The 72,089-nt window shown below is 32.1% G+C and overlaps 2 protein-coding genes and 1 pseudogene across 2 annotated transcripts; 2 read left to right on the top strand and 1 right to left on the bottom strand.

Moving 5' to 3' along the window:
• Positions 1–9,708: 9,708 nt before the first annotated feature.
• On the top strand, positions 9,709–11,066 carry LOC137620966 (DNA polymerase delta catalytic subunit-like; annotated as a pseudogene).
• A 3,964-nt stretch (positions 11,067–15,030) lies between these two features.
• On the bottom strand, positions 15,031–29,775 carry LOC137620965 (luc7-like protein 3). The gene is made up of 2 exons (XM_068351407.1): positions 29,636–29,775; positions 15,031–15,571 (listed from the first exon to the last, which is right to left on the bottom strand). Exons 1-2 carry the CDS (start codon positions 29,773–29,775, stop codon positions 15,031–15,033), a joined length of 681 nt encoding a protein of 226 aa, XP_068207508.1.
• A 4,216-nt stretch (positions 29,776–33,991) lies between these two features.
• LOC137620964 (uncharacterized) lies at positions 33,992–35,464 on the top strand. The gene has a single exon (XM_068351406.1). The coding sequence runs from the start codon at positions 33,992–33,994 to the stop codon at positions 35,462–35,464; it is 1,473 nt and encodes a 490-aa protein (XP_068207507.1).
• Positions 35,465–72,089: the final 36,625 nt, after the last annotated feature.

Here is a 72,089-nt window from a genome sequence, read left to right as displayed (position 1 = left end):
GAAGTCTGCCAGTATGCGAATCCTTTTAAAATTTAGTACAGCAGTAATAACGCCCCGTGTTATCATGTTACTACGGGTATTTTATCGATTGATGCGGACAGAATTATTTATGGTGATGGGAGGGCTTAGGACTGATAGATGCAAGAGAGCAGGATAGAGCTCTAAGCGGGAGGGTGGACAAATTAGGGAAATACCTAGGCTTATTTTCTCCTGATCATATGAGAGGTATAACCTTTGGGTCATACAGGGAGGAGGCTATCACCATCGCAAATACGTTGGAAACCTCTTCAAACATTAGGAACATGGGAGACTGGGTGTGCTTTTATGTAGCTAAGTCACCTGAAAATTATATCATATTATTTATAGATGTGGTGTTTCCCCGGAGATATACAGTAAACACTTCCTGGCTTTCTTCAAGAGGAATAAATCCCTTGAATTATTCAAATTCATGACACCGATACAACTAGATTCATCGTAAAAGTGCGAGTTATATGTTTATTCTTCATACATTCGGTTAGTCATTATGGGGTATGGCATACGTTACAGAAAGTAAAGACCATGTTTTTCACCAGTTATAATATTATAAGGCTGAATGATGGACCAGGAAATGCTACTCTGATTGGAAAGGGGGAGAAAAAAGAGAGATTACATATAAAGAATGCATCAGAATGAGGGATGCTTATTGACATTTCTAAGTTTAATTATTACAAATAGTCTTAATAGGGTATGTCCCTGGTTGGCACAAGTTCATTTATATCCATGACAGGCGAGTTAATCTTTATTTTCTTTTTTTTATTCATTTATTAATTAGGGGCGTGAATTATTCATAGGATTAATTCATTCCTTAGTTGAGCTGTCGTCATGAGTTTCACGTGTTAATTGTTTCATTCTTTAGCATCGTAGGAGAATTCTGAACCCACACATCGGTTATTTTCTATTTGACTACGATTGATTACATGTATATTTATATAAATATGTATCAAGTATAAGTAGGAGAAATAAGAAATACATGCATATATAAAAAAAAAATTAGTCTGGTTGTATATCACATAAAATAAAACACTACGAAAAGATTCCATTTCTGATTTTATTAACCATAGAGTTCATCTATTTTGAGATAAATTACTGGGGCGAGGCTTCTTATCATAATCAAGAGAAAGATGACACATAGACGTTCAGTCATGTGGGTGTTATCGTATCAAATATCGTGGCTTATCATCATCACGAGAAATATGACAAATCGTCACGAGGAGAGACATTCCTAAATCTGTTTATTCAGGTGTTATCGTATCAAAGAAGGATAATAGGATAAGCAATTAAATTTACCAACACTGCTAACAACAACAACAACAACAACAACAATAATAATAATAATAATAATAATAATAATAATAATAATAATAATAATAATAATAATAATAATATTAATGAATATTGTAGTAACTTTACTAACAATAATTTCAAAACATAACGATAATTTTAATAATTTCCATAATAATTATTTAGGTTGGATGATGGATTCGTATTATTATTATTATTATTATTATTATTATTATTATTATTATTATTATTATTATTGTACTGGGTTGTTCAAGGATAGACATTATACGTAACAGTTGTTTATTGTTAACAAGAAGTTTCAACCTGAAATATATATTCCAGGTAATACAAAATAATATAATGCCACCAGCTATAAAAATCTTGAATTCCCTCGATTTAATCAATAATAATAATAATGGGTATTGTAATAAACAATAATTTCAAAATATAACGATAACTTTAATAATTCGCATAATAACTATTTAAGATTGAATGATAGACTCGTAGTTAGGTATTATTTCACTCACTTGATGGGTTAGCTTAGGTTAGGTTAGGTTTAAGATTGAATGGTTAGGTTAGGTTAGGTTAGGCTAGGTTTGGGTTGGGTTAGGTTAGGTTAAGTTAGGTTACGGTTAGTTAGGTATTATTTCACTCACTTGATGGGTTAGGTTAGGTTAGGTTTAAGATTGAATGGTTAGGTTAGATTAGGGTTAGGTTAGGTTAGGTTAGTTTTAAGATTGAATGGTTAGGTTAGGTTTGGGTTGGGTTAGGTTAGGTGTAGGTTAGGTTAGAGAGGTTAGGTTAGGTTAGGTTAGAGAGAGAGAGAGAGAGAGAGAGAGAGAGAGAGAGAGAGATACGTTAAGGGTAGTCAATGAGGTTAAGAGTAGGGGGGTGGAGTTAGGTTAGAGATAGCCAGTGGGGTTAAGGGAGGGGCTGGAGTTAAGTTAGGGGGGCACCCTTGTGGATCGATTTCCTTATCGCCTTATGGATCAGAATGCGGCTGTTTTCCCTACTAATATATCAATTTGTATGAATGTAGCAATGTTAATGGTAAGATCGCCATGGCTTAAGAGCTTTAGACTTTGCCTCTGAATCAAGCTGTGAGCAAATCATAAATGAACCGTGGTTCAATGATGATTGTAGACGTGCTTTTTTGGAGAAGCAGGAGGCCTATCAACTTTGGAAGGGTAACAGATCAGATTTGACCTGGAACAACTATACTCAGCTTCGAGCTTTTGCTCAGAGAGTTTATGCCTCAACTGAAAAGGAGTACAATTTAACCATAAAAGAAACACTTTCTGGTACAACTCAGGAACATAAATGGTGGTCTACCCTTAAATCTGCACTCTTTGGTGTAGATGCAACAGTTCCTCCTTTACTTAAACCAGATGGCTCAGTCACTCACTGTCCAAAGGAAAAGGCAACCTTTTAGCTGATGTTTTTGACAGTAAACAGAGTAATGAAAAACTTGAACTTCCTCATTCCTGTTTTCCTGAGGCTAAACTAACTAGTTTAGCTTTTCGATCTCGTGAGATTAAAGCTCTGTTGATGGACCTTGATGCTTATGGAGGTGTAGACCCAAATGGTATTTTTCCTTTGTTTTTTATAAAGACAGCAGATTTCTTAGCTCCAAAGTTATCTGTTATTTTGCGCAAGTTAGCAAGAAGAGGAGCTTTTAGCACTAGTTGGAGAATTGGTAATGTTACTCCTCTATGTAAATGTGTTTGTGGTAGCTCAAGTCCCACTGATTACCGCCCAATTTCCATAACTCCCATATTATCTAAAGTTTTTGAACGTCTTCTGGCAAAACGTCTTAATAGGTTTGCTGAAGGTAATCATCTACTCCCTAGTTTGCAATTTGGTTTTCGTAAAGGCCTTGGAGCATGTGATGCCCTTCTTACAATCTCCAATGCTGTACAGAAATCCCTTGATTGTGGTCGGGAAGTTCGTATGATTGGCCTTGATTTTAGTGCTGCCTTTGACCGTGTTAATCATGAGGCCCTTGTTTTCAAACTGAAACAGTTGGGTGTGGGTGGGTCGTTTCTTAGCATTATTATTGATTTTTTAAGTAATAGATCTCAAAGAGTTGTTGTTGATGGGCACCATAGTGATAATAGGAATGTGATATCCGGTGTTCCACAGGGTAGTGTTCTTGGCCCATTACTTTTTATACTATATACACTTGACATGTGGTTTGGCCTAGAAAACAAGCTTGTTGCATATGCAGATGATGCTACTCTCTTTGCATCAATTCCATCCCCTGAATGTAGAACTAGGGTTGGTGAATCCCTTAATAGAGATTTAGCTAGAATTAGTGCATGGTGCAAATTATGGGGTATGAAGTTGAATCCTAACAAAACTCAAAGTATGATTGTAAGTAGGTCAAGGACGGTGGTTCCTCAACATCCGGATCTCAGTATTGATAATGTTTCTTTAAATATGTATGACTCTTTCAAAATTTTAGGTGTGATTCTCGACAGTAAATTTACTTTTGAGAAACATATAAGGTCTGTGTCTTCTTCAATTTCACAAAAAATAGGCTTATTGAGAAAGTCTTTCAAGATTTTCGGTGATCAATCTATTCTGAAGAAGAGTTTTAATTCTTTCATTCTACCTTGTTTTGAGTATTGTTCTCCTGTCTGGTCTTCAGCTGCTGATTCTCATCTTAATTTGTTGGACAGAAACTTACGGTCTATTAAATTTCTTATTCCTGATCTAGATATTAATCTCTGGCACCGTCGTTCAATTAGTTCATTATGCATGTTGCATAAGATTTTTCACAACTCTGACCATCCTTTACATTCAGATCTCCCTGGACAATTCTATCCTGTTCGTAATACTAGGCAGGCAGTTAATTCTAATAGCCAGGCCTTCTCCATCACGAGGCTCAATACTACGCAGTACTCTAGAAGTTTTATTCCAGCTGTGACCAAGTTGTGGAATGATCTTCCTAATCGGGTGGTTGAATCAGTAGAACTTCAAAAGTTCAAAGTTGGAGCAAATGCTTTTTTGTTGACCAGGCGGACATAGTCTTTTTATAGTTTATTTATGACATATTTGTTTTTGATGTTGTTGATAGTTTATTATATGACATGTCTGTTTTGACGTTGTTTCTTATTTTAGAATGATTTATTGTTAATTTGTTCTCTTCATTTATTTATTTCCTTATTTCCTTTCCTCACTGGGCTATTTTTCCCTGTTGGAGCCCCTGGGCTTATAGCATCTTGCTTTTCCAACTAGGGTTGTAGCTTGGATAGTAATAATAATAATAATAATAATAATAATAATAGAGGTTTTGATTAAAATGGCAACGAGAATATTAATTTCTTTCGCTAACATTGCAAATATTATATTATCATTAGGTTTAATTACTCTTATTCTTGAAATATTACTGACTACTTATAATATAGGAGGATACAATCGCGAAATTATACGAGAAGATTTAATAAAACAGAGAGAGGTTTATATTGAAAACATCATCAAAGAAATGTCTCATAATAGAAGAAACTATTAACGATTGTATTACTTGCATTTTGGTCATCAATATTTAAACCTAGGATAAGATAAATGAATAAATAAATATTTTATTTTTTGTTATCCTGTAAAAGCAGCTATAATCAGTATACAACATTCTATCTTATCATAAATTATATATATGAAGGGTTTATTTAATTCAAGGGGTAGGTTATCAGTATTAATATTTCTACTTATATCAAGTTGTAAGGACTTTGTATAGTCATCGTCATTATTTCTATTATCCTTATCATTGTCACAATGGAATGTGGTTTCGACATTACAGATGTTAAATTTCAGGGGATATTTATAATTTGAACATTCCATTTCAAAATTATAACAATCTTTATCATAAACCAAATCATCATCGTATTCACTATTATAATAGGATTTTTTTCAAAATAGAAATCTCATTATTTATGGAATGTACGCAGATTGCCTTTGGTTTAATTTTTTTAGGGTCAACATTATAAGGGTTTATATAGGGTGAGACCACAGGCATTTGTTTCAAAACGTCATTTAAAGATTTTTTTTTTTTTTGTGGGAAAATTTAGGCATTATTACATTTGTGTATGTTTTAAAAAATCCTGTGTTTGTATTTTTTGGATTTTCTAATAGTAGATCAATACAAATATTGCTCGAAATTTAGTTTTGGAATAGTTCTTCTTTAGAACATTTATTATTTGGCATAATTATAAACATTTTTCGATAACCACAACGGTAATTAAATTCATAAATTTCCGAAGAAAGTTTACCGAGTAAAAAGTTTTCTCTGGTATTTATGTGCTTTAAACCCGATTTATGAATCATTGGTAGCTTTTGTTTGAGATTTTTTTAGTCCATAGAAAAAATATTCGTCATGAACCGGAGAAGATTTATCAAATTCAAAAAGACGTCCATTAGAAAATGTATATTCGTCATATATGCAAGTGTTAAAAAAATAATAATCTATGCTTCCTTTATCCATTCATCAATATCAAAATCGATGTCACGAGTAATTTCTGCTATTATTTCCAAAAGAGGTAGTTTAGTTAGATTTTCTTTGGCAGCAGCATTCGTTAAGTTAACATCTTTCTGATAGGTTCACTTCCTAATACAGGGTTTTCATAATTTCCATCTTCTTTGATTGAAGTTATAAAGAATTTTGACACTATTTTATTTCGAATATGGATACATTTTATATAATCCGTATTTTCCATTTCATATTTTTTTTTCTTAATCTTGTTCTCTCTTGTGATATATATATATAATTTATATATATATATATATATATATATATATATATATATATATATATATATATATATATATATATATATATATATACATATATATATACATATATATATATATATATATATATATATATATATATATATATATATATATATATGTGTGTATGTCATGAGATTCAGGTAATAAAAGTTTGTGGCAGGCATAACAACTTTTATTTGTGTTCGATCTACCGAAATCCAGACATAGATGATTCTATCTTCGATTGTCTTCTTACCATTATGGCTAAGATACAAGAAGATGATAGAAAGGCTTCTTTTGTCTTTGTTGGTGATTTTAATGCTCACCATTGGGAGTGGTTAAGTTCTGTCTCTCCTACCGATCGCCATGGCTTAAGAGCTTTAGACTTTGCCTCTGAATCAGGCTGTGAGCAAATCATGAATGAAGCTACTCACAGGTCTGGTAATTGCTTAGACCTCGTATACACTGACTCCCCTGGCGTTATAACTAGTAAGGTTGGTTCTCCAGTCGGGACATCTGATCATGCCTTGATTTCATTATTAGTGAAGACTGAGCAGCCTGTCCCTGATATATCATATTCTTGTAAAATTTATATGAAATCCCAAGCAGACTGGAATGGGATTTTACATGATCTTTTGTGCTTGAATTGGTCACAATTATATAATAGTGTAGATCCTGTTGTCCCTTTGAATGAGAATCTAGTCAACATAATTGATAGGCGTATCCCTTCTCGTGTGCTAAGGTACCGAGTGAAGGACAAACCGTGGTTCAATGATGATTGTAGACGTGCTTATTTGGAGAAACAGGAGGCCTATCATCTTTGGAAGGGTAACAGATCAGATTTGACCTGGAACAACTATACTCAGCTTCGAGCTTTTGCTCAGAGAGTTTATGCCTCAACTGAAAAGGAGTACAATTTAACCATAAAAGAAACACTTTCTGGTACAACTCAGGAACATAAATGGTGGTCTACCCTTAAATCTGCACTCTTTGGTGTAGATGCAACAGTTCCTCCTTTACTTAAACCAGATGGCTCAGTCACTCACTGTCCAAAGGAAAAGGCAACCCTTTTGGCTGATGTTTTTGACAGTAAACAGAGTAATGAAAAACTTGAACTTCCTCATTCCTGTTTTCCTGAGGCTAAACTAACTAGTTTAGCTTTTCGATCTCGTGAGATTAAAGCTCTGTTGATGGACATTGATGCTTATGGAGGTGTAGACCCAAATGGTATTTTTCCTTTGTTTTTTATAAAGACAGCAGATTTCTTAGCTCCAAAGTTATCTGTTATTTTGCGCAAATTAGCAAGAAGAGGAGCTTTTAGCACTAGTTGGAGAATTGGTAATGTTACTCCTCTATGTAAATGTGTTTGTGGTAGCTCAAGTCCCACTGATTACCGCCCAATTTCCATAACTCCCATATTATCTAAAGTTTTTGAACGTCTTCTGGCAAAACGTCTTAATAGGTTTGCTGAAGGTAATCATCTAATCCCTAGTTTGCAATTTGGTTTTCGTAAAGGCCTTGGAGCATGTGATGCCCTTCTTACAATCTCCAATGCTGTACAGAAATCCCTTGATTGTGGTCGGGAAGTTCGTATGATTGGCCTTGATTTTAGTGCTGCCTTTGACCGTGTTAATCATGAGGCCCTTGTTTTCAAACTGAAACAGTTGGGAGTGGGTGGGTCGTTTCTTAGCATTATTATTGATTTTTTAAGTAATAGATCTCAAAGAGTTGTTGTTGATGGGCACCATAGTGATTATAGGAATGTGATATCCGGTGTTCCACAGGGTAGTGTTCTTGGCCCATTACTTTTCATACTATATACACATGACATGTGGTTTGGCCTAGAAAACAAGCTTGTTGCATATGCAGATGATGCTACTCTCTTTGCATCAATTCCATCGCCTGAATGTAGATCTAGGGTTGGTGAATCCCTTAATAGAGATTTAGCTAGAATTAGTGCATGGTGCAAATTATGGGGTATGAAGTTGAATCCTAACAAAACTCAAAGTATGATTGTAAGTAGGTCAAGGACGGTGGCTCCTCAACATCCGGATCTCAGTATTGATAATGTTTCTTTAAATATGTATGACTCTTTCAAAATTTTAGGTGTGATTCTCGACAGTAAATTTACTTTTGAGAAACATATAAGGTCTGTGTCTTCTTCAATTGCACAAAAAATAGGCTTATTGAGAAAGTCTTTCAAGATTTTCGGTGATCAATCTATTCTGAAGAAGTGTTTTAATTCTTTCATTCTACCTTGTTTTGAGTATTGTTCTCCTGTCTGGTTTTCAGCTGCTGATTCTCATCTTAATTTGTTGGACAGAAACTTACGGTCTATTAAATTTCTTATTCCTGATCTAGATATTAATCTCTGGCACCGTCGTTCAATTAGTTCATTATGCATGTTGCATAAGATTTTTCATAACTCTGACCATCCTTTACATTCAGATCTCCCTGGACAATTCTATCCTGTTCGTAATACTAGGCAGGCAGTTAATTCTAATAGCCAGGCCTTCTCCATCGCGAGGCTCAATACTACGCAGTACTCCAGAAGTTTTATTCCAGCTGTTACCAAGTTGTGGAATGATCTTCCTAATCGGGTGGTTGAATCAGTAGAACTTCAAAAGTTCAAAGTTGGAGCAAATGCTTTTTTGTTGACCAGGCGGACATGAGTCTTTTATAGTTTATTTATGACATATTTGTTTTTGATGTTGTTAATAGTTTATATATGACGTCTGTTTTGACGTTGTTACTGTTTTTAGAATGATTTATTGTTAATTTGTTCTCTTCATTTATTTATTTCCTTATTTCCTTTCCTCACTGGGCTATTTTTCCCTGTTGGAGCCCCTGGGCTTATAGCATCTTGCTTTTCCAACTAGGGTTGTAGCTTGGATAGTAATAATAATAATAATAATATATATATATATGCGAAAAAAAATTAGTTGGATGATATATGAATACATTTTTCTATTATTAATTAAGATAAACGACTACTACAAAATTAGGTCGAATTAGCATACTTTAATCTAAATTGGATTCTTTTATATTCAAATTTTTAGACATTGATCATTGCATAGAAGAATGTTCACCTATATTGAGAATGTTTGAAATACGAAAAATAAACATTCTGTTTGCTGTTTAATACATTGATTTCTCCCGTACTTTTATGTTGGGTGTTCACCATCTGTAAAAGCGAAAAAATATACAGAAGAGTTAAGAAAAATACTAAACAAAACCATTATGAAATATTTAAATTATTCCATATGTGAAGCAATATCTTTAACAGAAATAGTGCTTAAACTCGATATAATGGGTTATAAATTTAACGATAGAAAATAACCTTTCTTGAAAATAACTTTAACATTTCCTTCATTAATACCTATTACCAAAAAAAGTACTCGAAAAAGGTAATATACTCATGAAAAAGAAAAAAATGAAGAAACATTTCTGAAAAAAATTCTTGAAACTAATGTAGATTTTGAAATTTGTTTTTTGGTGGACACAAATATTTTTGGTTGTTCCTGAATTGAATTACCTCCAAATAATCGGAAAATAAGAAAAAATGGTAGTACTACATGCCAATTGGAAATTGATATTTCTTGGAACAAACTTATAGCTTATATGCCAAATATAAACGTGGAAAAATTGTCCTCTACTCCTCCATTCAGAGTGTTATCATTTGGTACAGAATGTGCGAGTCTAAAAGGAATTATCCCAACACCTGATTTAGATCCATTTATACAAATTGGCAATATAGTTATTCATCAAGGAGAAACAGAACCTTTCATAAAAGATATTTTTTATATTAGGTAATTATACAGAAACACCATCTGGTGATTATTTCATTAAACCTCACATACACAAGGGTCTGTTGCTCGAAATATTAGAAAATCAAGTGGCCGCTAGTAAAAAAGCTAAAGCTGATTTAAAAGTGGAAGCTGACATGTTAAAATAGAAAGTTTTGGAAGGTAGACAGTTTGCTTTAAAAATTACAGCCAATTCAGTATATGGATTTACTGGGGCTCAAATTGGCAAGTTTCTGTGCGTTGCATTATCTCAAAGTGTTACAGCTTTTGGCTGTACCATGTTTCAAATGACTGAAGAAAAGATAGAAGAAAAATATAACATTATCAATGGATTTCTGTTGAATTCCAAAGTTATATATGGAGAAGCTGATTCAGTTATGATTAAATTTGGTGTTGAGGAAATTAAATGTGCCATTGATTTGGGGAAAGAATCAGCCGCGTATGTCACAGAATTTTTTGTCAAACCGATAAAATTAGAATTTGAAAAAGTCTATTGGCCTTATCTTTTAATCAACAAAAGACGCTATGCAGGACTATATTATACTAATCCCGAAAGTTATGTTAAGATTAATTTTAAAGGTATTGAAACTGTAAAATGAGATAATTGTAGTTTATTGTCTGATGTAATAAACGATTGTCTTAATAAACTTTTAATAGAGAGGAATCTAATAAGAGCGGTAGTATGGGTAAAAAAAGTTATATCTGATCTATTGCAAAATCGTATTGATTTGTCTCGTTTAGCCATTACTAAGGAATTAGCAAAACTAAACCAAGAATATGCCAGTAAACAGGGGCATGTTAAACTGGCGAATAGAATACCAAAGAGAGATCAAGGGACAGTTCCTAAATTAGGTGACAGAATACCATACGTAGTTATAGCAGCAATAAAAGTTACACCGTTATATGAAAAAGTTGAAAATCCAATTTATGTATTAGAAAATAATATACTCATTGATTACGATAATTATTTGAAAAATCAACTTATAAAACCTCTTGTAGGTATATTTGCTACCAATTCTAGGAGATAACATAGAATTGCAATTATTAAAGGGGTTGCACACTAAAAATACATTTATTTCTTGTGGTAAAGTTGGACCTATGTCTAAAATTGTATTCAAGATACCTAAATGTGTCAATTGTAAAATACCTATTATTAATACTTCAACTGCGTAATATACATATTGTAAACCTATCGAGAAAAAAATTTATCAAACACAAGTGAAGGAATTGGAAAGTTTAGAAAAATAAATCTACTTTTATATCTCAGTGTGAAAACTGTCAAGGAACAGCGTATAATGACATAACATATACAAATTGTGACTGTCCCATATTTTATGCAAGGAAACGGGCAAAAAAATATGTCATCAGGCAACAGTCAATAATAAAACATTTTTACTGGTAAATAAAAAGATGAAAGAAATAAAGAATATAGAAAAAAAGAACCCCTTATACTTTATCATTGTTTAATTACAAAAAAAAAAAAAAAATAAAAAATAAATAAATAAATTCTATCTATTAAAAAATGGGGAAATGAAATTCGCCATCCTTATGTTTTACTACTTTCTTTTATTGTTCTATGACTGCAATTTTAGGAAAAGTATCTAAAACATATTACAGAATAAAATTCGAAATGTCTTCATTGCCTATACCTCTTACGTATTATATATGTTTAGTACGTAATGTTGAACAATTTTTAAATATATTAGAGTTTATTTTCAAACTAATTCTTAATGATAAACAGTATACTTTTAATTTTAAAGATTCTAAGATTATTATGCAGAAATTAAAGAATATGATAAGAAAACTTGAATTTATGAAAAAATGTTATATCTAGAATGCTATCTTGAGGACGATGATAGCATTAAAAATAATCAAACTGCGTTAAAAGATGTTACTTCAAGTTGCAATAAAGTTCAATCAATCCCAGCGCTAATTGAATATCTAAAATAAGAAAAAGTTATTATTGAACAATCTGACAATATAATGAATAAAGAAGTTGATAATACGTTAACTACACCTTATTACGTTTTGACTACAAGGGTGCCATACTCGACCAATGCATGGGGACCTATTTATTGGAACATTTTTCATGCATTACCAAAAAATGCTAAAGAAAATGCATATGAGATTCTAGGTTCAACTATTTTAAATGTCCTCCATTCTTTCATTTTATGTATGTCCCTTTAAGTCCCTTGTTCAATGTGTCGTTATCACTATATTAATTTCATTCGACCTTCTTATATAATACCTTTATCTAAGATTTCCGCTTATCAAAATATATATTATAAACTGCATAGCATAGTTAATGAAATTAGAAATAAAGGTCTCGTTTCATAGGGAAACTTTTATTGTCACTCATCATTTCCATTAATTGTAAATATGAATTGTTCTTTATTATCATATTTATTTTTACACGAATATTATCTATCCCATTATCATATATAATATAAAAATCTAATTTTCCTTTGTTCCAGTCATTCTTTTTTAGTAATAAATAATAATGAAATAGATCCTGAACTTTGTTACCACTGTTATCTTTATATATACGTAGAGTTGGCATGTAACTTATAAAGATATATTTCCCATTGTCTATGGAGTTGAAATCCCGAATTCTACTAAATATACGAGCTTTGGTTGGGCATGTAGAATTCCTGGCTTTCATGCATAAAATATCAAGTATATCTCGTAAGGCTAGATTTTTATCATAAGTTGTAATGTAAAGTTCAAAAATAATTTTTTTTCTTGGTAACATTGCGTAAGATATTGGGTCATATGGCCCTACAGACATGCTATATAATTTAGTTTTTTTCACATGTCATTTTTTTTTTATATACTTGAATGAACAAGTAAAATAAGTAAGTAAGCTAGCATTTACTTTTTATGCCTAAAAAAATTATGAACTTTATAGATGAATTATGCATAGCGATTCAAGAAAATAATTATGATAAAACAATTTATCACTACCAAAGAATACATGGTCACTTGGAAAATATAGAGAAATATGCTAAAAATCCTTATACTTATCGTTTCCTGATATTGATAAATATCTTTCTTACACATATAAAATTGATTCCCGAGATTTAAATATGGCTTTATATAACCATTCGGATACAAATGTATTATTTATGGATTCAGGTTATATTTAAATAATTGCAAATATGTTTAAACACATTCTAGATGGGTATCAACGAAATAATGTTAATCATCCATATTACAATACTTTCTCTTGATCACCTCAATGGATTGAAGGATTAAAAGTTATTAATCTAATATTCAGATATCTGTATTTTTCTTATCAAACAATATATGATAATTGAAAATTAGAAATGAAGCAAAAAATATTGGATATGTCTACTGAACGAGATAAAGTAAGTTATTTGAAAGAAAATTAAATGATGTTCAACTAAATAAAGATATACAAATAGAACAATTACGTAGGGAGATACAAGCTCAGCATATGTCAGATAATACAAAAATATTTATTGAAACTATACAGATAAAACAGAACGAAATTTAAGAATTGATTGAAATTAATCAAACTTGTCTCTTGGTGTCAAAAGATGGAAAAAGAACATTTTTAATTACAAAGTGAAATTGAAGAATTGTTTAAAATTAATCAATTTGGTCTCTTAGAGCGTCAAAAGATGGAAAAAGAAAATTTTCAGTTACAAAATAGAATGGAAGAGTTGTCTAAAATTAATCAAACTGGTCTCTCGCAGTGTCAAAAGATGGAAAAAGGACATTTTCAGTTACAAAATAAAATTGAAGAATTGACCAAAATCAATCAAATGTGTCTCTAGGAGCGTCAAAAGTTAGAGGAAATAAACACTAAAACTATAAAGATGAATCAAGAATTACAGAATAAAATTGAAGAATTGCCTAAAATCAATCAAATTTATTTTTTTGGAAGGCCAAAAGTTAGAGGAAATAAACATTAACACAATAAAGATGAATCAAGAATTACAAAATAAAATTGAAGAATGGACAAAAATCAATCAAAATTATTTTCGGAAGGCCAAAAGTTAGAGGAAATAAACACTAAAACCATAAAGATGAATCAAGAATTACAAAATAAAATTGAAGAATTGACTAAACAGCAACAATTTAAAGAAGTACGAATTTTAGATTTAAATAAACAATTACAGGAAATAAATGAACAGTTAATTTCAAATATGTCTAGTGACAATGAAGACATTAAGAATACCAATATAAAGATAAGCATTCTTGAAACAGAATTCTCAAAACTACAACATGAATATGAAAACTTTAAATCATATTCATTATGACAATCAAACTATCTATTACTGACGTTAAATAAAATTTATTATCTATTCTTCTTATCACCTTAAATATATTATAATAACATACCAATATTGGAAGACTTGCAAAGAGTTTCTAAGTCCATAGAATATGATCATGATTTCATAATGATTATTGATAAAAAGAAAATAGAATTATTTTTCTCGAGAACAACTTTTATCTAATAACTTAAATTATCTTTCAAATACTCTAAATGTTATTTATAATATGTTGTCAAAAACAACAGTACCTTATTACCTTAGAGAAACCCAAAACTTATTGCTACAAGAAAAACAGCAAGCTGAATTTGACCAAAACTAATAGAAATCATTCAAAATATTATAATTAAAAATTAAAATTATACAGTGTCCCTTCAATACTTTAAGTAAAATTTCGAATTTAATGACTGAAGCAATGAAAATACAGCAAAAAGACACCATGTCTTTAGTTCCAGTTTCATTAGATCCGGTAGTTACCATTCCCATATATGAAGTTCTTAATGGGCTTAGGCTAGATGAATTGACAACACACGAAAAGTTACTAAATAAAGTAAATGCAGTAATGGCAGATTATAAAACCTCTATAGAAAAAATAAAATCCGAAAAAGATAAAGCAACATCAATTCAAGTGGTCAATATAGTAACATATGATATTCAAAACACCCTATCCTATCCTACTGAAATAGAAAAAGAAGAAGGGGAACGAAAAAAAACGATGAGTAAGAGATGAATAATTAACTATATTTTATAAATGGTTTCAAAATGATTCCTTGAACACTGTTAGGATAATGTCAAATTATGTGATGGTTTTGTTATACCTAAATCTTTATATGTGTCTTTCACTCTCTTTTTTGTTCTTGGTTACCTGAAATTTCACAAGTTATTTTTGCATATTTATCATTAGTTATAGGGTGAACAAGATTTATATCTCTCCTTTTTATTTTATTAGCTAACCCTTTAGATCTACCAGGTTTTCTTTTAGGTGCTGGTGATGGCGACTTTCCTCGTCTTGAAGAACGAGGGTTATATTTTTTAGTTGGAGAAGGAGATTGCCTTTTTCTTCTTCTATTAGAATTTTTTCTTTGTCGTTCTCTACTTTGGCTACGACTCTTACTACGACTTCTACTCCTTCTTCTACTCCTACTGCCACTACGACTGCGATTTCTATTTGTTTTTTCTTTTTTTGGTAATTCCTGTTCCTCCTTCTCCTCCTTCTCCTCCTCCTCCTCCTCCTCTTCTTCTTCTTCATCATCATCAGAAGTTATAGGTACGGGAGGTTGTGGATTTTGCATATATGGAGGAATATAAGAGTGGGAAGTCTCTAGGGTAGGCGTTGGTGGTGAAGTGACCGTTGCTATTTCTTTACTCTCTTCACTTCTTCTTGGAGAGATTAGTATGTAGGTGTTATTTTCATTTTTCATATTATATGTAGTAATGTATATTGATTGTATTTAGAAATTAAGTATTGTATATCTTCATTAGTTAATCATAATTCGTTTCTATTATTTAAATTATAATAGTGTTCATACTTGCCGATAATACATATTTTCTGTCAGGACTGAGTTTAGTGTTTGACCAATTTTTGACCAATTTTAGAGTTTCATGATAGCGGCAAGGTTCCCTATCAAGCGCGAATAAATTCAGCTTGATTCATACTTTTTTAATATAATTATAAAACAACTTCTACATCCATAGCAACTAAAATAGCATCGGTCGTAAAAACTCCTTTGTCATATCAGATAAATATAGATTTTGTGGAGTGACATATTTTCATAACTGCATAGCCATAAAGTGATATTTCATTAATAAGATTATTACGAGAAACCATGGCTGTATTTATAAATGCTTTTGTATCCATGCCTTCCAAGAAACAAGTGATTTATAGAAAACCTTGAAGCATTAGAATCAATAATTTCTCTTAGACTATTTTGTAACGGGACAGCATTGTATATATTGCAAAGAAATTCTGAATAAGTATGTTTTTTTTTTTTTGCAGATTTAAAAAAATCTAAAAAATCTTGAAAGGTAATGCTGATACAGTTTTTGTTTGCCAAGTTAGATGACAATCTTTTCTTAAACTACAAAATACTTCATATGTTTTTATTGAACCTTCTTTAATGGCCATATTAAATATAGCTTTATGAATTTCTTCGGATATAAGGCCGTATAAAGAATAAAATGTCTGGCGTTCATTATGGTCAGAAAGTACCCTAAGTTTTTGTTGTGTAATTATGTTATACTTTGGATGAACTAATCATTCAAGTTCATATTTGCTCATTAACGTTGTTGCTAGAATAATGTGGAGACAATCTCCATCAAAGTCTGCATTGTTACCAGCAACAATTGAAGTTGATATAGCCATGCAACTATATTCCCAGGTTGTTTTCACACTGTGAAATCTCACACTTTTCAAATCAAGCGTTGGATATCTATGACCTAAAACACACCTAGGATATCCTAATTTCGCATAAGTTGGACGTGGAAGAATGTATTCATGAAGTTGTAAAAAAGACCTTGGGACATTGACCATTCTCGCAGATAATACATATCTACGATTATAGCACATAGTTCGAAATATGCTATTTTCTCCTCCTCTTTCACGAGAAACGAGAGATCCGTACTTAGTTTTAACAGAGGCCATACTAGAAGGAATAAATACAGATGAAGAATTTTTTTCTAACCCTACAGTTTTTTTATATACAACCAATTGGTTTATTGATTCCCACAAAAAAGTCTAATGGCGGTACTATCAAATTTTGCGTTAATAGTTTCATAGAAAAATATAAGTTATCGTAACAGATAATTCCTTTTTCAGAATCTTTTAATGATTCAAAAATATTCTTAATTAGATTTTTATTTCCATAGTTGTTATTATTGATGGTGTTTTTGCGAGTTTTCAATTTTAGTTGGATTTTATTGTATTTCATATATTCTTTATATAAAAGTTCGTGTGAACCTTGACATTTTTCATTTTGAAAACCATTAACTCTTTAAATTTTTCTTATCATTGGTTTAAATTTGTTGTAACAATGAAAACAAGATATTATATTAATGTTTGAACGCTTTGCATTGAAAAATGTTAAACAATTTGAATAGAAACATCTTGGACACACTCATAAGAAATTTATTTATATTTCTAAAAGCAGCTTTGGATAATATTCCCAACTTAGTTAATTTCAAACAATTAAAATTTCTTTTACGATAAAAATCATTATCATTATCACTTTTTTTCTTTTATGTAGCGAAATGTTTTCTACAACACCAATGTAAGTGCTTATGGATATTTCGGGCACGTGAAATTTATAACAATTATTTATTTTCTATCCTAAATATACTAGATTAATAGAAGTTGTTACTCTAGCCTCATTAATATTTAGAAATATAAATCAAGGGGTGACCATGTTACTTGATTGATTAATGTGATATATATATATATATATATATATATATATATATATATATATATATATATATATATATATATATATATATATATATATATATACATATATATATATATATATATATATATATATATATATATATATATATATATATATATATATGTATATATATATATATATATATATATATATATATATATATATATATATATATACATAATTATTTTTTTATATAAATTCAAGTATATAGGATACGAATAAGCAAGTCTGTGAACGATAGAAGAATAGAATACGATATTGATAATAACTATGATGTTTTCCATATTGAAAAATTCTTATTTTTCATTGTTATGGCCACCGATAACTACTTTAAAAACACCACTTCTATCATTATTCAATGATTATCATATTCCAAGTTGGAAAATTAGAAACGTAATAACTAAAATCTTGGAAATTAATAGTAAATTATTATATATATATATATATATATATATATATATATATATATATATATATATATATATATATATATATATATATATATATATATATATATATAGTAAAGTATGTTCCTTTTACCATTGTTTGTAGGATAGGTTTCAATAATAGATGTAAAATGGAAAGTATATATCTGACATTTGATGTAAAATTGAATCATACAGTAATTGCTTCATATTCTCATTGATAAATTTTGCCTTTAGGTATGGTAAAGTGCAAAATGACAAAAATGATATCTAATCCTATAACAGAAATAGATGAAGAAACACATTGTAAATCTGGTGACGAAAAACGCATAACAATTGAAATCTTTAATGTATCTAAAAATATATGTACATATATGTTGTGTCGAGTGTTAGACTCAACAGAATCAGTTCTGCTGTTATTAGTCGTCGGATGATGTCACATGAAAGTACTCTTATTTTATTTCTTGATTCTTTGATTTTCAATATATTTAATATTCGAAATATAGATTTATTTCATCATTGGAATTTGTTATTATTGTAACAATATAAAGATGTTTCTTATATAATTAAAATTATCCACTTTTCCTTGAAAACAAGTTTCATTTGTTTGGAAGTTGTGTTCGGAGTTCTGATTCGACTTCAACATTAATTGTATAGAGAATAGCAGGTTATTGAAGATATTAATAATCTAGTTATTGTATCATTATACTGTTATTCATTATCTTTTCCATCTAGAAAAATTCCCCCTGTTAACTACCTTACGTCCATGTATTTATTTCATAATTGTATCAAACATACGAACATTGGCTTAAAGGTTAAGGTTTGGGAGAAATCCCGACAATTTTGTTGTGTTATTACAATCGTGCCCGAGAGAACATCTCGACTTATTGGCACCTGTTGTCGCCGGGTGATTTTAGCAGTGAATTTATTATATTAACGTTAGGGGGGTAGGTGAGTATGTTGTGACGGTCCTGTTCGAAATAATCATCTATTCCAGTTGATAGTATAGTGTCCTCATCTGAGGATAGTACATAGCCTACCTCTAGTTGTGTTGGCTTACATGCCCTAGAGGCCATTTGGGTAATTTTGTATATTATTACATCGTGTGACTTCGCACAAGAAATATATGATTTCCTATAGCAAATAACGAGATTTAACCGATTTTGATGACCATTTCAATCGCAAACAAACACATCAACCAATTCGGTTAGTTATAAGTTGACGAATTGGTTGATGTTATTACAGATGAAATGAATGAGAAAACCAGTTAAATCACGATATCTACTATAGAAAATCATATATTTCCTGTACGAAATCACACAATGAAATACAATACAAATGAACCATATAAATATTAACACTGTGGACATATATACTGAGAAAATATATAAACAACAGATGTCGGGGACGATAACATTAGCAACGTTACCAATGGTTGACAGAACTACCAACGATGACGAATGGTACACAGTGTTACCAACGGCACGATGACATTACTAGAGGTAGAAATAAATTTTTCCATACGTAAACTAAATAATACTACCATAAAACTATTACACAATAATTAAAGAGTACCAAAAGGCCACAGAACCTAACAAACCCACCTAACCTTGCCTAGAAGTACCCCGGTCACAAAACACATATAATAAGAATGGGGGAATGACTTACCTTGATACACAGTACTACCAACGGAGACGAATGGTACACAGAACTACCAACGACAGGGTGGCATTACTAGAGCTAGAACTGCTAAATATCTCCTCAGATATATTCAATAATTTCTCCATATAACTGGTACGAAATATATAAAAAGTACAGAAAGGCCACAGAACCTAACAAACCCACCTAACCTTGCCTAGAAGTACCCCGGTCACAAAACACGAATAATGACTATTGAGGAATGACTTACTTTTATGAAGGAAACGTCGAAACTTGCTGGACTCGGAAGGAAGAGACTGACGGATTAACTTCTATGACTGGGATGTGGATGGTTGGGGGTCATCGGGGTCTTGAGGGTAGGGGGGGTCGATTGTCTGATGTTGTAAAGGAGGGTAGAGGCGACTGGCAGTAATGAAAAAGTGGTGCAGCAACGTATGACGAGGATAGTAGTGGGTGAAAAAGAACCTGGAAAAATATTGCTTGAAATGTTCAGTCTTGATTCCAGGCCTCTGAACCCACTCCTTCACTTCTCTCCAGAGACGTTCTATATTTTGAGTATGGATGGTTGGGTCTAGGGGGTCAACGAAATTCTCCGAATGATTAATCGACTTATGAACGTAACCAATTTCCGATAAAGAGTTGTATGCAGCCCACTTATCACTCATAATAATACTACCACGTTTAATATACTTCTGGATGAGGGGAATTAGAGTAGCAGAATCTCGTTTAGTAGAAAGGGGGGGAACTAAAGGGATAATGAAAAATTTCTTGGTCACACGTTCAATACCCCCAAAGACCCATATGGCACTTAACGGTCTACCACGGTTGTATTTACATTTACCAAAATGAGTTTCGTCTATTTCAACAGTAACTCCATCACCACCAATCGCCTCTTGATTATCGAAGAAGTATTCTGTAACCTCCGAACAGAAACTTCTCCAATCCACACTAGTCTTTGAAGATATGTCTATACCATCCATGAGGGTCTCATGGTCCGAATGTTTATGCAAAAACTGGTTCGCCCATAATATTATCTTCCATGGGGGTAGCCGACTTTGGTCCAAAAAAGTACCTTTATAGGCCGTAACAGTATACCCACAACGACGTTTCTTCTTAGTTTTACGGATGGTGGTTACAGTAGAGCAATAAAACCCGTGAATGTCTGCCCTATAAGATAAAAGCGCACGACACTTGGGGCAGTTTAAACGTTGAGGAATAACATTGTGAGATTTAAGAAAATGATCAACATAACCTGAATTATCAACAAAATCACCATGGAATTGAGCCACTGCTTTTAGATACGGAATGCTGCAACCGGTACAAGTTTCTATAATATGTTCCATCTCAAAATACGGGAGAAAAAACGCACTAGTAACGAAGGACGAGTAACTAGGTCAAAGGTTAAAACGGGAAAGGCAGGGGAACAATGGGTCGGAAAACAGCGAATACAGAGATAAAGGAAGGGGGGGGGTAGGGAGATATCTGAATAGGCCTAGAGTGATGATTGGTTTAGGGAAAAACAACGAACAAAAGAGGGAAAACATGAATGAACTAAATACGGAAACTAGACGAAAGAAAAGTTTTATAAGACACAGAGGAGAGAAAAGGAACTAACCAACAAAAATAAATACAAACAATATAGAAAGATGAAATGGAATGAACGGTAAATAATAGTGAATGGGAATATAAAATGAGGAGATCATACCGAGAATTAACTGGATAAAAAAACTAGTCCAGGGTAAGTATTCATGTGAAACCGGGAAGGGATAAAGAAATAACCCAACAAATAAAACCAATATAGGAAGGTAAAATGGAATGAATGATAAATAATATAGAATGGGAATAAAAAATGAGAAAATAACACTAATAAAAAGAATAAAGGGGGAGTGGAAACTCCTGTGCAGGGGGGGGGGATATATGCGCAGGTCGGAAACTGATGAAACGAACGTACGTACAAATGGGAAAGGAAATAAAAAAACAAATAAACCCAATATAGGAAGGTAAAATGGAATGTATGATAAATTATATTGAATGGGAATATAAAATGAGAAAATAATACGGTAATAAAAAGAGTAATAATGGAGAGAAACTCCTGCGAAGGGGGGTTATATAAGCGAAGGACGGAAGGTGGGGCGAACGAACAAACGAACAAATGGGTGCTAATGTTAGCATGAAACGCTAACATTTGATCTACATCAGGTATGGAATTCTAACATTTAATCTACATCAGGCGTTGGCAGCACTGGTTACTGTATTACTACAAGAAATAACCTTTGAAACGGCTCCTCCCAAATATATCCAGGTATACTGATTTGTCTTTTTCTACGGTTATAATAAATACCAGAAAGAAATGTATAGAGAAGAAAAGGACTGAATTACGGTTATATATCGGTTCCCCAGGAAATAACAAAACAAATAAACCCAATATAGGAAGGTAAAATGGAATGTATGATAAATTATATTGAATGGGAATATAAAATGAGAAAATAATACGGTAATAAAAAGAGTAATAATGGAGAGAAACTCCTGCGAAGGGGGGTTATATAAGCGAAGGACGGAAGGTGGGGCGAACGAACAAACGAACAAATGGGTGCTAATGTTAGCATGAAACGCTAACATTTGATCTACATCAGGTATGGAATTCTAACATTTAATCTACATCAGGCGTTGGCAGCACTGGTTACTGTATTACTACAAGAAATAACCTTTGAAACGGCTCCTCCCAAATATATCCAGGTATACTGATTTGTCTTTTTCTACGGTTATAATAAATACCAGAAAGAAATGTATAGAGAAGAAAAAGACTGAATTACGGTTATATATTGGTTCCCCAGTATGTTTTCCCCACCCAAAACCCCGAGTTCCCACTGGGGGTCCCCCATTATCGTCGGATATAGATGTATATATATTTCTGTAACTATACATTTGCGACGGGAACGAGTGTTATTTTCGAAGGGAGCGTAATTTTTCCTATAAGAAAAAGTAGTTGGAATACTAGGATACATTGAGATGTAATAATATACAATGAAACCAATTGTTTATTTTTACAGTAGTCTGATTTAGGCTATACGGCGTGGTACTGTTGCCGAGCATCCAAGTTCACATATGATAGTTTGACCTTTGGTTAGGTTAAAACTAACCCACATCCTATGTCCAATATTAATGCATAGTTTAGGTTAGTGGTCTAACATGTTAGGCCTAAGGGCGTGGTTGTTAGGCTAATACCCATGCGACTATTAGCGGCCCTAAGGGGGGCCACGGTAGGTTACAATCAATATCTTATTTGCTGACCCATTGCAGTTCTTATGTAAGACTAATATGAGAATAAAGTATATATTTATAGTATCAGGTTAATAGACTGATAAGCCTATTAGCCTAATATCAACCTTTCCTTTGCAAAGTAACCTACAATTATTCATCCATTTTATTACATTGTTATGTATTGCTTTGATTTTCCTTTTGAGGACTGTAATGGGTGGGATTTCTTTCTATTTTGTCAATATGCAATGTATGCCAAATTTATATAACAGTTTTAGTGGCATGATGCTTTGTGGTATTTGTTTTGTTCTTCCAGGAACAATTATTTAATTGGGTTTTCCTGAAGGATACATGTAGATATTGACCTTCTTAGCATTATAAGGTATGTGAAAGAGACACTTGTTGATTTGCCTCACCCCCTTTTACTAGTTGCCTAATGGAAATGTTATCCTTCATCTTATCCGAGTAACATTAATTCTTTGTATTTTATTGTGTAGTTGAATTATCTAACTTTCCTCCACAGTAATAAAACAAAAAATGGTCCTTCGAACCGGATATGATAGCTTGTTCCTTAACGTTTTTTTGCAACCCTTTGAATTATTGGCAATTTTCACGTCACTTTAACATATTTCAATATTATATATTTATTTGTCTTTGAATTTGTGATTACCTTACTCTTGTTAGATATGTATTATATGTTTATTGTGCAAAAGTTACTATAGATATAACAATGGAGGCTGAATATAGGTCAATGGCTAGCTTGCGTGGTCATATCACGAGAGGTCTAAAGTATATGACCGATGCCCAAACCAGTGATGCAGGAGTTCGCTATTTAGAACTTCAAAGTGCTTCTTTAGAGAAAATGTGGCGAAATTTCACCGGTTTACTAAATTGCCCGATGTACTGGGCTGATCACAAGGCCTTAAGGGCTAGCCTCTCAAAACCATTCAGGAAATAAGTAGAATACGGCTATATTTTAACAAATTTATTATAAAAATGATCATCTGATACGAGAGAAATATAAAAAATAACTGATTTTGAGCGAAGCGAAAAATCTATTTTTGGGTGAGATAGCCATGGCGTCCTGATGGAAGTTTCCTTTTTGGTAGCTTCCTTGGGTATATCACTACTAAATATTCCCAGAGAATTTAACCACAGGTTATCACAGAATTCTAACTTCTGGAGCGAGTATCCTAAAGGTTTCCCTTTTAAGATATCGTATATCAACAGGGGACGCATGTATTAACGCGCCACATAGCTATCTACACCCCAAACAGAGTTAACACTTCGGTGTGTAGGGGCGGAGAATAGCTGGGGAGCCGTTCCACAGCTAATCTCGTTCGTGGCTACTTTTGGTACTCGAGACGTAAACAAACGGGCGCCATTGCTAAATGACGTCACGTCCGTCCTCATCCTGAAGCCAGTTGCTTGCCGATCGCCATGATACAGCAGAGCAGGGTGGGACCTGAAAAACTGGACGAAGTAGCAGGGAGGGTCCATCAGGACGCCGTGGCTATCTCACCCAAAAATAGATTTTTCGCTTCGCTCAAAATCCGTTTTTTGGGCTCAAGCCATGGCGTCCTGATGGAAGAATACCAGAGAATCAATGTATCGTGGTAGATTTTCCCCTATTTGAGTAAGTGCCAAGGGCTTTGAACAGGGTAGCATAGTAATCTTAATAGAAGAACCGTAGGGAAGAGACCTTCCTGCCCCCCTGGCAGTGAAGTTCCCACGGGCCATGCCGAGATCAAAGTGGTTATCGAAGGGCTATTCACCTTGCTAGAAGAACCTGAAGAACTTGGAGACAAGACTGAATGGTTGGCATTCATATAGGAACATTCTCAAGAGCAGACGAGTGGTGGTTAGGCACTGTATGTAGAGGAGAATTGTCTCGTCTCTAAGGTATGAAGAGAGTAAGTATTCGTATTGGAATATTACATTGCATAGGTGAATATATAGTAAGGGTTGAGACCTTAGTATCTTCATTACCATAAGAGGAAGGGGATAATAAAACTATGACAGACATGTATTTCATAGGATAAGTAGGAGCGGATTGAGACGCACGAGTAATAAAATAAGAATTTTATTTCACAATTGCAGAGAAATTAAATGAATTGCAATAATATGTAAAGTTAATTTACAACAAATTATAATGTACATAGTAATAAAGACTTGCTCTTGAATCTGAAAGGGAATTTTAAATTTATTAGTAGGCACTCGTTCTCGAGGAACGTCTGTCTTTAAATAAAACACATCATGCTCTAGGCATGCGGCACTCGTGTGACGACTATGACATTTCACCTGTGATAAGAACAGTTATAAGAAAAGCGCTAAGTGTTTTCGACATCACTACGTATCACTCGAGGGTCAACATAGGCACCCGAAGAGTTAGAGTCCCAAGTAACTCACTGTTCTATGCAGAGTTAGGTGCAGGTTTCATAACACTACCTGCGGCTACCACAAAATGTTTGACTTCGTGCACTTGTTTCACATAATGTTTGAAGAAAACACGCGAGGACTTCCAGCCTGTGAAACTCTTAAGGCTTTCGAAGTCCATACTCTGAAAGAAATTCAGAGACGATGCAACTTTTCTAGGATCGTGACCGGCGGGTGTACTGTCAGGATCCGCTCTGCGAATGAAGTAGGTGATTTTCGCTCTTAGTTGTTTCAGTGACAGGTCGCTGCCCGATGTTTCTCCTTTGAAGAGTTGTCCTCCACCAAAGTCCGAAGTTCTGCGAAGATAGACCTTGAGGCTCTCTACTGGGCATAGAGAGGCATCTTCCTTCAGGGGGCATATTCTCCAAGGGCCCCATCTTTTGGTGGGTAATTCGTTTTTGGCGAGAAACGTCGGATCCGGGAAGAGGGTAAGGTCTCCTGAGTCAGTAAACAGGATATGACCCTCTTCTCTTGATAATGCCACTATTTCGCTGACTCGGGCTCCTGAAGCAAGAGCAAAGAGAAATATAACTTTCTGAGTCAGATCCTTGAGAGGGCATGAATCATTATCCAAGTTGGAGGCGAAATGGAGCACCTTGTCCAATGACCAGGAGATCGGTTTCGGTGGGGGTGCTGGGCGTAGACGAGCGCATGCTTTCGGCAGTTTATTGAAGATGTCGCTGGACAGATTAATTTGGAAGGCATACAACAGTGGTCTAGTCAAGGCCGATTTGCAAGTAGAAATCGTATTGGCTGCCAAGCCCTGTCCATGAAGGTGAATAAAGAAGGACATGCAAAAATCAATGGTGATTTCCGTAGGATTTTTTGCCTTGACGAATGAGACCCATTTTCTCCAAGATGATTCGTATTGCCGTCTTGTGGATTCGGTCTTGTATTCCTCGAGGAAGTCTAGACTTTTCTTCGAGATCCCAAACCTCTTCTTCGCGGCTAGGGAGAGAAAATCATGAGATGAAGGTCCTTGATTTTCGATGATGAAGCGAAGACAGTCGACTTCTGTACTTGCTGGGAGAGAACTGGGCCCGGGAGAGGGATCAGCGTGGGCTGCAGCTCCAGGACCAGGGGGTACCAGTTGCTCCGGGGCCACTTGGGAGCCACTAGGGCCGCTGTCCCTTTGAAGGTTCTCAGCTTGGAGAGGACTTTCAGCAGAAGGTTGGTGGGAGGGAACAGGTAGATCTTGGACCATCTGTTCCAGTCCAGAGACATGGCGTCCACTGCCTCTGCCTTGGGGTCCTCCCACGGGGCCACATATCGAGGAAGTTTATTGTTGTCGCTCGTTGCGAAGAGATCGATCTGAAGTTCCGGGACTTGGCGAGAGATGAAGGAGAATGATCTTGTGTCTAGAGACCATTCCGACTCTATCGGGCTTGTCCGAGATAGAGCGTCCGCTGTCACGTTGCGGAATCCTTGTAGGTGAACTGCAGATAGGTGCCACTTCTTCCTCTCTGCCAGACGGAAGATTGTTAGAAGCACCTGATTTATCTGGGGCGATCTTGAGCCTTGGCGATTGAGACATCGAACTACCACCGAGTTGTCTAGGGTTAGACGAATATGGATCGAGAGAGGCGGGGAGAGTTTCTTCAGTGTTAGAAGGACCGCCATGGCCTCCAAGATGTTGATGTGAAACGTCTTGAATAGTGGAGACCATGTGCCTTGAGCCTGTTTTTGGTGGGAGTGACCTTCCCAACCCTCCAGCGAAGCGTCCGTGTGGATGTTGAGTGATGGAGGTGGGTGTTGAAGAGGGATGGACCTTTACAGGGCCGTCGCTTCCGACCACGGCTTGAGGAGAAGTCGAAGTCTGTTTGGGAGCCGTCTCTTGAGGTCTCTTCAAGCGATGGATGCAGAACGTCTCCAAACTCCCGCGGCATCCTTTAGCTGTGCACGAAGCACTGGGTTTGTCACTGAGGTGAACTGTAGAGAGCCTAGAACACGTTCCTGCTGGCGTCTTGAGATCCGTTTGGATTTCAGTAGTCGCTTGACAGACCCTGCTATTTCCTTCCTTTTCTTCTGGGGGATGGAAAGGCGGTGTGACTGAAGGTTCCACTGGATTCCTAACCATTGGAACTTCTGAGCTGGAGAGAGGCGAGATTTCTTCGCGTTTATCTTGAATCCCAGGTGTTCTAGGTACTGGGTGACTTTGCTGCAGGATTTTAAACAATCCTCTGGCGATGGAGCCCAGACTAGCCAATCGTCGAGGTAGGCCATCACCTGGACGTCTCGGAGGCGGAGCTGTTGTACTATGGCGTCCGCCAGCTTTGTGAAGATCCGAGGGGCCACGTTGAGGCCGAAGGGCATGGCCCTGAAGGCGTAGCTTTTCCTTTGGAGTCGAAATCCTAGGTAGGAGGAAGCGTGATGGTTCATTTGAACGTGCCAGTAGGCATCCGCCAGGTCTATGGAGACCGTGTAAGAACCTCGAGGCAGAAGGGTCCTTATCTGTTGAAGAGTCAGCATCTTGAACTTGTCGTTCGCTATGAACTTGTTGAGGGGGGATAAGTCCAGAATGACTCTGAGTTTGTCGGAGTCTTTCTTGGGGACGCAAAACAGTCTCCCTTGGAACCTGGTGGACTTTACTCTCCTTATCACCTTCTTGTTCAAGAGTTCTAGAACATATTCTTCCAGAAGGGGGGTTGATCATTGGAAGAATTGCTGGAAGGTTGGGGGTGGTTGAGTCCAACTCCAGCCTAGACCTTTCCTGACGATGCTGTGTACCCAGGGATCGAAGGTCCAACGATCCTGGAATTAGCGGAGTCTTCCTCCCACCGGAAGCACTTCATTGCTTCTGGTGTCCCGAGGGCTTACTGCCTCGGCCGCTAGCTCCCTTTCCTCCTCTGCCTCTGGAGGGACGGCGAGATGCGTCTCTGCTTGCACCCCTGTTTGAGCCTCTACCTTTGGGACGAAAGGTAGTTGTCTGTTGTTCAAAGGCAGGGGTGAAAACCGGTGACTGGGACAAAACCGGTTGGGTGACCAACTGAAAGGTCTGTTGTGGCTGAGCAGCCACTTGGGGAGTAGCGGGTCCCGGGAACTGCCGTCTCTGTTGACGTTACTGGGGTTTTTGCTTGGAGGATTTCCTCTTAGGTTGAGGGCCATCGTCCTGAGAGGATTTCCTCTTTTTTGACATGCCCCACTTGTTGAGAAGGTTCCTATTCTCAGTGGCAGCCTCGTCAGTGATCTCTTTCACAAGATCGGAGGGAAAGAGGTGTTTACCCCAGATGTTGGAGGAAATCAGCCTCCGGGGCTCGTGTCTCACAGTGGCACTTTAAAACACGAATTCTCGACAGGCTCTCCGAGCCTTCATGAAGTTGTACAAGTCCTTTACCAGAGTCGCCATGTGTGATTTGGCGAGTACCATGTAGTGGTCGGGGACTCTGGTGTCACCAGCCATGACGTCAAGTTGTACTTGGAGGGACATGGATGCTGCAAGCCTTTCCTTCGTGTCTTGTTCCCGACGAAGGAGATGGTCATTGAGTTTCGGGAGGTCCTCGTTAAACTGACGTCCAGCTACGTCAGGATCTAACTTTCCCACCACGAAGGTATGCTGGGTATCCTTCCAGTGTCGAACGTCGGGGGGAGTCACCATGGAGAAGGGTCTGCACTCCTCCAGTGCAGGACAGGGTTTCCCTTCTTCCACTGCCTTGTGGCACGCAGCGAAGGCCTTTTCTGTGAAGGGAAGGACTGCGACGTAAGTAGGGTGCTTCTTGCTCAGGGCCGGAAGCTTAGAGCAGGTAAAACCCCTACTTTTGAACGCGTTGGCTAGCATAGCCTGAGCCTTCGGGAGATCGAACACTATCACCTCCTTGGGTTCGGTCTCTTCTTTAGAGGCAGGTTCAGAACGAAGCCGGACGTAACACTCCGGGTAAGCCTCAAAGCTCGGGAAGAACTCCACTTCTTCCAGGGGATCCGTGCCGATCTTATCGCTGATAAAGATCCTGCCGGTCGCGATAACCATATGCTCAGCATACCTCCAGGGGTTGGCATGTGAGCATGCAGGGAGGTCCTTAACCGAGATCCTCTTCGGTTCTTTGGACCCTCCCATGGACCTGATGAACTCGTGTGTCACTTGAAGCTTCTGTTCCATAAGGGCTTCTATCATACGGAACATCTCCTGGGCGGATGGGATGGGATCCGGGGTAGCGGAGGTAGACGGGAGAGACACTTCCGTCGGTGTAGGAGTAGGGGCGGGGATGGAAGGCGGAGTGACCTCCTACTCCGACTCGGTGTAATCCACCTGGTCCTCTTCATCTTCCGCGCCTTGGGCCATGAGGGTCCTCTCCGTGTCCTCCGAAATATCCGACATACGTTCATCGTTTTCGGCATCCAGGCGACACTCGTGCATGGACTGGGCCATGACGACATCGGGTTCCACCCTGATCTGGACGGTGGGGATCTGATCTTTGGGGACCACAGAATCTGGGGAAGCCTTTGGGAACAATAAGGCCCTCATATCTTCAGTGGCAAGGTATGGTCCAGTGGCGTTCTTCTGGAAGCCACGCACCCACTTGCGTAGCTTATCTCGAGAAGCGTCCCTAATCTCCGCTGAGGGAGGGTTATTAAACGCATCGACCAGGCGATCCTGGCAGACCGTACAGTTCTGCGGGTCCCAGAACTTCAGATCCCCTTTCTTGTTGGCACAAGGGGCGTGGGTCCTACACGCCGTGTGTCCATAGAAGTGCGGGCGCTTCACTGCACAGAAGCTGTGGTCACACTTCATTTGCTCCTCCTGTAAGAGAAAGAGAACATGAGTATGGGGGAGTCATAAGAATGACTCTTAAACTAAAGTTAAATATTAATTAATTAATTTTAACTTGACATTAGGTGTGATGCACAGAGGATGGGCTGAGAGAAGGAGAAAGATACATACTCCGTGTAACTCGCCCGGCTGGTTACCGTGACCTTCACCCATAGACAATCTGCTGTGAACGAAGACACAGGATAGAATACAGTATGGAATGCCCGTAGGGCAGTGTGAATTCTATTGGAAATTGTCAAGGGTATACGGCTAGGACTGAGACCACTCAGACACTAGAATTGGGAACTAGAAGATCCCATAGGGTAACGGTTTCCGGCAACCAGCCGTGCTAAGATACACACAGCATGCTGGAAATCTGTGATATGCAAGAAGACAGCATGTTTACTAATAGAACGGTAAGATAATACCAATCCATTTACGTAACCAAGTCATCTGGGTGCGATGTAGGGCTATCAACATCAGATGATAGCTAGTAGAAGGGGTTGCAAGTCGTCTTGACGCCTCCGGAAGGATCCGGCAGACCGCCGGCACGCCGGAGGCCGCTCCAGCAGAGTTTCTGGCATTAAGGAAGACAACATTTAGAAGTCAAGAGTAATACTAGGGTGGCGGCACCCCGGCAGGGAGCGGCGGTTCCGGCAGCCGGAGGTAGCCGTCTTGGTGACAGGGGCAAGGATGGTTATAGCAGAATTGGAGTGCCGGCAGTGGATGCCGGCACTCGAAGGGACGGCCGGTGGACGGACGACTGAGGCTATTAGGAAGGAGGGAAGGCCATCGGCTAGCGCCGGCGGCAGGCGGCAATCCCCCGGCACGCGGGGGACTGGCGGCACAGAGGGTAGGGGTAAGTCACCAAGGTAGGAGGTGGTTATCACCGACAGTAGAGGCGGCAAGGGACTGGCACCCGGATAGAGAAAGAGACAGAAGGGGGGATGTAAGGGTACGGTCACGGACCCCAGGACATCCCACCTGAGTGAGTGTACCCATGATAGGGGCTAGCCCTATCACCCAGAAGCCGGGGCTGCAGAGGGCCGGGGGCTAAGGGAGCCCAAGAGAGGGCAGGGACCACTCAAAGGGGGGGGGAGAACCCCTATAGACAGAACGCATCTAGTGGCTAACCTCATAGGACACTATGAAGGGTACATGTACCAGAGCGGACTGTATACAGGAGCTTAAGGTAGCCCTACAACTCCACCCTAGGGAGGAGTTGTAGGACAGGGGACAGATGGGTAAAGACTAACCTAAGCATAGGCTAGGCCATACAAGAGATAGGTGGGGAGGGGAGAAGAGAAGAGTCTTCTGCGGAGGGGAGTCTGTACCAGAGCGGCCACCAAGGAAGGGAGGACACTCCCTAGCCTAAGGTAAGGCAGCCTGACTGAAAACGGTGCATGGGTATCGTTTTAGCAAGGAACAGAACTAACCTCTCCGAAACCTAACCTAGAGCAGGGATGTCACACCCTGAACTAGGAAGGACAGAAGACGTATCGCTATTGCAGGAAAGGTCGGAGACCTAGCCCCAGCAATAGAGGAAGGACTAGCCGTTCCTCATCCTCGGACGCAACCCTAAGGGGGATCATTCCCTTAGGGGGGACAGAGAAGCGATATAGTACTCTGAGAAGAACTTGACTCCCTTACATGGTAGGGGGGAGCAAGACTACACAGAGGGGGAGCCCTAAGGCAGGGGGTGAAGGAAGCATATAGGGGTCCTACTGGTAGGTTAGGTTAGAAAGATACACTATCTAACCTGTCCCCTATATGGTCCCTGAAGGCGAAAAACACTTGCATCACAGTCAATAGTATTGTAAAATAATGCCACTATCTTCATAAGTAACCTAGGATCACTGATAAAATCATGCATGAACACTGATATAGGCGCTCTGGCCTAGGGGCTATACTAGCCAACTGGTATGGGGTCAGGTGATGACCGATAAACGAGCGTCAAAACACGATATAAAAGTTCCTAGCTATGAAGACTAAATAACTAATAGTATCGATTAGTTAATGAGACCGGAAAAGCTGTTGAGGCTATCTAAATAAGGCATGCGAAATCAACAGCGACGCCATAAAATGGCCGGTCCGGTGGAGGCACAGCTCTGCCACAAAACATCAAATATCTCGAAAAGTAAAAGTTACTTTATGGTCAGAGCTTATTTAAACAATACTGGAACCTTGTACTCAACTTTCCAGAAGAAGGCGAGGCCGAAGGTAGCGACGTGACAAAGATGCAGGTTGATGAAAATGCGTAAGGGAAAATCCGTCTTAGCAAGGCAAGCTACTAGAAGAAGGATGGGGACGGACGTGACGTCATTTAGCAATGGCGCCCGTTTGTTTACGTCTCGAGTACCAAAAGTAGCCACGAACGAGATTAGCTGTGGAACGGCTCCCCAGCTATTCTCCGCCCCTACACACCGAAGTGTTAACTCTGTTTGGGGTGTAGATAGCTATGTGGCGCGTTAATACATGCATCCCCTGTTGATATACGATGTCTTAAAAGGGAAACCTTTAGGATACTCGCTCCAGAAGTTAGAATTCTGTGATAACCTGTGGTTAAATTCTCTGGGAATATTTAGTAGTGATATACCCAAGGAAGCTACCAAAAAGGAACCTTCCATCAGGACGCCATGGCTTGAGCCCAAAAAAACCTTTACTTGACATACAAAGAGACACTTGACTTAATGAACATGTGCGTAACTGAAAAAAACTATGTCCGCATCGGACTCAAGATTTTAGCAAAGTTAATCAAACATTTAGTGAGTTATCACGATAAACGCCTTACCAAGACCTTTTTACGTATTTTACAAAACAACTCTGATCCCCTGGCACAAGGATCGATGAAATATTCACAGATACAAATTTTACATAACTCTAGCAAAATCTATATGGAAACCGACCTGGGTACACTAGGGGGGGAGAGAGAACAATTAGGACTTACTGTGGTTGGGGACGTCGGATCAAAGAGGCAGAGCTGGCTTCTGCAACCCCCGACGTCACCTTTTTCCCGCATTTTTTCCTGAACCTAAATTTCTAGATTGGATTTTTTTTATCATGTTACAATAGAGTGACGTTATATTTCTTAATCTTCAATTACAAATGGTCGATTTCTTTAGTCTCAGCGCCTCCCCTACCAGGCGGTTTCTCTTTTAGCTCTAAAACATTCTCGTCTTGAACCACATTCATTCGCCCGCGAGTTCTCTCCTCTCTCTCCAATTTGACGCAACGTAGGCGGAGTCAAATGGCGGGAATTTCGATTGATCAGTTCGAAATTCCCGACAGAAAAGGTGGAACAGTTACTAGTCTCAATGGGACATATTTGTTGATAAATATATTGATGAAAGTGGTTATGATGAGAGGGAGGCTAGACATATTTACCTCCAAGATAAATGTCATGAGATTAAACTTAAGCTGTCATTGTATATGAAACAATTTTCCTCGATCTCTCCGAGTAATCCACATGATAGTACTAATTCTATGATTAAGGTAAAGTTGCCTGAAATAAAATTTAAGAGTTTTCAGGAGACCCTCCAGATTGGACTAGATTTTTTAATCAATTTAGTACATCTATACATTCAAAGAAGGACATAGTAGATGTTACTAAATATGTATATCTAACCCAATGTATCAAGGGCAATGCTCAAAAGCTACCTGCAGCTTTTAGGGGTGAAGCTTCTGATTATGGTGACGCCATTAAGGCGGTAACTGAAATGTATTGTGATCCACAGAAGATAAGGTGAACTTTATCCAGGTCTTTGATTAATTTAGGAAGCCTAAATACGTTAGAAGTGAAATCTTTGATTTTAAGGGTGATTTGGAGAGCTTACTCATGCAAATAGGTCATGATTCTGAGATTGATGTGTCGTCGAATGAGATGATATTGAGGGAACTTATTGTGTTAAAACTACCAAAAGAGGTAGAAGATTTTATGTTTGGTCTTTATAAAACCATGTACTTTAGTGTAAGTCAGATAAAGGAAGGTCTTCAACACTTATTAAATTTTATTGAACATGAAAATAAAGGGAACGCTCATAACGGAACACCAGAAGTCAATAAAATCCGTTTCCAGTCACCAGCAAAAACTTCATCTCCATTTAAGGGTTCAAATACTGTAGGTACTTACACTACACTTAGTAATTATTCTTGCATGTATTGTAAGGGAAAACATAGACCCTTTGACTGTGCGATTTATAGCTCTCTAAATGCTAGGAGGGAAAGGTTGAAGGTATTGAATCGATGTATTAAATGTACTAAGGTACAACAGTTTACTGAGTGTGCTACCATTCTCACTATGTGTCCTCATTGTAGAAATGGGAAACATCATTCTTTCCTTTGTATTAGTTCTCAAGGTTCAGTTGGTACTTCTAATATTGGTAAGTCTACAGTAACTAGTAAGGATATTAACAGTGATAAATTGAAGGGTGACCCTGTAACATCGAATCAAGTGATGTCTATAATTCATAAACAGACTTCTCGTCAAAACTATAGTGTAGCTCTTCCTGCTGCAATGGTAACAGTTAAATCAGAAGATGGTCAGTTAATCTCGGTCAGGTGCCTCTTTGATAGTGGAAGTCAACGTTTCTTTATTCATAAAGATTTGGCCAATAAGTTAAGCCTCAGAACAGTTGCTAGTGTATATATGATTTTGAATAGTTTTGATGGTATGGGTGATTCTAAGGATTATGAAATTGTTAATCCTGTAGTTTCTTTGGGAAATAGGAAAAAGAGAGTAAACTTGATTGTTGTGAAAGATATGCCTGAACAGATAATAATTTCTGGCCTTTGTGACACGATGAGAGATTTTGATAGGATAGGTTATCATCTTGCAGATAGAGATATAAAATCAGATAGGATTGCCAATATAAAAATTATCATAGGTTCAGATTTCCTAGGAAATTATTTATCAGGTATGAGACAAGTGAATAATGCAGATTTACTTGAATCTCCAGGTGGCTATTTAATTTATGGCCTCATTCCACATAGAGGTACGGATCATATTCATTGTAATAGTGCCCTTGTTGCTAGAGTGAGTGTCGAGTTAGGAGAAAGTGCTCCATTGTTGGTTGATCCTCGCACAATAAGCTCTGCTGTGGTTGATGAAACTCTTCCTGTGCATAAATTGTGGGATCTTGATGTGGTTGGAATCATTCCTTCACAAGTTTCGCCAAGTGATGTAGAAACTATTTCAAAGTATGAAACTACTGTTTTGCATAGGAATGGAAGATACTGGGTGGAATTACCATTCAAGCATAATCATCCTTTTCTCCCAACTAATTATAATGTAGCATTAGGTCAAATGTAAAATCAACTAAAAAGGTTCCAGCATCAACCAGGGCTTTTGAAATGTTATAATAACATAATCAAGGAGCAATTAAAGTTAGGTTTTATTAAGGAGGTTGAAAATCCTGTAATAAGTCCCAACACCCACTATCTTCCACATCATGCAGTCAGAACGAACTCCTCCACTATACCCCTTAGAGTGGTGTATAATTGTAGTGCAAAGGTGAGTAAATCCTCGGCATCATTGAATGATTATCTCATGGCCGGTCCATCGTTAACGGAGAAATTACTTGATTTGTTAGTTAGGTTTAGAATGAATAAATTTGCCTACATAGCCAATATTGTCTATTGTAGATGACCGTACAGTATCATTTTCAAATATCACATTCACCCTATTCAGGGGTTTTATCATCTAGTTTTTATATGGATAATTTTCAGCATAATACTGATGATGAACAGCAGTTATTGTAGTTATATGATGTGGCTAATGTTGAAATGAGTACGGCAGGAATGAATCTGAGACAATAGAACAGTAATTCAAAATTACTTAAGGATCATATAAACCAGAGTACAGAGGAGTCATTTGAATTTCCACTTGTTGACAAAATATCATGTTTAAATTGGGAACTTTCAAGTGATTCATTATTTGTAAATCTCTGTAAATTTGAAACATTATAATATGTTATGAAGAGACAATTACTGTCTCTTGTATCTTCTTGTTTTGACACTTTGGGTATGTGTGTGCCTATTTTGATTAAAAGGAAAATATTAATTCAAGAAACATGGAAAGAAGTATTGGTTGGGATGTAAAATTACCACCTTCATTTCTTGGCAGATGGAATACTATGGCTTGTGAATTATCAGAGCTCCCAACCTTCAAATTTCCTAGATGTATCTGTTGGATGGGAGATTCTTATAGACTTCATGTTTTTGTAGATGCCAGTACTACTGCGTATGGTACAGTTTGTTATCTCAGTAATAATAATCAATCTAATTTTGTAGCTAGCAAGGCCAGAGTAACCCCACTGAAAACTCGTACTGTACCTCAGTTAGAACTTACGGCATTACTGCTAGGTACTCAATTTGCATGCTGTATCCGAGACCTTTTTAATAGTTTCTTTATTGAAGAAGTCAAAATTTGGTCAGACTCAGAAGTTGCTCTCCAATAGCTTAAAAATAATAAATGTAAAATTACCTATTTACAAAATAAAGAAGCTCAAATAAAGGAAATAGGATCCTCTTTCAAGTTTTTATATGTATCTACCAAAGAGAACCCTGCAGATCTCCTAACAAGGGGTATTAGTATTGCTCAATTTCGTAAATCTTGTTTATGGACCCATGGACCTTAATGGTTATCCCGTCCTGAACAATGGCCTGAACAGAGATTTTTTGTAATGATTTGTGAAATTGTTTCAGAGATTGTTCCTGAAGTGCCTATTCCAGAACCTATTTTTTATTATAGTAATTACTCATCGCTTAGGAAGGTGATGAATGTTACTAGAATTGTTTATAATTTCATTATGTGTGTTAAATCTGCTATTAGATTAGTCGATCCCCTTGTGTATTGGATCAGATATGTTCAAGATACACATTATCCCAGAATTTGTGCCTTCCTTAGGAAGGAATTGAACAATCTTGAGCAGGATAAACTGCAAGTTATTAAAGATATAGGTCTTTACTATGATGAGTCTACTGGTCTTATTCATAGTCGTGGTAGACTGCACTATTCTAATGTAGTCCAGAGTACCAAATTTCCTATCTTAATACCTTCCAAGAGTCACTTAACTAGTCTCCTAATTGATTTTGCTCGGGAAAAATGTCTGCATGGTGGAGTTAAAGAAACTTTGTCCTATCTTCGCAGACAATATTGGATACCAAAGTTGATATCAACCATTAAGAAGTTCTTAAGATATTGTGTAAATTGTAAGAGAATTCAAGGTAGGAGATTTCATTACCCTGGTCCTCCTCCACTTCCACCTGTAAGAGTTCAATTTACACGGCCATTTTTTCTACTGGTATTGATTTTTCAGGTCCCATTACCATAACCAAAACTGAAGATGGTAAACCTCATAAATATTATATAGTACTTTTTACATGTACTGCATTTAGAGTTAGCATCTAACATGAGTGCATTAACGTTCATTAATATTTTTAGACGATTTTGTGCTATTTATTCTGCCCCTGTCATTGTTATTCCTGACAATGGTAGTAATTTCTTGGCCAGTGCCAGATTTTTTTATCAATTGTTGATGCAAAGAGATGTAAAGGAATATATGGCTGTTAATAATATACAATGGAAGGTCATCGCACGCCGTGCTCCTTGGTAGGGTGGATTTTATGAACGCCTCATTGGACTAACCAAGTCCTGTGTAAAAAAGGTGCTGTTCAAGAAAAGAGTCTTATGCAGATGAATTAGAAACTGTGCTGAAGGAAATTCAGTGTAAATTGAATAATCGTCCCTTGACTTACATAGATGCAGAAACTCCCATCGAACCTCTTGCCCCAATTCATTTATAGTGTGCCTTCAGTAGTGCTAGATAGTCAAGAATATCTGAACTTTTTGGAGCATAGTGAATTCAATAAACGTTACAGCCAAGTGTCTGTTATTCTGAACCACTTTGAGAATATGTGGAGAAAAGAGTACTTAACTGCATTACGTGAGAAACATTACGGTGGCTCACACGTATGTCAGGATAAAGCACCACTTGTAGGGGACGTAGTTATTGTTGAATGGCCAGGTCCGCAACATGAGTGGCCTTTAGGTCGTATTGTTAAATTGTATACAGATAAAGAAAACATCATAAGAGTAGTGGATGTTCTGTACAATGGATCTATAAGTAAGCGTACCATAGACAAATAGGTTCCTTTGGAAATCCACTCACCACTTATAAACTCCACAATACTGTAGGGTGAAGAATCGCAACCTAATGTTAGTGGTAAAACCAAACAGATTCATGGAGATAGTGTGAGTGAAGTGCGTCCTTTAGGGAAAGCAGCTTTAAAATCTGCCAAGCTCCGACAATATCTTATTGATAATGATCAAATCTAAAGTTTTGAATTTATTAATAGTAAAATCCAATTGCTCATTAGTAGGTTCTTCGTATGTTCGGAGTACAACTTGATTATTACATTTTTTATGCATATACCATTGTACTAAAGGACAAATTGGATAGTATTTAATATGTTCTTTCCATGGATCATCACCTAACTGCCAGGTTTTCAATCCACCTAAACATTGATGGCAAAACATAGAATCACCTTCAACTTTACAATAGCAAAAACATGCACAAGCAAAATATTCAATTGATATATCAAGTTTAGTCTACTGCTGGGGCATTTAGTGTTAAAGGCAAATAAAGACACTGTTCATATGTATGGTATTTGACTAGATTATTTTTAAACCAATTATACCAGTATAATCTTCGTCTTCAAAAATATTAGGAATATTATGAAACTCTCCATCACTCAAAATGTTACTAACACTGATAGTTAACATTTCCAAAAACCATATTTCGAAAATTATTGGGACAATACGAAAGATTGTATATATTATGTTGTGAATAAATATCTTCTTGAATTTGAAAGTTTTCAGAGGCGTGTCCACAAAAAGCACAATTAACAGATTTTTGTTTCTTTAAATAATAAAAACAACATTGCGCTAAATCTTTGGGATTTAGCAACGGAATGGGCCAATCAATAAAGCTGTCTAATCACTCCTGTTCATACTTAAATAACGATAACAATTCATTTTCTTAGAGGGTAGTTTGTTTTCATTTTCTTTTTGTCTTTGTAAAAACACACAGATGGGGTTCTCCTTTTCCGGAAAAGGTAGAGGATTTTCCAATTCAATTGTTGTAATGGCGTATTTAGAATAACAAACACAAGAACGTATTAAATCACTTCGCTATTGCATAAAATCCTGCTTTATATGTGTTTATTTTCTTATCTATTTGAAGAGTAAATTGATTAAATGTTTTTCTTCGGTTAATTTCTATCATCAAAGCATATCTCCCATAAGTAAAAGTATAATTGTCATAATAAGGACAAATTAAGTAGGGATTCATGCCCAAAAAACAAAGTGGAAATGGAGATTCGTGTTCTATAGCACAGATCAGATGATGTGTACGTTAAGTGAAGAGTAGCCCCCTTATCTCCTCATTCTCTTCCTGTAGCTGCCCTGACCAAGTTCACACAAGCCTTTTTATAACTAACGCCACCACCCCAGTGTGTAGGTGGAAAGCTGGGGGAGGACAGGTTGTAAAAAAAGATTATGAAAAATCTCCAAATGTACAAATGGGTATATTTATACTATGTTCACAAAACTGATATTTATGAAAAATCTCCAAATGTACAAATGGGTATATTTATACTATGTTCACAAAACTGATAATTTTCATTACAAATTAAACACCACGAAAAAGTGTGTTTTTCGCAAATAATTATTTGTAAAGTATCTATAATTTTCTTATCCATAGCTTCAATAACGTTAGCATCGAGTGTATAAGAAATGTTGTCGTCGTTTCCTATTATTATTTCTCCTAAATGTTCTTCCTTTTCAGTACATTGTACAAAATGAATAGCTTTCTTATTCATTTTCTTGTATAGATTCATCAGCGTAATATATATATATATATATATATATATATATATATATATATATATATATATATATATATATATATATATATATATATATATATATTCTTAAGAGAAAAAAGACTAAATAAAAAAATGGAAATTCCTGGCATTATTAATTTATATTTAACATTATTTTTTCATATAATTCTTTTCATTATTATAATTTTTAATAACTTTCATGTTACAACTTATTACATTAATATACTTCATAAAACAGCATTATTAAAAGATAAAACAAATATAAGAATCGAAGGGATTAGTTTTTCACTTAAATATTATATTAAAAATGGTAAATTAATCAACATAGATCAAATAAAACAAGTAAGAGTGAAACATATTGATGCTGATAAAGAACTTATTATACCGTCAAATTTCGTAAAACATTTAATTTATGGTGTTTATGATGAAAAAAAAAGAGAATGAAGAAAATACAGATGTACCAACAAATGAAGAAATTATGGATGATAATTAGGAAATTATCCCTGAAGAAGAAGAGTTAGAAATGTCTTGAATATTTTTAATTTCACACACACACACTTATATATATATATATATATATATATATATATATATATATATATATATATATATATATATATATATATATATATATATATATATATATATATATATATATATATATATATATATATATATATATATATGACCGCGGAGGTAGCAGCAGTAGGGGAGTCAGCATTATGAAGCTTCATCTGTGGTGGAAATGTGGGAGGTTGGGCTGTGGCACCCTAGCAGTACCAGCTGAACTCGGTCGAGTCCCTGATTAGGCTGAAGGAACATAGAGAGTAGAGGTCCCCTTTTTGTTTTGTTTCATTGTTGGTGTCGGCTACCCCCCAAAATTGGGGGAAGTGCCTTGGTATATAGATAGATATATATATATATATTATATATATATATATATATATATATATATATATATATATATATATATAAATTTATATATATATATATATATATATATATATATATATATATATATATATATATATATATATACACACAGTAAAATTTAACCAATAATGAGTAAAGAAACGCTTCACCCAAATTTAATAGAATTTAGAAAACATGTACCAAATAATGGTTTGATTTTTATGAATAAAAATGAAATAATAAATATTAAAGCTAAATCTCTTTTAACTGTAGATTTAAAATATGATGTGATTTATAAGATTTTTCTAGATAATACTGGTAATGTGTATTGTAGAAAAAGGTGATGTAAAAGGAAATCCAAAAATTAAAGATGAAACTTTAAAAAAGAAACTTACATTATTATTATTATTATTATTATTATTGTTATTATACGTTTTATTGAATTGATTTTTTATGATTTTTAACATGAATAAAAAATGGATATCAATCAACCACCTTTACTATCATATTCTTCTAATACTCCATATCCTCCTCCTCCTCCTCCTCCCCCTCCTCCTCCTCCTCCTCCTCCTCCTCCTCCTCCTCCTCTTTCTTCGCAGCAGCAACAATTTATGATTCAGAATAATGATGAAAAGGTAAATACAATGTTAAAAGATTTATCAAAGACTGATCAAAATTAATTAGAGATTTTAAATGAAAGATCTAAAAAGTTGAACATGACTTGTGCTTTTACTCAGCTTGTAGAACACGGTTTACAGGTTGATTTGACGTGTGATTATAGACAGGTCTATATCGAATATAACAATAGAGATTTACAGAATAAACAAGAAAGAATATTTGATGAAATATGCCCACCTTGTTCTTTTATAAGATTGGGTCTAATATATGATGATATTGAAAAGCATTTAAGAGGAGTATCTTGTTTAACCAACCCTTCCAATCCTGCCCATATACCTTACAACTTAGGACCTTTTATTCATGGAACAAGTGCGTATGCTATAGATGAAAAGAAACACCCTAACCGCAGTAATGATTCAATTTCTAAAATCTTGCTTTCCCACCTGGAGTCGTCGTTTTACCCGATAGCTGAATTTTAGCGCAAATTTTAGCATTGAATAATAATATCCTTTCGGGTGTGGTAAGGATTTGCATGATTCTGACAAAGAAAATGTCATGAATAAGAAAATAATCACACGTATCTTAAGAAGAAACCTCACTTTGAATTATGGTTATTACAAGAGAAATATAGCAGAAGCAAAATTGTTGAATAAGAGTAAAAATAATAAAAGACGAAAGGTTATACAGATAATAATTAAAGTAAAAGGAAATATACAATTGGATTGTTTCAGTAAAAAAAGGGAAAGCATAATGATAGTTAGGAAGATTCATCTAAAGAAGAAGAAGATATAGATTATATTCCTAAAATAGATGATAATTATAATGAAGAAAATATTTATCAAAACGGAGAACCCTTAATCTATAAAAAAAACAGAAAATGATGCTATAAAACCAGATGAAATTGGTATTCGTGTATTTGAACTTAACAATGCTTTGGTTGCTTATATTAAAAAGATGTTGGGCTTACAAGCTTTTATTGAATATCAATATAACGCTAAAAAGAATAAAAATAAACCTTATATAGATCACCCATCAATGATTGATCAACAAAAATTGGTTAATCATATTCTTTATGATCTTTTATCTTTTGTTTATCACCTGATCGTTGATCATTAAAAATTGTTAGAAATTCCACCCTTGAAAAAAATTGTATAATTTATACTTCAAATATATTATTTGTCAATTGCAATGGTAAAGCTATATCTCAAGCTATTCCAATTGACAATAAAGATTTATGTTCTTCTTATAACCTTGTCTTGAAAAATATGACTGACGCTCCTCTTTTGAGTAAAACAATTCCCAGAGCATCTAATACAAATTTAACTTCTAAAGGAAATGTACCTAATTCAACATTGAGTGTCCAGACGATTCACAAATGGTATAATGCTTTTAAAAAATCAGAAAATCATTATCAAATAGCTCCTACTATTGATGAAATAAAAGAACGAAATGCTCTTATTCACGAACATCATATTGAAGTTTTTCGTAAATACCATGCAATGCTAAAATCATCGGAAGATATGTACAAGAATTATTATTGCAAATTAAAGGATGATATAGGACCTTCCTTGAAATATAAAGAAAATAAATTTGTTTTTGATTTTACTCGGAAAATCTACCCTGAAAAATACTTGATGTTAGAAGCAATAAAAAAAGTCATACCTTGGATTTTTCTGAAAAAAAAAAAAAATACAAGTAAACCTATTATTGACAATGTTTATATGCAAAATGTAGTTTACATACAAAATCTTGGTCTCTTTAGTCTAACTAATATATGTCACAAGGCCCCTTTAACTTTAAAAGGAGCAACTGTTTATTATCAAAATTTAATAAACAGATTTAGTAACGAGCACAAGTCGTTCATTGCTGTCAATTCAAATAAATCTTGTCTTAACGATAAAAATCGTGATAGTGATGAAGACGATGAACAGATCATTAATAATGCTTCATCATAAAAAATAACTACTGTGCGCATAAAACATCAAATGTCGAGTAACGCCATTAAAGTTTTCAGAGAAAAGGATCACGCCTATGATCATCAAAGCCATTTACGAAGGTACACTTGTACAACTGCACAAATGAGAAGTTATTTAAATAAATATAATATGAATAGTAATCCATCCTGCCTAAGTGACATTTAATAAATAAAAAACAACGTTTATCTGGTTAAGTGGAATTGGGTTTATATTTATCTGGCCGATGTCTTATAATTTGATTAATATTAGTTTTATTTTTACAGTCTAAAGTAACTTCAGAAATACTATTATGGATTAATGGGACGGAGTTTGATAAAAGATAAAGTAGTTTTTATTTCATATTTATCATTATATGGTATTTCACCTTTGAAAAATATAAAGTATTCATATAGATAAGGTGCAAGTGCTATTCTAAGATTTTGAATAATTTTCATACGTTTGAAAGCAGTAAAAGTAGATGTTTGAATATCTATAATCACAAGAGGACTAGGTTTTGGTAATCCACTTTTAGAAGTTGTCACAGAATATGAATTATATTCTCCTAAAAATTTATAATCTTTTAAAGTATATACAACTTTTTCAGGAATTATATGAATATAAGAATGAGAAAAACTTGAATTACTTAAAATAAAATGATTATTGTAAAATAAAAGTGTCGCTTGTATCCCGTCAAATTTCAAGTAGAATGAAGCTTGGCGAGAATATTTTCTTTTTTCTATACACACATTTTGATTTGCGATATGCTTAGGTTTACTAGATTTAGGTGAAATAATATGTGATTGTGTAGCAATGAAAGGCAAAGTACCGTTTAAACGCCAGCCCAGTTGAAAATAATTGTTGGTGCTTTCCTTGTTATTAAATTCGGGACTCGTTATTTCACATTCTGATATAAAAAGGTAAGCTTTTGTATAATCATCTGGGCATATTTGTTGATGAAGTTTAGTAGCGTTTCTTTCTAAGTAAATCGATTTGACAGCTATATTTGAGCTATCGATAAAAAGAAGCAATGCCTATAGCCTCATCATGTCTATTTAGTAGAAATAAAGGCTCTGATATTATTGGACCCTCTATACTACTAAATAATACTCTTCTCGTTAATGTTTGTTCAACAAACATTTCTTTAGGGCAAAACTTTTTTTTTTTTTTGCATTCAATAGTATATGTATCTCTGGTTAAATCTATACAAAGTCTATAATCACGAAATAAAATCTCAATTTCTCTAGATATAAAATTCATTTTAGAAAAATCTTTTCTTTGAAAATGGTAAATGTTATATTAATAGGTTCAGTTAATTCTGCGTCAAAAGATACGACTACCATATTTATTAACCGTCTTTCTGTTGTCAAAATGACATTTTTGATACTTTTAAATTCATAAAAGAGACGAAGAGAAGATGAAACTTTATTTGCTGCATAAGCTCCTAATAATCTATCCCTATGTTTAGGTTTATTATATAAAGCATGACCAAGAATTTCATGTAAAGCTAGGCTAAAACTGTAAGCGCATACAGCGATAATATATTATTTTTATGGTTGTATCATTTTATAAAAAACTAAATAATTTTTTAGAAATTATAATTCTACGTAAGAAGCAGAAATTTGTATCAAAACGTGGAATGGTTATATTTTTTTATATGCATGACAAGAATTATGTTATGCGGGAGGAAAATTTTTTTTTTTCTTTTTTACAAATCTTCCCCCAAAAATAAAAAGTTTATAATATGATAATAAATAATACTAAGATTAATAGCGGCTAGGATATAATAGGTCATGCATATTATTTTAATTGATATACCTGCTGGAATAGCTTATAAAAATCAGTTCCGAATAATTTAATGTCTCTATATAGAAGAAAATTGGATTGTGAATAAGCATAAAAGTGCCAATTCACAATAAATGGTACTTCGCCAAACTGGAATGTGAATAAGCAATAAGACATTTAGCCAATACTTTATATACTCTATTGCTATAAAACAAAATCATCTGCTCCATCTTCTTCTTCTTCATCTCTTAGACTAATAACTATTTTATATTGTTCTGAACACATTATTTTTTTTTTTTTTTTAATCAGCCACGCAATTGCCCCTAGATCCTGTTTTCACCCTTTCATCAAGTTTGAATTATCATTATTATAACTTATAACTATTTTATCTCTTACATGCAAGAATGCCGATATATATCATGGATATCCTATATAGACATCTTTTCAGTACACTACAAGAGAAGAATAATAATAATAAACACCCACCCAGTTTCAATATTCATTATATGTACGAAGTATATATTCAAAATATAAAAAATGCAATACATAACACTCTTTAGCATTATAGCACTGTTTATAATAATAGCTTGTATTGTTTACCTAAAATATCTTGAGTTTACTAAAAAAGATTTTTATGCTCAGGAAATTAGGGATAGAAAAAAGTTGAATTGACGTTTCTCCTTGATAAAATGGTTCATTTTGATCTTTCATGTGTTTTCCTATATTGTTACTCTTGGTAATAACACATGTCCAAACAATACAAAAGTAAGAAAATTTATGTATTCGTTTAAAAAATCGTCTGCATGCGTTCTATGGTCCTTTTGTTCCAATTCACATTTTATATGGGGCATACCGTGGAAAATGACTTAAGTTATGTTTATAAGATTTTGTCCAATCCCATATAAGGTGGCATTAAATTTGTTTAGGACACTAGTATTTATTGTCGAATTAAATAAGGGTCTCTGCGCTCCTAAAACTATAAACCCTTTATCAGAGTTAACAAGATTGTTTTTGTCATCATCATTAACGTGAATTGAATATATCTCTAAATTGTCCACAATATTACTTTTATTTTTTTATTGTGGAAATTTAGGAGGTTGGTTCCATTGTATTGGAAACAAATCTTCATTATAGTTTTTCATTGAAATAGTATTTTCCAAATGACTTAACTCTTCTGGAAAGTAGATATCAATAAATTTATGAGTAACTATATAAAATATTTAATATATCCAATATAATCTCTGAATAGTGTTTATTTTGTTATTTTTGTAATGGATAAAAATTAAACTGATAATTGTTAAAAAAATTGTGAAATATATAATTGTTAAGATAATCAAATATATGTTTGAAATTTAAATCCTTTTGAAATGCTGACAAAGTCATAAAATATTTTATCCAGTTGTTAAAAATAGTCAAATTACGTTTTTGACATTTATGAATGTCCGCATATACTAAAGTAATTGTTGGCGTAGCTTTCATTATATTATCATAGTTTAAGGGATTAAATATATAGTTTAATTTTGTTTCTAAGATATCTAATCTAGCATTTAACGAAAAATCTTTTTGTGAACTTTTATTAGTAATCTCCAAGTCACCTATATAATTTTTTTTCGTCTATTATGTCATCATAATTTGATTCCTGGCTCAATTTTTCGATTTTGGATGCTTAATTCAAAAGTGATGATAAATTTGTTTCAATATGTTTTCAATATCAACGTTACTTGATTGTTGAGCATAAATTAAAGACATTGCACTAAATAAAATAGTATAACGTCTAAGAGTACCTAATAATTCAGATTCATGTTCATAAGGGAAGATATTAAAGTTCTGTTTGAACTTTTACTGTTATTTTCACTGTCACTATTACTTTGTTCCCTATTTATTTCATTAATTTTTTATTTTATCTTTTTCAAAGTGACTGGGGTATGTAATGAATTAAAAGTTTTAAAATATATATATTTTTTTAAGATAATCGAGTTTCCTATGACATATTGTTTTAACATTTTTGGGATTGTCTATCAGAAATGATTATACAATATCATAGTGTTTTATGTTTTTACATTTAAAATAATATTCATCCACTTGAGAACTATTTATATCGTAAATTATTTCAATATAACCTTTACTGTTATCTACAAAGAAATAGTAATTTTGAAGGGAAAAAGTGATCATTAGCATATGTTCAGCTAATACGTTCTCTTTTATTTTGTAAACTGTCATATTGTATAATGAATAATAAAAAAATACTTTCATCTTTTGGGAGGGCCCAATAAAAATCCAATGATGGCATATTATTATTGTATAGATTAAACAACAGCAACTTTGTTATATAAAATGCAAAAATTATGTAAACTGCAAATAATAACAATGTGAAAAACGTTATTATTTTTCAGCAAATTTTTATACATTTGTGACCCAATCAAGACTTAAACATCCATCTCTACGCAAAACAATGTATTTTGCGAGATTTTTTGTAAACTTTTCATTTCGTTTATATGTCAAAGAATTTATATTTAACTTTAAAAGATCAGCTAAATCGTTCCATAACTGATTATTATCATTAAGTAGATAAGCAGCTTTTTGTCGGTATTATTTTAACAGACATTCTATAAAATGTAAATAGAACGAGGTGATCATGAGGTACTTTGAATACGTTGTGGATTAATGCTGCACAAATCTCAGCTTTATGAATAAAGAACACATTTAGGATACAAAGTTTTTTATCATACTGCCAAATACCAAAAAGATATTTGTTAATATGGGAAGTTAAATGTAATTTTAAAGCGAATAGAATTTGTAAATAATCTTAATTTTCTTCAGTACAATATAGTTCATATAAGGTACTATTGTATATATCATTTTGAATAAAAAAAATTCTCTTTCCCATGGAAGAATATGGAATCTATATTCAACTGATTTCGTATATTTCGTGCTGAGTTTCATAGGATTTATATAGGTGACAAATGAATGAAATTTTTTTATTTCCCATTTTGGCTTCCATAATGAAACCGTGGATTTTTTAGAATAAAACAAAATGGTAATAATAATAATAATTCCACTGATAGGCTTAAAGCCTACCTGGGAGTGAAAGTAAGTAAGAAGAAGGTAGTAAATAAAAAGCAAACTTAAGAGATATATAAATTTATTTATTATGCTTTTAATCACTAAAAATTCTGTCAATAATATAAAAAAAAATTATATTTTACTTGGTGAAAATAATCATATAAAACATGCCCAAATTGCGAGTTTATGACTCCTTTAGTAATTTGTCGTATAGAATCTACGTCTGTCCATAATTCCCTTAATATTGAAACTTGTTCGCACACAAGCATATATTCTTTTTCTTCTTCTTCTGACAATTCAATTTCATGATATGCAGACAAAGTTGATGGTGCCATAGCATTAAAATTAAATATATTGCATAATCCATTAAATCCTGAATTTAAAATTTCATCTGCTTTCATTTTATTAATTCCTGACAAATCAAAACCCTTATAAAGGTTAAAGGATAAAGGATGTTCAGATTCTGGTATATCTCCTTGATCACCATCAATACAAAAATTTCCCAAAACTATATGTTTTATAATTTGACTGCTACCATTTTGCTTATAATAACGGAAACAACCAGAATTTTCCTTATGAATTTCTGATATGCGTTTTAACGTAACTATTAAAGACCCAGGTACGAATAAAGTTGCTATGATATATTTAGGGTGTTTTCTATCTTGACTTTGGAGAAATTTTAAAGTATTCAGTAACTTAGGGTTTATTAAGCTACTTTGATCCTTTTTTAACATAATCAAGTAATCATCTACCTTTTTATAAAATCCCTTTCATTGAGAAACCCCATCTGTTTAGCATAATCGTCCTTTTTTTTTTTGTTATGGACCTATAATCTTTGTAAGGAATTTTATTTCCATTTTTAGAAAATCGTATTTTATCTATATTATGGCAATGATGATTTTCCTTGTTTTTTTTATTTCGTATATATTTTCATTATTATTATTTGATTTATTTCTTATTATTCTATTTAGTTTATTTTCTTCCAATAATTTTCTCGTTGTTTGTCCTCTAGTTATAATTACATTATCGGCTGAATCAGTTATAGTTCTTAGCACATTATCTATTTTGAATTTTGACATTTTACTTTTTTATAGTAGTAGTAATGGATTTCTTTTTACGTTACCAAATAAATATTACTAGTATTATCTAGAAGAATCTTATTATTCGCATCACATCTTAAATTTGCAGTTAAAAAAAATTCATCTTTAATTTCTATTATTTCATCTTTATATATAAAAATGAAACCATCATATTCATAGCAAGGTAGACTTATAGATTTTTTTTAAAACTATGCAAAATCTTCCGCGTTAAACATCACGGTATAATTCTTATTATTCATATAAAAAAGCAAAATTATTATAATTAATGACATAATGAAAATACTTTTTGAGTTATGCAATTATTCTTCGTAGAGCATAAATTCGATCATATTTTTTAATATAGTTTCGTCTATAGCAATATTTAATAGGAAAAATGTTGTTGGTAACACGTTGGGTAACAAACAATAAGGTTTCCATTTTTTCGTTCTTACCGTTCATTTTAAAATATGACTTTAACGTTAAAAGTGCGTAATTAATACATTATTATTATTATTATTATTATTATTATTATTATTATTATTATTATTATTATTATTATTATTTAATCCTAACCTTTACCCAACATTTAGTGAATTTATATTTTCCTTTAACTTAGATAACAAGATGTGTAGGTAAATTTTTATCGTTTCTATACCTATATTTTTTTATGACGCCTAATTAAACATGAAAGTTTGTTGTATTAAAAAAAAAAAAAATTGTATTTGATTGTAAAATTCTAAATCTCCAATTCCTTTGTAAATATCGTTTTGCACTTCATCGTTGTTTTTTTTTTTTTTTTTTTTTTTTTTTTTTTTTTTTTTTTTTTTTTTGTAAAGTATTAGAAACATGTAAACCCATAATGCTTGTTAAATTTAACATTTTGTCTATAAATATAACAGTTTTTTGTTATATTTTTGAAGTAGGTTTTTGATGTTATTCATTGCATCGGGTAATAGGTAATTTTTTATAAAAATATTAAATTCATTGCTCTCAAGCTTTTTGAGAAACTCCATTTTATAATTCCCATATAAAACTCTTAAATATGACAAATAGGTTTAATATTGTTCCTTTTAGTATATCATTTCCGCCCACATTTGACTTTCATTAATACTCTCAGAAATAAGTTTAGGTAACATTTCCAATAAATGTACGCATCCATGCTTATGAACCAATTCTAACACATTTCTATCATCTTCAAATACTTTACAAAATCCATGATTGAATTTACAATATGTATTTGAAATATAAAAAAAAAATCTTTTTATTATGTAATTACAATCATACTCTCCTAATGTATAGAGCCATAAAAACGTTACAAAAGAGCTATGAAAAAAAACGAGAATCACATTATCGTACATTGATGTAAAATTTTTAAATGTTGTCATCATTTTTTTGAGGAGGACGGAAAGTTATGGGATGAGAATACGCTGCACTCTTTATTTTATTTTTATCCTGATGTGGAGTGAGAAAATAAACGAATAAATTGCCACATAACTTTAATACCTTTCTTGCATATTAAAAATCTATTATGATGTATTATGTATTTAAGATGAAAAACTTCACCAACAGAAGTGATGAAATTAACGTATATATCTAAATATTTAATTTTACGTTCTCTCACGCCTCCAATTGCTTGTTCAGAATCTTGATTTAAAAATGTTCCCAAAGCAGGAAACTTGCGTGTATTTATACAAGGATCATTAATGAATTCTATAGAACAATTATCATAAGACCACAAATTCAATTTGGGGAATGTAAGAATCTGACTTAATTTTTCTCTAACATTTGTCAGTGAATTATTCATGACACTTAATAAAGATTTTTGGTTTGGTTGTAAAAAATAGATTATATGGTTGGTTATATAAATACAAGTATCATATGTTTGATTTTTTCTTTCACATTTGTATTTATTTACAGGGAGTCTTGATGTCTGTTTGATAGGGGTATGATTTAAGGATATATTTTTTACAAAACCTCAGATTAATAAAATTATTCTTTTCTAAAAGTTTTAAGAAATTTGTATAAATATCAAAATCCTTATTCACCATAAATGAACATATTTGTAAACGTGTATAATCCTTTATATCAAAGTATTTTGAATGACTTCTCATTTATAAATATATGATAAATACAAATAATTAAATAACCATTACTTAATAGAAAATAAAACAAGGGAGAATACAACTTTGTGGCAAGATCCTTCACTCATCGCTTTATCAACTCCTAACAAAAGTAAATCATGCAATGCGACGACAGAAAATAACAGTCTCTCATGGGATATGTTTGATATCAAAAGTAGAAATGAAGAAATTATTCATCCATTGATAAGTGAATTGGTATCAATATATAACAACAGAATTACCATTTACAATGCAAATAATGTATCATTGAAGAAACTACAAAATGAAATATATAATATAATTTCATTTGCAAAGGAAATAATGCAATCTACCTATATTCGCTTATTATTGTCAATAAATGAAATTATGAATAATAATTCAAATATTAATGATTGGGAATCACTTCTAAGACCTTTACTTGATTATATATATAAGGTATTACTAATATACATAACTCATACCATTAAAATACTTTCAATCTTAAAAACATGTGTGTGGTGTTGAAAAAATTATACATTTGCAAAGTAGAGCTTTGTTAGATTGTCTCTATTTATTAAATTTTCGAAATCACATTTTTTATTTTTTATCTTAACGAAAAAACAAATGCTGCTACAAACTAAATATGAAAAATATCTTACCCATGAATTAGTAGAAGTAAAGAATATCGGTGTTAATATGTGCAAAAAATTTGAAAATGTGAAAAACATTAATTCAAATATTATACATATATAGATATATATTATCATTTTTTCATCTTTTCTCCTATGATATCCACCTTCCAAAATGATAAGGAAATATAAAAATGACGATGAACGATTCAATCATTAGATCGTTCTCTTAATCAGCTCTAGACGAATTATTAAAAATTGCAAATTAGTTTTAAAAAATTTCATGCGCACATACAAAAAGCAAGGTAAATCAGAGTATTATGACACTAGCAAATGTGGAATCTTCTATTTTCTGTTAGAGTAACAACGATACTGCATTAAAATATTGTACTAAAAAATCTTATGGTATTTTGTGTGTAACAGCAACAGAGCCATATAATATGTTAATTAATTGTTCCCCAAGTTATTCGGCTTTAAAGCTTTTATCAGAAAGAATAAAAACTTTAAATAGTAAAGAATCTTATAACATATTTTTTAATGAATTTCCAAATTATATTGGAGAAGGCCAGTATACGTTACCATGTGGAAAAATGGAGAAAATTGATTGTAATAATTCAAATAATACTAAGATTAGAAAATTCATTAAAGAAACTAATATGTGCCATAAAAATTTCTAAGTATCATAAATAGTTATTTTAATCACTCGGAGACATACAACTCATGTTTTACTGATCCTTCTGGAATTGGATTAACTAAAGTAGTATCACCAAGAAGTGGATATTCAACTTCGAGAAATAATTTTTTAATGGTTGATAAACAGTTTGGTTTCATAGACAGTATTTCATTAAAACCAGAATTATGGCCTTTTTTTCCTGGCATATTTATCTATGAGTATAGATCACGTGTTTTTATACATTGAAAATTTTTCTATTAAATATGGGTAAGACTTTAGCGTTCCATAATTCTTATCCGATTCTTTACAGTGTTTTTGATGTAAAATATGATTAAAATAAATAGCTAAATTTAAAAGTAATAAATTTTGATAAATATAAAACTTGGTACCTGCAATCCACATTATAACGACATCATTATCATTTACTGACTTTATGTAATCAAGAAATGGAATCATGAAAGGTCTCGTATATGTACTGGGAAGGTGTTTAGTTATAGATTTTTCCAGTAGATATTTGCCATCATTAACGACCAAAGTATGGTCGAAATCAATTACGAATAAAACTGGAGCTAAATACGATTCTCTCTTATAATTAAAATCTTCTTGAATAAAGTCTTCTTGGGTAAAATCTTGAGTCAAGTAATCTTCTTCTGTTTCATTTAAGATTTCTTCCTCTTCGACTTTGGGGTTATGTACTTGTAAAGGGAATTGGTAAAACATTAGTTTTTTGTTTTAAAAAAATCAATACAACTTTTGTTTATAGAGATTGTTTTTTACGAATAATAATAATACTGATAATGGTAATCTTATATATAAAAATTTTAGTTGAAAATTACAGCATATAGTTCGAAGTATGCTATTTTTCCTTCCTCTTTCACGAGAAATGAATAAATAATTAAATAAATAAATAATATATATACATATATATACATATATATATATATATATATATATATGTATATGTATATATATATATATATATATATATATATATATATATATATATATATATATATATATATATATATTTATATATATATATATATATATACATATATATATATATATATATATATATATATATATATATATATAATATACACACACATACACACACACACACACACATATATATATATATATATATATATATATATATATATATATATATATATATATATATATATATATAAATGGAGATATAATATTTGCAATGTTCATTATCAATCTGTAAAAGATATAAATATAAAATTCTTAAAATTTGTACAATAATTTAAAACAATATAGTAAAAGAGTATTAAAACATTATTGATTTTATAACGGAAAATCGTAAAAAACTAAAACAGTAAAACAAAAGAGAACCAGTGCTCACCAGACCATCCATAGGAAAAGGTGAAGAACGAATTAGTAAAAATTGTTACCCACCTACGACTTCAGTTATGCTAAGAAAAGAGGAGAGGCAGAGATATTAGAGTTTAAAGAAGGAACAAGCCGTTTGATATATAATGACTCAAGGGTAGTTATATATACAAATATTGGAGTAGGGAGACGTGTTCTGTCTTTCATCTATTTATTAGCGCCGACGTCTCGTATCAACTTGATACATTTTCCAGGCTGAAACGATTACAAATCAATTGCGTATAAGTAAAAAGACACACACAACGTTTACCAATACCAAAATTAAAAACCTTTTCAATAAATTAAGAATAAAAATGGAGTAAAAACATAAACACAGAATAACAGTGAAAGGGCTAGGGGCGAATACAGAGAAACAAATTAATTAAAAAAAATAATAATAATAATAGAAAAATATATAATAATAATAATAATAATAATAATAATAATAATAATAATAATAATAATAATAATAATAATAATAATAATAATAGAACGAACAAGACACCTACCCACAGCGGTAGCGTAAGGAGAACTGACACGAAAAATTGTTATGGAAGGGAGTGTAAACAAAACAACAGGTAATTAGGCAATAAACAATTGGGTGGAAGACGACTGGTGGTTAAGAGAAGGTACAGTTAGCTTAATCATTATTGATTCAAGGGTGGTTAGTTCGTCTACATGTCGGGTTCTTCCTACAATATTAAAATGACTGGTATCTATGTGTGTTTTGCAACTTTTACTGTGATTTCTTATGTTAGATTGTTCTGGATTTGATAGTCGACAACCCGTTCTATAGCTAATTCCTTGATGAGAGGAAATTCGGACTTTTAGCAGCCCCCTGGTGCAACCGATGGAGGTGCCAAGATCACATCTGGGACAATTATACTTATAAACGACACCGGAGACAAACAGGGGGCTGATCTTATCCTTGACTTGGAAGAGTGAGCCGATAGTTCGGGGGTTTATGGGAATTATTTTCAAATTAAGGGCAGGCAATTGTTCATTGAATAGGTTGATGCATTTTTACCTAAATTTATTATTATGGAGAAAGGGAAATCTAACAAACATACGGAGCTTGGGGACACTAATGGACTATTGGGCGTCAAGAACCGTAATTGATTTAGCCGATAATATACTTATAACTAGGGGACAAACAACGAAAAATTAATAGATGAAAATAAACTAAATAAAATAATAAGAAATTAATCAAATAATAATAAAATAAACATAGAAAAAAAATAAATAACATTGAAGATTATCATTGGCATAATATAGATAAAATACGGTTTTTACTAAGTTACTGAAATCTTTTTATTTATCCAAGATTAAACATAGAAAACTTTTTATAGAATTAGTTATTGAGATTTTATCAAATCCAAAAATTAAAGATGAAACATTAAAAAAGAAAATAACATTATTATTGTTATTATTATATGCTTTATTGATTTTTTATATGATTTTTAACATAAATAAAAAATGAATATCAATCAACCATCTTTACTATCATATTCTTCTAATACTCCATATCCATCTCCTCCTCCTCCTCCTCCTCCTCCTCCTCCTCCTCCTCTTCCTCTTTCTTCGTAGCAGCAGCAATTTATGATTCAGAATAATGATGAAAAGATAAATACTATGTTAAAAGATCTATCAAAGACTGATCAATATAAATTATTAGCGATTTTAAATGAAAGATCTAAAAATTTGAACATAAATTGTGGTTTTACTCATATTGTAGGTCAGCTTGTAGAACACGGTTTACAGGTTGATTTGGCGTAGAGTATACGTAGAGTATAACAATAGAGATTTACAGAATAAACAAGAAAGAACATTTGATGAAATATGCCCACCTTGTTCTTTTATAAGATTGGGTCTAATCTATGATGATATTGAAAATCCTTTAGGAGGAGTATCTTGTTTAACCAAGCCTTCCAATCCTACCCATGTACCTTATAACTTAGGACCTTTTATTCATGGAACAAGTGCGTATGCTATAAATGAAAATTTTGCTTTCCCACCTGGAGTCGTCATTTTACCCGATAGCTGAATTTTAGAGCAAATTTTAGCAATGAATAATAAGATCCTTTCGGGTTGGGTAAATATTTGCATGATTAATTCTGACGAAGAAAATGTCACGAATAAAGAATAATCAATCGTTTCTTAAGAAGAAATTGCACTATAAACTGTGGTTATTGCAAGAAATTTCTAGAAATTCCACCCTTGAATAAAAATTGTATAATTTATACTTCAAATATATTATTTGTCAATTGCAATGGTAAAGCTATATCTCAAGCTATTCCAATTGATAATAAAGATTTATGTTCTTCTTATAACCTTGTCTTGAAAAATATGACTGACGCTCCTCTTTTGAGTAAAACAATTCCCAGAGCATCTAATACAAATTTAACTTCTAAAGGAAATGTACCTAATTCAACATTGAGTGTCCAGACGATTCACAAATGGTATAATGCTTTTAAAAAATCAGAAAATCAATATCAAATAGCTCCAACTATTGATGAAATAAAAGAACGAAATGCTTTTATTCACGAACATCATATTGAAGTTTTTCGTAAATATCATGCAATGCTAAAATCATCGGAAGATATGTACAAGAATTATTATTGCAAATTAAAGGATGATATAGGACCTTCCTTGAAATATAAAGGAAATAAATTTGTTTTTGATTTTACTCGGAAAATGTAGTTTACATACAAAATCTTGGTCTCTTTAGTCTAACTAATATATGTCACAAGGCCCCTTTAACTTTAAAAGGAGCAACTGTTTATTATCAAAATTTAATAAACAGATTTAGTAACGAGCACAAGTCGTTCATTGCTGTCAATTCAAATAAATCTTGTCTTAACGATAAAAATCGTGATAGTGATGAAGACGATGAACAGATCATTAATAATGCTTCATCATAAAAAATAACTACTGTGCGCATAAAACATCAAATGTCGAGTAACGCCATTAAAGTTTTCAGAGAAAAGGATCACGCCTATGATCATCAAAGCCATTTACGAAGGTACACTTGTACAACTGCACAAATGAGAAGTTATTTAAATAAATATAATATGAATAGTAATCCATCCTGCCTAAGCGACATATAATAAATCAAAAGCAACGTTTATCTGGTTAAGTGGAATTGGGTTTATATTTATCTGGCCGATGTCTTATAATTTGATTAATATTAGTTTTATTTTTACAGTCTAAGGTAACTTCAGAAATACTATTATGGATTAATGGGACGGAGTTTGATAAAAGATAAAGTAGTTTTTATTTCATATTTATCATTATATGGTATTCACCTTTGAAAAATATAAAGTATTCATATAGATAAGGTGCAAGTGCTATTCTAAGATTTTGAATAATTTTCATACGTTTGAAAGCAGTAAAAGTAGATGTTTGAATATCTATAATCACAAGAGGACTAGGTTTTGGTAATCCACTTTTAGAAGTTGTCACAGAATATGAATTATATTCTCCTAAAAATTTATAATCTTTTAAAGTATATACAACTTTTTCAGGAATTATATGAATATAAGAATGAGAAAAACTTGAATTACTTAAAATAAAATGATTATTGTAAAATAAAAGTGTCGCTTGTATCCCGTCAAATTTCAAGTAGAATGAAGCTTGGCGAGAATATTTTCTTTTTTCTATACACACATTTTGATTTGCGATATGCTTAGGTTTACTAGATTTAGGTGAAATAATATGTGATTGTGTAGCAATGAAAGGCAAAGTACCGTTTAAACGCCAGCCCAGTTGAAAATAATTGTTGGTGCTTTCCTTGTTATTAAATTCGGGACTCGTTATTTCACATTCTGATATAAAAAGGTAAACTTTTGTATTATCATCTGGGCATATTTGTTGATGAAGTTTAGTAGCGTTTCTTTCTAAGTAAATCGATTTGACAGCTATATTTGAGCTATCGATAAAAAGAAGCAATGCCTATAGCCTCATCATGTCTATTTAGTAGAAATAAAGGCTCTGATATTATTGGACCCTCTATACTACTAAATAATACTCTTCTCGTTAATGTTTGTTCAACAAACATTTCTTTAGGGCAATTTTTTTTTTTGTATTCAATAGTATATGTATCTTTGGTTAAATCTATACAAAGTCTATAATCACGAAATAAAATCTCAATTTCTCTAAATATAAAATTCTTTTTAGAAAAATCGTTACAAGATATCTTCAATTTTTTGAATAACAGAGAATGACTCCAATATACATATCTTCTGTATCCCTTTTCCATAATATAATCTATTTTCTTTTCTTTCAAAATGTAAATGTTATATTACTAGGTTCAGTTAATTCTGCGTCAAAAGCTACGACTACCATATTTATTAACAGCCTTTCTGTTGTCAAAATGACATTTTTGATACTTTTAAATTCATAAAAGAGACGAAGAGAAGATGAAACTTTATTTGTTGCATAAGCTCCTAATAATCTATCTCTCTGTTTAGGTTTATTTATATAAAGCATGACCAAGAATTTCATGTAAAGCTATGCTAAAACTGTAAGCGCATACAGCGATAATATATTATTTTTATGGTTGTATCATTTTATAAAAAACTAAATAATTTTTTAGAAATTATAATTCTACGTAAGAAGCAGAAATTTGTATCAAAACGTGGAATGGTTATATTTTTTTATATGCATGACAAGAATTATGTTATGCGGGAGAAAAATTTTTTTTTTCTTTTTTACAAATCCTCCCCCAAATATAAAAAGTTTATAATATGAAAATAAATAATACTAAGATTAATAGCGGCTAGGATATAATAGGTCATGCATATTATTTTAATTGATATACCTGCTGGAATAGCTTATAATAATCAGTTCCGAATAATTTAATGTCTCTATATAGAAGAAAATTGGATTGTGAATAAGCATAAAAGTGCCAATTCACAATAAATGGTACTTCGCCAAACTGGAATGTGAATAAGCAATAAGACATTTAGCCAATACTTTATATACTCTATTGCTATAAAACAAAATCATCTGCTCCATCTTCTTCTTCTTCATCTCTTAGACTAATAACTATTTTATATTGTTCTGAACACATTTTTTTTTTAATCAGCCACGCAATTGCCCCTAGATCCTGTTTTCACCCTTTCATCAAGTTTGAATTATCATTATTATAACTATTTTATCTCTTACATGCAAGAATGCCGATATGTATCATGGATATCCTATATAGACATCTTTTCAGTACACTACAAGAGAAGAATGAATAATAATAAACACCCACCCAGTTTCAATATTCATTATATGTACGAAGTATATATTCAAAATATAAAAAATGCAATACATAACACTCTTTAGCATTATAGCACTGTTTATAATAATAGCTTGTATTGTTTACCTAAAATATCTTGAGTTTACTAAAAAAGATTTTTATGCTCAGGAAATTAGGGATAGAAAAAAGTTGAATTGACGTTTCTCCTTGATAAAATGGTTCATTTTGATCTTTCATGTGTTTTCCTATATTGTTACTCTTGGTAATAACACATGTCCAAACAATACAAAAGGAAGAAAATTTATGTATTCGTTTAAAAAATCGTCTGTATGCGTTCTATGGTCCTTTTGTTCCAATTCACATTTTATATGGGGCATACCGTGGAAAATGATTTTAGTTATGTTTATAAGATTTCGTCCAATCCCATATAAGGTGGCATTAAATTTGTTTAGGACACTAGTATTTATTGTCGAATTAAATAAGGGTCTCTTTGCTCCTAAAACTATAAACCCTTTATCAGAGTTAACAAGATTGATTTTGTCATCATCATTAACGTGAATTGAATATATCTCTAAATTGTCCACAATATTACTTTTATTTTTTTATTGTGGAAATTTAGGAGGTTGGTTCCATTGTATTGGAAACAAATCTTCATTATAATTTTTCATTGAAATAGTATTTTCCAAATGACTTAATTCTTCTGGAAAGTAGATATCAATAAATTTATGAGTAACTATATAAAATATTTATTCATTATTTTCAGGGTACTTTAATCTACTATTTTCATGTCGGTCAATTCTTAAAATATCCAATATAATCTCTGAATAGTGTTTATTTTGTTATTTTTGTAATGGATAAAAATTAAACTGATAATTGTTTAAAAAATTGTGAAATATATAATTGTTAAGATAATCAAATATATGTTTGAAATTTAAATCCTTTTGAAATGCTGACAAAGTCATAAAATATTTTATCCAGTTGTTAAAAATAGTCAAATTACGTTCTTGACATTTATGAATGTCCTCATAAACTAAAGTAATTGTTGGCGTAGCTTTCATTATATTATCAAAGTTTAAGGGATCAAATATATAGTTTAATTTTGTTTCTGAGATATCTAATCTAGCATTTAACGAAAAATCTTTTTGTGAACTTTTATTAGTAATCTCCAAGTCACCTATATAATTTTTTTTCGTCTATTATGTGATCATAATTTGATTCCTTGCTCAATTTTTCGATTTTGGATGCTTAATTCAAAAGTGATGTTAAATTTGTTTTAATATGTTTTCAATATCAACGTTATTTGATTGTTGAGCATAAATTAAAGACATTGCACTAAATAAAATAGTATAACGTCTAAGAGTACCTAATAATTCAGATTCATGTTCATAAGGGAAGATATTAAAGTTCTGTTTGAACTTTTACTGTTATTTTCACTGTCACTAATACTTTGTTCCTATTTATTTCATTAATTTTTTATTTTATCTTTTTCAAAGTGACTGGGGTATGTAATGAATTAAAAGTTTTAAATATATATTTTTTTAAGATAATCGAGTTTCCTATGAGTTTCCTTTTAACATTTTTGGGATTGTCTATCAGAAATGATTATGCAATATATAGTGTTTTATATTTTTACATTTAAAATAATATTCATCCACATGAGAACTATTTATATCGTAAATTATTTCAATATAACCTTTACTGTTATCTACAAAGAAATAGTAATTTTGAAGGGAAAAAGTGATCATTAGCATATGTTCAGCTAATACGTTCTCTTTTATTTTGTAAACTGTCATATTGTATAACGAATAATCAGAAATACTTTCATCTTTTGGGAGGGCACAATAAAAATCCATTGATGGCATATTATTATTGTATAGATTACACAACAGCAACTTTGTTATATAAAATGCAAAAATTATGTAAACTGCAAATAATAACAATGTGAAAAACGTTATTATTTTTCAGCAAATTATTATACATTTGTGACCCAATCAAGACTTAAACATCCATCTCTACGCAAAACAATTATTTTGCGAGATTTTTTGTAAACTTTTCATTTCGTTTATATGTCAAAGAATTTATATTTAACTTTAAAAGATCTGCTAAATCGTTCCATAACTGATTATTATCATTAAGTAGATAAGCAACTTTTTGTCGGTATTATTTTAATAGACATTCTATAAAATGTAAATAGAACGAGGTGATCGTGAGGTACTTTGAATACGTTGTGGATTAATGCTGCACAAATCTCAGCTTTATGAATAAAGAACACATTTAGGATACAAAGTTTTTTATCATACTGCCAAATACCAAAAAGATATTTGTTAATATGGGAAGTTAAATGTAATTTTAAAGCGAATAGAATTTGTAAATAATCTTAATTTTCTTCAATACAATATAGTTCTTATAAGGTACTATTGTATATATCATTTTGAATAAAAAAAATTCTCTTTCCCATGGAAGAATATGGAATCTATATTTAACTGATTTCGTATATTTCGTGCTGAGTTTCATAGGATTTATATAGGTGACAAATGAATGAAATTTTTTTTATTTCCCATTTTGGCTTCCATAATGAAACCGTGGATTTTTTAGAATAAAACAAAATGGTAATAATAATAATAATTCCACTGATAGGCTTAAAGCCTACCTGGGAGTGGAAGTAAGTAAGAAGAAGGTAGTAAATAAAAAGCAAACTTAAGAGATATATAAATTTATTTATTATTCATTACGATGAATAAGAATATGTAACCTAAATTCATCTCTATTATCAAATTCTTTCTTACAAAAGGAACCTTCATGTTCCTTGTGAATTGCTTTGTTTCTCAAGATCAGTTAAATTTTCGAAATTCGTGAAGCAGGTGAGACAACAAAAAGGTTGCAAACAGGAGTAAGCGAGGGATATTCTCTTTCTCCATTCCTCACTCAATTGTAAATAATCTTGTATTTGTTGTTTATAATTCTTAATCATGCCATTGATTTTATTAATTCTTTTATTCAATCTATTTTCTTTTGCTTCCATAACTTTTTCTTCCTCTTCTTCTGCTATTTCTCCTTCTTCGAGTGTTGAATTTGCTTCTTCTTTTGCTCTATTTCGCCTTCTTCAAATGATGTCGTCTCTTATGGTAATTCATTGGCTTTTTGGGATAAAAATTCCTCCATAAGTTTTATAAGCCTGATATTACAAATACGATTTTCTTGAGATTTTTCTAGTAAAGTTTCAACACATCGCATAATAGTTTTATATTTATCTTCAAGCTTATTTGTAGTTTCTTTCATTGCCTCTTCTTATTGTGATTGAAAATTGTTGATAATGTTGCCAACCTTATTGACTGATGTATAAATGACAATTTTTTCACGTTTTTTTAGTCTGAAACCCGAGCTTTGTCCTTTGGATAAAATATGACAACCTTAGCACTATTTCCATTTCATTGTCGTAGCGGTTTTCGTTGTTGCCCATAATATTTTCTTCGTTGTGGGTAGTAGCCCCACCAGGGATAATAATCGTAGTAGTCTCGTGGTATACTCATCGATGAACTGTGTCTCTCCATCTTTCGGCTCAAATTTATTTGCATATGGTGCGTGTGTTCGTAGGCGTTAAAAAAATTATTTGGCCCCGCCCATTGAAAAAAATTCCTTTTTATGAGAGAATAAAGTAATTATGCTTTTAATACTAAAATTCTGTCAATAATATAAAAAAATATATATATTTTACTTGGTGAAAATAATCATATAAAACATGCCCAAATTGCGAGTTTATGACTCCTTTAGTAATTTGTCGTATAGAATCTACGTCTGTCCATAATTCCCTTAATATTGAAACTTGTTCGCACACAGGCATATATTCTTTTTCTTCTTCTTCTGACAATTCAATTTCATGATATGCAGACAAAGTTGATGGTGCCAAAGCATTAAAATTAAATATGTTGCATAATCCATTAAATCCTGAATTTAAAATTTCATCTGCTTTCATTTTATTAATTCCTGACAAATCAAAACCCTTATAAAGGTTAAAGGATAAAGGATGTTCAGATTCTGGTATATCTCCTTGATCACCATCAATACAAAAATTTCCCAAAACTATATGTTTTATAATTTGACTGCTACCATTTTGCTTATAATAACGGAAACAACCAGAATTTTCCTTATGAATTTCTGATATGCGTTTTAACGTAACTATTAAAGACCCAGGTACGAATAAAGTTGCTATGATATATTTAGGGTGTTTTCTAACTTGACTTTGGAGAAATTTTAAAGTATTCAGTAACTAAGGGTTTATTAAGCTACTTTGATCCTTAACATAATCAAGTAATCATCTACATTTTTATAAAATCCCTTTCATTGAGAAACCCCATCTGTTTAGCATAATCGACCTTTTTTTTTTTTTTTTGTTATGGACCTATAATCTTTGTAAGGAATTTTATTTTCATTTTTAGAAAATCGTATTTCATCTATATTATGGCAATGATGATTTTCCTTATTTTTTTTATTTCGTATATATTTTCATTATTATTATTTGATTTATTTCTTATTATTTTATTTAGTTTATTTTCTTCCAATAATTTTCTCGTTGTTTGTCCTCTAGTTATAATTACATTATCGGCTGAATCAGTTATAGTTCTTAGCACATTATCTATTTTGAATTTTGACATTTTACTTTTTTATAGTAGTAGTAATGGATTTCTTTTTACGTTACCAAATAAATATTACTAGTATTATCTAGAAGAATCTTATTATTCGCATCACATCTTAAATTTGCAGTTAAAAAAAAAATTCATCTTTAATTTCTATTATTTCATCTTTATATATAAAAATGAAACCATCATATTCATAGCAAGGTAGACTTATAGATTTTTTTTAAAACTATGCAAAATCTTCCGCGTTAAACATCACGGTATAATTCTTATTATTCACATAAAAAAGCAAAATTATTATAATTAATGACATAATGAAAATAATTTTTGAGTTATGCAATTATTCTTCGTAGAGCATAAATTCGATTATATTTTTTAATATAGTTTCGTCTATAGCAATATTTGATAGGAAAAATTTTGTTGGTAACACGTTGGGTAACAAACAATAAGGTTTCCATTTTTTCGTTCTTACCGTTCATTTTAAATTATGACTTTAACGTTAAAAGTGCGTAATTAATATATTATTATTATTATGATTATTATTATTATCATTATTATTATTATTATTATTATTATTATTATTATTATTATTATTATTATTATTATTATTATTTAATCCTAACCTTTGCCCAACAATTAGTGAATTTATATTTTCCTTTAACTTAGATAACAAGATGTGTAGGTAAATTTTTATCTTTTCTATACCTATATTTTTTTATGACGCCTTATTAAACATGAAAGTTTGTTGTATTTAAAAAAAAAAAAAAATGTATATGATTGTAAAATTTTGCAGTTCATCATGGTTTTTTTTTTTTTTTTTTTTTTTTTGTAAAATATTAGAAACATGTAAACCCATAATGCTTGTTAAATTTAACATTTTGTGTATAAATATATCATTTTTTTTTTATCATATTTTTGAAGTAGGTTTTTGATGTTATTCATTGCATCGGGTAATAGGTCATTTTTTATAAAAATATTAAATTCATTGTTCTCAAGTTTTTTGAGAAACTCCATTTTATAATTCCCATATAAAACTCTTAAATATGACAAATAGGTTTAATATTGTTCATTTTAGTAGATCATTTCCGCCCACATTTGACTTTCATTAATACTCTCAGAAATAAGTTTAGGTAACATTTCCAATAAATGTACGCATCCATGCTTATGAACCAATTCTAACACATTTCTATCACCTTCAAATACTTTACAAAATCCATGATTGAATTTACAATATGTACTTGAAATATCAAAAAAAAAATTCTTTTTATTATGTAATTACATTCATACTTTTCTAATGTATAGAGCCATAAAAACGTTACAAAAGAGCTATGAAAAAAAACGAGAATCACATTATCGTACATTGATGTAAAATTTTTAAATGTTGTCATCATTTTTTTGAGGAGGACGGAAAGTTATGGGATGAGAATACGCTGCACTCTTTATTTTATTTTTATCCTGATGTGGAGTGATAAAATAAACGAATAAATTGCCACATAACTTTAATACCTTTCTTGCATATTAAAAATCTATTATGATGTATTATGTATTTAAGATGAATTATTTATTGAAAAACTTCACCAACAGAAGTGATGAAATTAACGTATATATCTAAATATTTAATTTTACGTTCTCTCACGCCTCCAATTGCTTGTTCAGAATCTTGATTTAAAAATGTTCCCAAAGTAGGAAACTTGCGTGTATTTATACAAGGATCATTAACGAATTCTATACAACAAGTATCATAAGACCACAAATTCAATTTGGGGAATGTAAGAATCTGACTTAATTTTTCTCTAACATTTGTCAGTGAATTATTCATGACACTTAATAAAGATTTTTGGTTTGGTTGTAAAAAATAGATTATATGGTTGGTTATATAAATACAAGTATCATATGTTTGATTTTTTCTTTCACATTTGTATTTATTTACAGGGAGTCTTGATGTCTGTTTGATAGGGGTATGATTTAAGGATATATTTTTTACAAAACCTCAGATTAATAAAACTATTCTTTTCTAAAAGTTTTAAGAAATTTGTATAAATATCAAAATCCTTATTCACCATAAATGAACATATTTGTAAACGTGTATAATCCTTTATATCAAAGTATTTTGAATGACTTCTCATTTATAAATATATGATAAATACAAATAATTAAATAACCATTACTTAATAGAAAATAAAACAAGGGAGAATACAACTTTGTGGCAAGATCCTTCACTCATCGCTTTATCAACTCCTAACAAAAGTAAATCATGCAATGCGACGACAGAAAATAACAGTCTCTCATGGGATATGTTTGATATCAAAAGTAGAAATGAAGAAATTATTCATCCATTGATAAGTGAATTCATATCAATATATAACAACAGAATTACCATTTACAATGCAAATAATGTATCATTGAAAAAACTACAAAATGAAATATATAATATAATTTCATTTGCAAAGGAAATAATGCAATCTACCTATATTCGCTTATTATTGTCAATAAATGAAATTATGAATAATAATTCAAATATTAATGATTGGGAATCACTTCTAAGACCTTTACTTGATTATATATATAAGGTATTACTAATATACATAACTCATACCATTAAAATACTTTCAATCTTAAAAACATGTGTGTGGTGTTGAAAAAATTATACATTTGCAAAGTAGAGCTTTGTTAGATTGTCTCTATTTATTAAAATTTCGAAATCACATTTTTTATTTTTTATCTTAACGAAAAAACAAATGCTGCTACAAACTAAATATGAAAAATATCTTACCCATAAATTAGTAGAAGTAAAGAATATCGGTGTTAATATGTGCAAAAATTTTGAAAATGTGAAAAACATTAATTCAAATATTATACATATATAGATATATATTATCATTTTTTCATCTTTTCTCCTATGATATCCACCTTCCAAAATGATAAGGAAATATAAAAATGACGATGAACGATTCAATCATTAGATCGTTCTCTTAATCAGCTCTAGACGAATTATTAAAAATTGCAAATTAGTTTTAAAAAATTTCATGCGCACATACAAAAAGCAAGGTAAATCAGAGTATTATGACACTAGCAAATGTGGAATCTTCTATTTTCTGTTAGAGTAACAACGATACTGCATTAAAATATTGTACTAAAAAATCTTATGGTATTTTGTGTGTAACAGCAACAGAGCCATATAATATGTTAATTAATTGTTCCCCAAGTTATTCGGCTTTAAAGCTTTTATCAGAAAGAATAAAAACTTTAAATAGTAAAGAATCTTATAACATATTTTTTAATGAATTTCCAAATTATATTGGAGAAGGCCAGTATACGTTACCATGTGGAAAAATGGAGAAAATTGATTGTAATAATTCAAATAATACTAAGATTAGAAAATTCATTAAAGAAACTAATATGTGCCATAAAAATTTCTAAGTATCATAAATAGTTATTTTAATCACTCGGAGACATACAACTCATGTTTTACTGATCCTTCTGGAATTGGATTAACTAAAGTCGTATCACCAAGAAGTGGATATTCAACTTCGAGAAATAATTTTTTAATGGTTGATAAACAGTTTGGTTTCTTAGACAGTATTTCATTAAAACCAGAATTATGGCCTTTTTTTCCTGGCATATTTATCTATGAGTATAGATCACATGTTTTTATACATTGAAAATTTTTCTATTAAATATGGGTAAGACTTTAGCGTTCCATAATTCTTATCCGATTCTTTACACATGTTTTTGATGTAAAATATAATTAAAATAAATAGCTAAATTTAAAAGTAATAAATTTTGATAAATATAAAACTTGGTACCTGCAATCCACATTATAACGACATTATTATCATTTACTGACTTTATGTAATCAAGAAATGGAATCATGAAAGGTCTCGTATATGTACTGGGAAGGTGTTTAGTTATAGATTTTTCCAGTAGATATTTGCCATCATTAACGACCAAAGTATGGTCGAAATCAATTACGAATAAAACTGGAGCTAAATACGATTCTCTCTTATAATTAAAATCTTCTTGAATAAAGTCTTCTTGGGTAAAATCTTGAGTCAAGTAATCTTCTTCTGTTTCATTTAAGATTTCTTCCTCTTCGACTTTGGGGTTATGTACTTGTAAAGGGAAATGGTAAAACATTAGTTTTTTTTTTTTTTTAAATCAATACAACTTTTGTTTATAGAGATTGTTTTTTACGAATAATAATAATACTGATAATGGTAATCTTATATATAAAAATTTTAGTTGAAAATTACAGCATATAGTTCGAAATATGCTATTTTTCCTTCCTCTTTCACGAGAAATGAGAGATCCGTACTTAGTTTTAACAGATGCCATACTAAAAGGAATATAGGCCTATACAGTTGAAGAATTTCTTTCTAACCCTACATTTTTTTTTGAAATAACTAATTGGTTTATTGATTCCCACAAGAAAGGCTAATAGAGGCACTATTAAATTTTGCGTTAATAATATCATAGAAAAATAGAAGTTATCATAACAGATAATTTCTTTTTTGGAATCTTCTTTTGCTGATTCAAAAATATTTTTTATTTTATTTTTATTTTCATAGATGTTATTATTAATGGTGTTTTCGCAAGATTTCAATATTAGTTGGATTTTATTTTGATTCATATATTCCTTGTATAAGAGTTTGTGTGAACGTTGATATTTTTTATTTTGAAAACCATTAACTCTTTCAATTTTTCTTATCATTGGTTCAAATTTGCTGTACCAATGAAAACAAGAGATTTAAATGATGACGGAACGCTTTGAATAGCAACATGTTAAACAATTTGAATAGAAACATCTAGGACACACACTCATAAAAAATTTATTTATATTTCTAAAAGCAGGTTTAGCAAATATTCCCAACTTAGTTAATTTCAAAGAATTAAAATGAATTTTACGATAAAAAACCTTATTATTATCACTTTTTTTTTCTTTTTTTGTAGCAAAATATTTTCTACAACATATATGTAATTACTTATGGATATTTCAGGCACTTTACATTTATAACAATTATTTTATTTTTCCCTATATATACTAGATTAATAGAAGCGGTTACTCGTGCCTCATTAATATTTGGAAATATAAGTCGAGGGGTGACCATGTTACTGGTTTGACTAATATAATAAATAAATAAATAAATAAATCAATAGATAAATAATTAAATAAATAAATAATATATATATACATATATATATATATATGTATGTATATATATATATATATATATATATATATATATAAATATATATATATACATGTATATAATATATATACACACACACATATATATACATAAATATATATACACATATGTATATATATATATATATATATATATATATATATATATATATATATATATATATATATATATATATGTATATATATATATATATATATATATGTATATATATAAATATATATTATATATACATATATTGGAGTAGGGAGACGTGTTCTGTCTTTCATCTATTTATTAGCGCCGACGTCTCGTATCAACTTGATACATTTTCCAGGCTGAAACGATTACAAATCAATTGCGTATAAGTAAAAAGACACACACAACGTTTACCAACAAAAAAATTAAAAACCTTTTTAATAAATTAAGAATAAAAACGGAGTAAAAACATAAACACAGAATAACAGTGAAAGGGCTAGGGGCGAATAAAGAGAAACAAATTAATTAAAAAAATAATAATAATAATAGAAAAATATATAATAATAATAATAATAATAATAATAATAATAATAGAACGAACAAGACACCTACCCACAGTGGTAGCGTAAGGAGAACTGACACGAAAAATTGTTATGGAAGGGAGTGTAAACAAAACAAAAGGTAATTAGGCAATAAACAATTGGGTGGAAGACGACTGGTGGTTAAGAGAAGGTACAGTTAGCTTAATCATTATTGATTCAAGGGTGGTTAGTTCGTCTACATGTCGGGTTCTTCCTACATTATTAAAATGACTGGTATCTATGTGTGTTTTGCACCTTTTACTGTGATTTCTTATGTTAGATTGTTCTGGATTTGATAGTCGACAACCCGTTCTATAGCTAATTCCTTGATGAGAGGAAATTCGGACTTTTAGCAGCCCCCTGGTGCAACCGATGTAAGTGCCAAGATCACATCTGGGACAATTATACTTATAAACGACACCGGAGGCAAACAGGGGGCTGATCTTATCCTTGACTTGGAAGAGTGAGCCGATGGTTCGGGGGTTTATGGGAATTATTTTCAAATTAAGGGCAGGCAATTGTTCATTGAATAGGTTGATGCATTTTTTCCTAAATTTATTATTATGGAGAAAGGGAAATCTAGCAAACATATGGAGCTTGGGGACACTATGGACTATTGGGCGTCAAGAACCGTAATTGATTTAGTCGATAATATACTTATAACTAGTTATTGAGATTTTATCAAATCCAAAAATTAAAGATGAAACATTAAAAAAGAAAATAACATTATTATTGTTATAATTATATGCTTTATTGATTTTTTATATGATTTTTAACATAAATAAAAAATGAATATCAATCAACCATCTTCACTATCATATTCTTCTAATACTCCATATCCATCTCCTCCTCCTCCTCCTCCTCCTCCTCCTCCTCCTCTTCCTCTTTCTTCGTAGCAGCAGCAATTTATGATTCAGAATAATGATGAAAAGATAAATACTATGTTAAAAGATCTATCAAAGACTGATCAATATAAATTATTAGCGATTTTAAATGAAAGATCTAAAAATTTGAACATAAATTGTGGTTTTACTCATATTGTAGGTCAGCTTGTAGAACACGGTTTACAGGTTGATTTGGCGTAGAGTATACGTAGAGTATAACAATAGAGATTTACAGAATAAACAAGAAAGAACATTTGATGAAATATGCCCACCTTGTTCTTTTATAAGATTGGGTCTAATCTATGATGATATTGAAAATCCTTTAGGAGGAGTATCTTGTTTAACCAAGCCTTCCAATCCTACCCATGTACCTTATAACTTAGGACCTTTTATTCATGGAACAAGTGCGTATGCTATAAATGAAAATTTTGCTTTCCCACCTGGAGTCGTCATTTTACCCGATAGCTGAATTTTAGAGCAAATTTTAGCAATGAATAATAAGATCCTTTCGGGTTGGGTAAATATTTGCATGATTAATTCTGACGAAGAAAATGTCACGAATAAAGAATAATCAATCGTTTCTTAAGAAGAAATTGCACTATAAACTGTGGTTATTGCAAGAAATTTCTAGAAATTCCACCCTTGAATAAAAATTGTATAATTTATACTTCAAATATATTATTTGTCAATTGCAATGGTAAAGCTATATCTCAAGCTATTCCAATTGATAATAAAGATTTATGTTCTTCTTATAACCTTGTCTTGAAAAATATGACTGACGCTCCTCTTTTGAGTAAAACAATTCCCAGAGCATCTAATACAAATTTAACTTCTAAAGGAAATGTACCTAATTCAACATTGAGTGTCCAGACGATTCAAAAATGGTATAATGCTTTTAAAAAATCAGAAAATCATTATCAAATAGCTCCAACTATTGATGAAATAAAAGAACGAAATGCTTTTATTCACGAACATCATATTGAAGTTTTTCGTAAATACCATGCAATGCTAAAATCATTGAAAGATATGTACAAGAATTATTATTGCAAATTAAAGGATGATATAGGACCTTCCTTGAAATATAAAGGAAATAAATTTGTTTTTGATTTTACTCGGAAAATGTAGTTTACATACAAAATCTTGGTCTCTTTAGTCTAACTAATATATGTCACAAGGCCCCTTTAACTTTAAAAGGAGCAACTGTTTATTATCAAAATTTAATAAACAGATTTAGTAACGAGCACAAGTTGTTCATTGCTGTCAATTCAAATAAATCTTGTCTTCACGATAAAAATCATGATAGTGATGAAGAT

Source organism: Palaemon carinicauda, chromosome 27 (genome assembly GCF_036898095.1).
Source record: "Palaemon carinicauda isolate YSFRI2023 chromosome 27, ASM3689809v2, whole genome shotgun sequence".
In the NCBI taxonomy this organism is placed as follows: Eukaryota; Metazoa; Arthropoda; class Malacostraca; order Decapoda; family Palaemonidae; genus Palaemon; species Palaemon carinicauda.
This window is presented reverse-complemented; position numbering and strand designations above follow the sequence as displayed.

What these genes read in the sequence shown, in the direction of transcription:
- LOC137620965 (XM_068351407.1), bottom strand. Translation starts at nt 29,775, where the DNA reads ATGGCCCAGTCCATGCACGAGTGTCGCCTGGATGCCGAAAACGATGAA. An exon ending in GTGGATTACACCGAGTCGGA is followed by an intron (nt 15,572 to 29,635) that starts GTAGGAGGTCAC and finishes AATCTCTCCAAG; the next exon opens with AAGAAGTGAAGAGAGTAAAG.
- LOC137620964 (XM_068351406.1), top strand. Translation starts at nt 33,992, where the DNA reads ATGCAAATAGGTCATGATTCTGAGATTGATGTGTCGTCGAATGAGATG.